The sequence below is a fragment of the Eubalaena glacialis genome, chromosome 2, assembly GCF_028564815.1.
Source record: "Eubalaena glacialis isolate mEubGla1 chromosome 2, mEubGla1.1.hap2.+ XY, whole genome shotgun sequence".
Classification (NCBI taxonomy): Eukaryota; Metazoa; Chordata; class Mammalia; order Artiodactyla; family Balaenidae; genus Eubalaena; species Eubalaena glacialis.
Window position 1 is genome coordinate 39,793,516 of NC_083717.1, and position 71,475 is coordinate 39,864,990.

Consider the following 71,475-nt stretch of genomic DNA (forward strand, 5'->3'; position numbering starts at 1 on the left):
GACTCGCTTTCCTGCACGTCTCAATTTGGGCTCTGCTCTCGCCCATCCCTCCATCTCCCCTAATTTCTAGAGAACCCTGTTTATACCACTCCACCCTCCCTCCTTTAGGGTCATGCAGTCTTGGGTGTTGGGGCTGCTGACGCCCACGGAGTGTGTAATACAGCCTTGACTGTGGGGAATCTCTGATGGTTCACACTTAAGGGAACCCGATTCCAGGACCACTCTCCCGTACTGTTAGGGCTAACTAACTTCAGACACGCCTGCTAACAGTGAAACCTGCTATCAGAATGCTCCAGAGGGAGGAGGCACAAAGCTCTCAATTTGGGGCCAAATTACAAGTTAGTAAGAAAAGTTGCTAATGAGCTCTGGAAACCTTGGTTAAGGGGCTAAAAAGGAAATATGTGAAACCAAAGAGGAAGGTGCCTGGTACTTAGTGGCCCACATTTACATCTTAATCCTTCCATCGAGGGTCTCACCTCAATTCACAATCTCATTTTCAGGAGGAAGTGGGGGGTTACTTTTTGCAACGCTGGAAGCAAAAAAACCCACAAATTACTACAGATGGTGGAGATATTTTTATTTTTTTCAGAGCAGCTGCAGCATTTACTGGTTGGAGTCTGAGCCACAGCCGCCACTGTAGCTCCCCTCCTGTCCAAGAGAGGCATGGCGTCACTTCTGGGCATACTGGTCTCCAGTCGAAGGAACAAGCAAAGGCCATCACATAAGGAGGCAGAGCTCTCCCTTACTGCCTGAAGGGTCTCTAACAAGCCCTCCCTGGAGAGAGCTCTGACAGTGTGCTTTCCATGAGGTCCAGCTGGAGGCGGGACTTGAGGTCAGGTTCAGGTGCAGGCTTCCTGCCCCTCACAGCCTCCGAGCCTTCCTGGGGCGGCAGCCGTTGTGCGGGATTGGGGTGTTGTCTGTGATTGAGATCACTTCCAGGCCCCCCATGGTCAGTCCCTTGATGGCAGACTGGAAGGAGAAGGAATAGCAGGATGGCACGGTCCCAGAAACGATGGCCCAGTGTGTCCAGACAGGGCCCGGAGAGGAACCGGTCGGGGGTGGGGGGGGTGGGGGCGGCGGCGTAGGGATGAGAAAGCTCACTGGCTCTGATATCTACAGTCCCAACGTGATGCCCTCACAGAGCTCTCCCTACCAACCCCTTCACCAAGCCCTCAACGCCGCCCACATCTCCAATCCCACTTGCCACGTCCCACCTGGCGCTTTACAATCTAAGAACAAAGACTGTTGTAAATCTCAACGCATCTTAAGCATTATGCTTTTGTAGTTTCCTCTGCCTGGAATGATCCCCCCACCCCCAATCCCATACGCATACCTGGTTAGTCCCTCGTCATTCTCAAAAAATCAGTAGAGATGTCACCTCTTTGGGGACACTTTCCTGATCACACCCAACAGGCTCCCAGCACCCTGGGCACAAGCTTTACCACTGCACTCACTAGTCTGTACTGAGGGACCCATTTGTGACAGTCCCCCAGGGGCCACCTTTCTGTTCCCAGTGCCTGGCACACAGCAGGCACTCCGTAAGTGTCTGATGAATTGAAACTAAGGGATCAGGGCTTGCTTTGAGAAACTTAGTAGATTAGAGGCAATGGAAAGAAACTTCAAGCCGTTAGGGAAATCCACTACAGGGTCCACTCCACTCTCCCTCCTCTGCTCTCACCCCCGTTTCTCTCACTAACTGAAGAAGCAAGCACACATGCTGGGCTGTGAAGCGAGGTCACTTACCAAGCGCCCTGGCCCCAGGCCTTTCACCACAACTCGGACGTGGGTCACACCCTTCCCCGTAGCTTTCTGGAGAGGAGCAACAAGTGGTTAGTGCTCTGAGAGAGAAGTGCGACATCCAAGCCCCTTGCTTCTGCCACCTGGAGCAACAGGGTTATGAGCTCCATGGAACAAGCACCCACACATGTAAACAGGCAGAAGACAGGGAAGGAAGCAAAGAGCAGATGGCCGAGGTGCAGGACAGACACCAGCAGTCAGCTGGGATCTCTTTCCGCCCAGGACAGCACTGCCACCTAGTGGAGACTTCTAAATATCGCTCAGATTTTTCCCAGGTGGATAAATGCAGAATTTCAGCCCATAAGGTGCCCTGGACTCCAAGGCTAAGCCTCAGTACCCTCTTAGAAAGTGTTATCTTATCATTTTAATCTTTAGTTATAGTTAAAATTTTCTTTCTTGTTTATAAAGGCAGTTTATTGCAGAAAGTCTGGAAAACACACAGGTCACTCAACCCACCATGCAGAAGCCACCGTTAACACTGACATATTTCTTTTAAGTGTATAAACCTGCCCATTAGTGGCCATTTAGTGTGTTTTGATGATCACTGATACATAGCAATCAGTATTTTGGGGCATCGAGCTTTGTCTGAAGGTCAAGGTTTTCCTTCCAGAGATACTCCCGGTTTGGCAGTGAACCTTTGTGAGGCCTGTGTGGTAGCAGACAGTGCCCAGGCCCTGGTCCCAGACCGGGTGGGGTCACTTCAGAGAACTGGACTGGCTGCATGGCTCTGAGCAAGCCACACACCCTGAATCCCAAATGACTCTTAAAAATGTGGGCAATACCGAGGGTCTTCTGAGGATTCAAGATAATGAACGTAAAGTGTCTGGCGTATAGTAGATACTGAATAAATACACCAACTGCAGCTCACTGCCACCTTGCTTTTAGAAAGGTCCGCAACAGTTCACGCTCCCTCTGGTACTGCAGGAGAGCCCTCACATGCCACCCCTCCTCCAGATGGACCGTTACCACAACCACACCCCACCCACCGCACTGGTCTTTAAATCCAGGAGGCTTTGGTGAGCCTTCAGCACCTGGCTCCTGCCTCTTCTAGAATGAACCGAGTGTTTCACTTCTACTGAAGCTGAGAGAAAGAGAAAAGAGAAGCCTTTTCACACACACCTCTTCAAACCACCCCCAATGTTAGGGTAGCCGCCTCAAGGACAACTTTCCTGCCAGTGATCAGCCATGCAGAAAGTGGAGCCCAGCACAGAGGGAGCCGGAAAGAACACACACTTACCACCGCGGCAGCTATGCCCGCTGTTTGCGCTGCAATGCCCGTGCCCTTCTTGGCATTCTGAAACCCCTCCGTGCCACAGGAAGCACGGGCAAGGGGCTGGTGAGCGGCAGAGACTACCTGGATCTGTGTGCTGGGAAAGGAGGGGAGGTGTACAGAATATAATGGCTCTTCAGGGGAGTAAGAGAGCGCTAACCCATGCCCAGACAAGCCCGAGTGTGAAAGAAAAAGACCGTTAGCTGCTTTCACTCTGAGCTTATCAGATGAGTGTTTTTTGAACTCCTGTAGGAGGTGCCAGGAAAGGTCAGAATCAACCCCTAAACCTCACTAAAAACTGACAAGTCGTATAATCTAAAGAGAGCCGTTATGCATGGAATGTTTGGGCTCCGCCTCCTAAATTCATGTTGAAATTCTAACCCCTAATGTGACGGTATTGGGAGGTGGGGCCATTGGGAGATGATTAGATCATGAGGGTGGAGCCCTTATAAACTGGATTAGTGCCTTATAAAAGGGACCCCAGAGAGCTCCCTTGCCTCTTCCAGCATGTGAGGACACAACGAGAAGCCAGCCATCTGCAACTTGGAAGACCTGTCACTAGAACCCGATCCTGCTGGCACACTGATCTCTGACTTGCAGCCTCAGAACTGTGAGAAATAAATGCTGTTTAAGCCACCCAGTTTGTGGTATTTTGTTATAGTGGCCTGAGCCGACTAACAGGAGCTCCATAATCTGAGGGTGCTAAGTGTCATCCAAAGGAAAGGTGGCATATTTTCCTCCTAGTATCTTCCCTGTAGCCAGTGTTTTAAATTAGATTCAGGGTCCTTTCTGGCTTCTTCTTTTTTTTTTCCCTAAGAAATCAGATTTTCACATCAGGTAATTTTTAATGATTTTTCATTGGTAAAGTTTCAAATATACACAAAAGTGGATAGAATAATGTCTGAACTCCCATGGACTCACCATTCAGCTTCAACAATTATTAACTCATATCCAATTTGGTTTCACCTATAAACTCTGTTTCTACTCCCCTCTATCCCCTAACTAATGGATTATTTTGAAGCAAATCTTAGATCCATCATTTCATCTGTAAATATTTCAGTATATATCTCTAAAAGATAAGGACTCTTTAACAAGTTAAATTAAAATTAAGAATAACTTCAAGAAATCCTTAGACATGCTTTCCATTTCCCTCTCGATCACTGCCCAGTCTCCTGGTCTGAAGAGCTCCCTGAGAACTCACCACAGAGGGAAGTGGAGAGTGGTTATGGGGAGACCTGCTGGAGCTGGCCCTGGGCTCAGGCCACCTGCTGTTGGCCTGGCTACGGCTGCCATTTCCCTACCAGGGCTTCTTGGGTTTTCTACACTGAACAGAGTAGAAATAGACAAGAGAATGGCTTGTCCCTGAGACAACCTCAACAGAGATCTACAGAGTGGGCCACAGACCCTTAGAAAAGCAAACGAACAAAGAGAGCTTACCTATGTCCTTAGCAGCCTGAGAAGAGAGGAAAATCCAGGGGCTCTCATTCCGAGCTTACCAGACGAAAGCTGAAATGCATCCTATGGCACCTCGCCTGTGCCCACCCTCTAGCTCTGACTACCAACAGTCTCTTGTATTGTTCTCTAAATTGCTTCATAGGCGACTGTTGACCAAACACCAATCCCATCTCCAAGTGGGGGCTGGTGTGCAAAGATGTTACTGACGTCAGCAAGATTTCCGTTGCCAACACACAGTTGGGAACTTACCCAGCACTGTCTGAAAGCCACACAGAACGCTAGTCTTCCAACCTTGTGCATCCCTACAAAGGCAGAGGTCGGTGCACGGTGGCCCAAGGCGAGTACTTTAAAGCAACTCTTATTTGGAGGTTTCCATTTTGCTTAGTTTGTTAGTAAATCATATATTCTGAAATAATCTCTCTCATTAATTAATCACCCATCCCCAGTACTAACACTTAACAAATACTTTCACAGAGGGACTTTCTGGCCCTAAAATATACTCTTCTCCAAGTCTTGAGCAGAACCAGGAAATACAATTCCCAAGGACAGCAATGAAATCTTATGAATGTGATATGCCTAACCTAGTTCACATTGTCATGAAATCTGAATAAACTATATAAAGAGAGAGGTGGTCTCCCCAAACCAGGAGGGAGCCCGGGGGACCTCTGCATCAGCATCTGTGTGCAGAACGTGGCAGCCTGACTTGTCCGCCCCCTCTGAAGGGGAAAGAAGCCCACTCTAGCCCTACCAGGTGCTCCCTTCCCTGCTTACTTGTTGTACGATGCTTTGATGTGTGCGATTGGGATCTCCTCAAATTTCTTTCCTGCCCACCTCAGAGAGCTCTCTTGTCCTGGAATTGGAGGGTAAATGCTGCAATTAGAAGAAAAATTTTAGGTAAGGTTGTCCTGATTTTTTCTTTTTTTTAATTAAAAAAAAAATTACAAGGTTTAAAAAAAGCCAACAGTACAGACAAACTCATAATAAAAAACAGCAGCTCTCTGCCTCAACCTGCTCCTGAGGTCACTGCCCCCAACCTTTCTGGCGCTGCTGCCACATCTGGGAACACGGTGCTTCAGCAGCCGTTTCCTGAGTTGTTGACTCTAGACACAGCTAGTGGCTTTCTGCTGGGAGGAAAGAGAATTTAATCCATGCTCCCCATCTTTACCTGTCCCTTCTAGTATAATCAGATCACTCTTTCCAGTCCTCTATAAGCTACTCTTTCTGCATTTAAAAAAATAAAGTCGAATCTCTATTTCTTGTTTTATCAACCACAGATACCTTGACTATATTATTGTTAGTTTGTACAAACAATATGATTTTTCATATCATATTGATATGACAAAATTATCTTAATAAAAAAAGACAAAATTGTCTTAATAATACTTATAAAAATCATTATTATAAAAAAAAAATCCAGTATTCCCTGGAATAGAGGTCAGCAAACTTTTTCTGTGAAGGGCCAGATAGTAAATATTTTAGGTTTTGCTGGTCGTAAAGTTTCTGTTGCAACTACTCAACTTTGCCACTGTGGTGCAAAAACAGCTACAGACAACAGTAAGTTAATAGGTGTGACTACTGTCCAATAAAAAACAGGAAACTGGCCAGATCTGGGTAGGGGCCAACTTGCCAAGCCCTATCCTAGACCAGCGGCTGTCCATGCTGGCTGAACAGCTGGATCACGTGATTCTTGCTTACACTCCACCCCAGACTTCTGGATGGGGCCTGAGAATCCATTTCTGAAGTAGCCCAAGTGAGTCAGAATGTGAACTCAGGGTTTAGCACACTGGCCTAGATATCATGTTGAGTTCAAGACCCCTCTCTATCTCAGTCCAATCTGTCCTCTGGCTGTCTCTTGGTCAGGACTCTTCATTTTCAGGTGGAGAAACTGAGTACAAATAGGGGAACAGGGTTAACAAGGGAAGCCAGGCCTTGGGTCGAGGGGCTCTACCCTGGTTCAGAGCTCTGCTCACCACCTGCGCTTTTTTTTATTCTAGACTCGAGCAAACCTGCTGCTGCACCCTGCCTACACGTACAGATCAGATCAGTGTTTGTACCCCCTCAGCCACCTGAACTACAATGGGTTCTGATTTAGAGAATACACTATTATCTGAGCATTATCCTCCTGACTGGCTTTCCTAGAGAGATTTAAAAAAAACACAACAGTAGCACAGTGGTATTCAAGAGTTACAAGTGTATTCTTTCCTGCTTGGCCTGATCTTAGAGATGATTTAGCATCTCAGCAGGTTGCCAGCTTATCAGCCTACAGTGAGGTGGAATGTGGACGAGGCTCTGAGATGACATTCATATTTAAAACATTACCATTTCCCCATTGATAATTTCCCCTATGGACTTGTGGGTCAAAAACTTAAGCCTTCTAAAGTCTGAACATACCAGCATAATGCCTTTTATATAGGCCAAGATTTTTGAACTAGGAAGGATTTGGAGCTTGAACCATTTAACTGAAGGCGCAGACAAGATCAAGCTTTTAAGCCTCCCAGGTCCAATGTACAAACGAACAAGTGGTTCACCCCGAGGCAGCCCAGAAACAGGAAAGACAAAGCTTTCTGGCGCTGGTCTGCTGCCTCTTCATACCATCCTCAAACCAGGCCCGCACACACGGCATCTCTTGCAAACGGCTGACAAGGACTGAAAATAGCCTGCACAGTTGGGTAGAGAAAAATACACAGTAGTGCAGTAGTACCTACTGTCTGTCTTTCTATTACAGTTTCTTGACCTCAGTACTACTGACATTTTGGGCAAGAGAATTCTCTGAGGGGGGGCTGTCCTGCACACTGTGGGGTGTTTAGCAACATCCCTGGCCTCTACCCAACTAGACATTGTCCCTCAAGTTGTGACAACCAAAAATGTCTTCAAACATCGCTAAAAGTCCCCTTGGAGGCACAGCCTCCCCGGGCTGAGAACCGCTGCTTTACTTTAATGACTTCTAACATCCAGTGGGCCCTCATTGCTGGCAATCATACAGCGCATCCACAGTTCAATTACCCTTTCACTGTCCTGGATGACTATTTTGTACCGTCTTTTGTCCTCTCAGACCTTCAACTCCTTCCTGCTTCCTCACTGCCCGCTGATGACCTTCACAGAGAAATAGAAGCAATCAGAGGCTCTTCCAGCTCCCACTACCAAACATCTGTGCCCACAATCTCTGCCTTCTCTCCTGTTATGATGCTCCACTTGTGTGTTAGCCCCTCAAGGACAGCAGTCCGGCATCCTCATTCTTTCCCCTCTCTACTGCATCATTCCCATCAGCAAAACATGTGGTCATTTCCCCAACCTAAAAACAAACAAAAACCTCTTGATCCTAAAGCCTCCTTTAGCACCTGCCCATTTCTATATTCCCGCTCAAAGAAATGACCATACCTGCTGTTTCTTCCTGTCTTCTATTCTCCTTGAACCCATGCTACTCAGACCTTAGCCCCTCATACCTCCACCAAAAATGCTCTAGTCAAGGTCACCAACCAACTCACAATGTTAAGTCCAATGAGCAATTCTGTCATCAGTCTATGGACCTATCATATCAGTAGCATTTGATATAGCTAATCTCTCTGCCCTTGAACCACATTAAAAAAAAAAAAAAACCCTCCAGGTTTTCTTAGTACTTCTCTGGAGGTTTCTTCTTTCTCTTTTGCTGATTTTTCCTCATCTCCCAAATCTCTAAATGCCAGAGGCTCCAGGGTTCTGTCCTTGGACCTCTTCTTCTCTTTGTTTACCCTTTCTCTCTTGATGATCTTGTATCTTATGGTTTTAAATATCATCTAGGGACTTCCCTGGTGGTCCAGTGGTTAGGACTCGGTGCTCTCACTGCCAGGGGGCCCTGGGTTCGATCCCTGGTCGGGGAACTAAAATCCCATAAGCCTTGTGGCAAAAAAACCCCAAAACAAACAAAAAATCATCTATATGACGAGTCTTCCAAATGTATACCTCTAGCCCAGATCTGTCCCCTGAACTCCATTTCTAATAGTCAATATTGTATCTCCACTTGGATGTTAATGAAGCATCTCAAACTTAACCACCCAAATCCAAGCTCCTGCAGTCTCCCCCGTCTTCATGACAACTCTATCTTTCCAGTTATTTAGGCCAAAAATTTTAGAGTGCTCCTTCAGTCCTCTCCTTTTCGCACATCTTACATGAACAAATCCTGTTGGTCATCTTCTAGATGTATCAGTCTGACCATTTATACTACCTCCACAGCTGCTACTCTGGTCCAGGCCAGCATCATTTCTCACCTAGATTACTTCAGTAGTTTTTTAGCTGCTTAGGAGACTTCTCCCACCTTCCATCCTCGCTTCCCTACAGTTCAATATCAACACAGCGGCCAAAGGGACCCTTTAAGATGTAAGCAGAATCATGTCAATCCTCCGTTCAGAATTCTCCAGTGACTTCCCACTTCACTCAGAGAATAAGCTGAAGTCCTCACGGTGGCCCACAAGGCCGACAGGATGTAGCCCTGCATGCCTGCTGCACCCCTTTGCCCTCCTGCCCCCACCTCCTGTTTTTAATCACTCCACGTTGGCCTTCTTGCTGCTGCTCTCAAACACTAGACACATTCCTACAATCTGTCGTACTTGTTTTCTTGTTTTCTATATACTGTCCCCTATCCACTCGAATTTAAGTTCTACGGGGGCAGGGACTTTTGTGTGTTTGGTCACCGATGCATCCCCAACACCTTGAACAGTGCCTGACGTTGCTGAGTGACTATAACAGAATCTTGGCTTAAATTCCTTCGGCAGCTCCCCACTGCCTACAGTGGGGACTGCGTAAAAGCCCCAGTGTTACAGATAAGACCCTCAGCATTCGGATTCCTTCTCACCCTGCTGGCCTCATCTGCCATCACACATACACTTGAATACACTGCGTTCTTTCACAATGCATGCCTTACACAGACTGTTAGTTTGCCTAAAACGACCTTTCATCTTTTCCAGCTGAACTCCCATTCAGTTCACTTCTTAACTTCACATTATTTTCTTGGCACTCTTGCCTGATTTCCTCTGGAGTCAGACACTCACTCTTTCATACTTCAAAACAACCATCTCTTACCTCCAATATACCACTGGTCAGATTATGGTGAAAACATTTGTATGTTTGTCTTCCCTGGTAGACTGTGAACTACTTGTGGGGAGGAATGATCTTCTGCATTTGTATCCCCAGCACCTAGCACGGTGCCTGGCACCAAGCAGGTTCTTAGAAAAGGTTTGTTAAATACAATGAAGTACAAGTAGCACAAAGCGGCAGTGGCACTGTGGAAAGCAAGTTGCCAGTCGCTGGGGCTAAGCACAAAAACCACCCTGGACCTTAGACCAACTCAAAAAAATGCATAATAACATACACCCTAGTGTAGCCACCCATCCCCGCCCCCTTTTGTGTCCGAGACCCAGGGAAGGTTGTTAGTCTGACGTGATGCCAGAGGGAAACAAAGGTGATATTTACTATACAACTTCGACGTTCACTCATTCATTCATCAAATGTTCATGAGCATTCATTTTGTCCCAAAGCTCATCTCATTTGATCCTTACAACCTCTTCCGGCGTTATTTCCACTTTCAGACGAAAAAGCTGAGGCTCAAAGATTAATCTGCATAAGGTCCCGCAGATGGCAAGTGACAAAGAGTTGGGAATTCACTGGTTCTCTGACTCTGGAGGGTGGTGCCAGTCTCCCGAGGGCTGGACCTAAGTGGCCCTCACCTGAAGCTGCTGCGGCTCGGAGCTGGCGCCGGAGCCTTCGCCTTCTCAGCTTCCGGCTTGGCCGCTGCGTCTTGCATCTGCTGGGAGCTAGTGTGGATGGTGGGGGTCAGCACTCCGGCCACGGCGACCCTGTGGAGAAGGAAAGCTCAGTGAGGTCCAGGCCTAACCGAGTCCTAACTGGAGTCCAGGTGTCTCATGGGACACGGGCAGGAGCGAATTCCCGCGGGTGGCCGTAGGCTCGGAGGGAATAATCATTCTTACCTGGTCGTCGGTGGCCAAACCCATAACCGCAAGAGCCAAGACCCCGCGTTTCTTACAACCTGCATGACTTGAGTTGACCCCAGTCAGCTCCCGTCCGCGGCGACCGCGGAGCTTGGCGGGGCTGGAGCGGAGCCAGCACCACGAGCGCTTGTGGGGGAGGGTGAAGAGGAAAAGTCACCTGATTCCTTTTTATAACGTACATTAAAGATTTTTCTTCCCATTTAAATGCTGTATAATAACTATCGTTGAGAGTGGCAACTGGGAATCCTCCCCCCTTTTCCTAGTTTTCTAACACGAGATCTTCGCCCACCCCTCCATATTGGAATGGTTCGTTCTACTAGTTCCGGGGAACCTAGCTCTTCCCGTCATGCTGTGCCCGCGCTGCCTTGTGGGAATATAGGATTGGCCCAGGACCTCGCTGGGAGCCGCGGTACCTTGTGGGAAGGTCGACAGATGGCGGCGCCCGTAAGGCTGACTGTGTTAGGGGTGGCGAGGGGCTGGCGGCGGTTCGAGGGCCCCTGGACCCGTAGCCTGGGTTCTCGCAGCTTGGCCCTTGCGGCCGCACCCTCGAGCAGCGCGTCTCCATGGCGCTTGCTGGGCGCGTTGTGCCTGCAGCGGCCACCGCTGGTCTCGAAGCCGCTGACCCCATTGCAGGAAGAGATGAAGGCTCTGCTACAGCAGGTGGGATTGAGGTGCGGGTCGTCGCTTCTAGGTGCAGTTGGGGAAGCAGTAGAGGCACGCTGACTTGCGTTTGATCCCGATGCCGCCACCGATTAGTTTGTGTGACTTTGGGCAAGTTATTTCACTTCTCTGAGCTTCAGTATACTTACCTGCAAAATGGTGCCTACCTTACTGGGTTGTTGTGGTACGTAGTACGCGTTCAATAAAAGGTACTTCGCTTTCTTTGATCTTTTCTGTTGTTACCGTCGGCAACTCTTTGGAGATGCTCTCCTTTTTCAGTCAATATACTGGGGGTACGGTGGTGAACAAGAGGGATTCAGTCCTTATCATAGGTAGTTGACAGTTTAGAGAGGAGAAAGTCCTTGTTATGTGATGAGCATAAGGAAAAGGCAACGGGCACATCCGTAAGATGTCTGTGATAAAGTCTGTTTGTGTGAGGGGCAAGTGAAGAGACATGGGCAAAAACGGTGTAGTGGCTATGAGGGTCTTAAATCCCCATAGATAGTGATGAAAGGATATTATGTTTCCGCAGAACCTGAGACGTTTTTGTCTTGGCTACTGAGAGATAAAAACTTCACTTCTGTGCTTTTTACTTGGCTTATTACTCTGCAAACATTTTATTAATCGCTTTATAGATAATCATATAGGACCCACTTTGTACAGACACTGCTAAGTGCTAGGCATGCAGTGGTGAACGAGACAGACATAGCTCTGGTTCTCAGAGCACTTCAGTTTGGTGGAGGGGGCATCAGTCAGTAACCAAATAACCACGTGATTATGGAATTGAAGTCTCTGGTAAGTGTTGTAAAGGAAAACACAGGGTACTGTAATAGTGTTTAACAGGGACATTAATTTGATTTTAATGGGAGGTGTCACAGAATATCTTTCTTAAGAAAGTGATATTTAAAAAAAAAAAAAAGAAAGTGATATTTAAATTGAGATCTGAAGGATGAGTAGGAATCTCCCAGGAGAGCATGAGGGAAAACATTCTAGGAAGAAGGAATAGCATCTGTAAACTCCCTGAAGCAGGAAAGTTCATGGTGAGATTCTGATCAAAGACTGGCCTGACTGGAGGGAGGTAAGTGGGCAGGCAATGCCTGTCCTAGTCCTCTGTTCTTTGTGGCAGTCTTGACCTCCAAACACATTCTAATGTTTTAGCAGATATAACTCAAGCCCAAAGTGCAGGTGATCTTTTTTTCTCTGTTTTCTCTGTGGTGTTTTGGTTGTATGTCTGTTGGGTGGTAAACTTCTGAGTCTGTCAAGTGCACTGTAACTCTGTTTTATTTTGTTTTTTTTGTCCTTTTAATTTTCCCAGTTTGGGGTAGATTTTTGCTCTTTTAATTTTCCCAGATCGAGGTAGAGAGAAGCCTGTATTCAGACCATGAGCTTCATGCTTTGGATGAAGCCCAGCAACTGGCAAAGAAGAAAAGCGACCTTTATGGTGAAGAAGAAGATGAGAGGAATATATTGCTGTTACAGGATTTGGAAGACATGTGGGAGCAGAAATTCCTACAGTTCAGACCTGGAGCTCGAATAACAGGTTTGTGGTCTTTTCAGGCCAGTTAGAGGTAGAAAAGGGGGGTATTCTGGTTCCCAAACAAAGGATTCTTGCTTAACCCCTGCTTGTGATTTAAGTAACAAATAATTTCAAATGATAGAACTTCTTTCACGTGGGAGAAAAAGAAATTCTTTTCCCTGTTCCTCACATCCACCCTAATATAATTTTTTCAAGGTCTGTGTTATTTTTGAGTGGGATGTAAGGGTATTGGGATAGCCTTATCTGTCTCAGTTAAGCCTCAGGAATGTTATCTGGGTTTAACTCCTAGTTTGGGACTAAGAGTGGGGGAAATTAAGTGTTTCCCACTAGTTTCCTGTATTTTATCTGAAATCCCTCCCAAAGCAGGGGGTTGAGTTCTTTTATTCTTATTTCACGATAAAGACTGAAGAACAGAGAATGTAGGGGCTGGTTAAGTCGGTAACAGTGTCAAGACCAATGAAATAGTAGTGTCTGGGTATTGCTTCTTTTCCAAAGGCTCAAAGTACTTTGTGTTTGGCTTTTCAAAGGAGGAGTTCAGCTTTTGGTTTCTTCTTGTTAAATTTTAGTTTCCTCAAGATTGTGAGACTCTGTCCTGAGAGAGGTCAGGGTTAAAGAGACGGGTCGGGGTTCTAATTTGATTATAAGTTCTTTGAGGGCAGAGGTTGTGGCTCTACCTTAAAGGAGGACTCTAAAACTCTAATCTTCTTGGTTCTGGCAGAACACGGTCCTCTTGTCTCCTGTGACCCCCTCTTTTCTTCACAGAAGCCGATGTAAAGAATGACCGAACCTCACTGCACCGGAAGCTAGACAGGAACCTCATTCTGTTGATCAAAGAGAAGCTTGGAGACCAGGATGTTTGGATGCTGCCCCAGGCAGAGTGGCAGCCCGGGGAGACCCTCCGCCGAACAGCTGAACGAACCCTGGCCACACTCTCAGGTGAGTTCTCTGCCTCGCTCTAAACCCCGCAAGGCACACTTCAAACTCAGCCTGAGGATTTGCAGGCTGACTGTGGGCCTGGCTTTAAGGGTAGGAGGTTGGAAGGTTAATGGAAACTTTGATATTTATAAAATTTCAGCTAGAAAAAAATCTTAGATCAAGTGAGAGTCTTTGTGCCACTGAGATTTTTTTTTGTTTTTAATATTTATTTTGGCTGCGCCGGGTCTCAGTTGTGGCACGTGGGATCTTTAGTTGTGGCATGAGGGCTTCTTAGTTGCGGCATACAGACTTCTTAGTTGCAGCACGCATGTGGGACCTAGCTCCCTGACCAGGGATCGAACCCAGGCCCCCAGCGTTGGGAGCGGGGAGTCTTACCCACTGGACCACCAGCGAAGTCCCGGCACTGAGATTTTTAAATTTTATTTTTATTTTATTTCTTTTAAACTATTTTCTTTTCTTTTTTTTTATAAATAACACATTGGTTTTATTGATGGCAGAAGAAAAAATTCTTTCACTTGTAAAAGGTAGTTGCTTTATCTGACTCCATATTTTTTCCCATTCTTTGTGTGGGTTGATTTTTTTTTCCCCCTAAAATCTGTTTTTTCATTCTCCAAATAATAATATCCACAGTGGCTGCGTTTTATTCTAAAGGGAAAGTAGGAAGTCTAGTCACTGGCTTGTTTCTTCACAAAGACTCTTGTCATACTCGTTCTGAGCCCGGGGAGGTTGGTAAAGCTGCTGGGTTGGCTGAGTGGATCGTCCTGGCTGGCCATCATCTCCTCTACAAGACTCAAGAGTTTGGCTGTAGATGCTGTCTTCCTCCCATCTCCCTATTTGAATGGGCCTGATGTTGTTTAGAAGCGGCTTCTTCATAGTTCCTGTACTCAATGAATTAACAACTGCTGTCATACCTGAAGGATGGAGAGTTTCCGCTTCTGATCACTAAAACTTGTCTTCCCAACAGAGTGCAAAACATTCACCTCCTGGTTTCTACAGTTTTGCATTCTCCATAGGAATAGGTGATTCTAGTACTTTTTTTTGGTTTAATTGGCCCAGATCTTCTTTGGGGCCCAGTATTGTAAAAAATTTTGTCATTATAGGGTGTAGCTATGAGGGGTCCTGTTGGCTTAATAGGTCCTACTCGCCTTCCCTTCAGGCATTTCTGTCTCTCCACTCAACACCAGTGATACTATTCGTTCCAGTGGGATTCTGGTAATTAATACTTACATTGAAAGGTGCTTCAGTTTTTACGACACTGAAAGCTTCATTATTTATTGTTTATGGTTTCTCGTCATAAAAATGATCAGGATTAGCTGTTTGGTTTTCTCTCATTTTTAAAAAAATTAATTAATTAATTAATTTTTTGGCTGCGTTGGGTCTTCGTTGCTGTGCGTGGGCTTTCTCTAGTTGTGGTGAGCGGGGGCTACTCTTCATTGTGGTGTGCGGGCTTCTCACTGCGGTGGCTCCTCTTGTTGTGGAGCACGGGCTCTAGGCACGCGGGCTCAGCAGTTGTGGCACGCGGGCTCAGTAGTTGTGGCACATGGGCTTAGTTGCTCTGCAGCATGTGGGATCTTCCCAGACCAGGGCTCGAACCTGTGTCCCCTGCATTGGCAGGCGGATTCTTAACCACTATGCCACCAGGGAAGTCCCTGGTTTTCTCTTTTCCTACATTTTTGATTCTTATAATTTATGGATTCTTCAGGAAGTGGATTTTTTTTGTGTGTGTGCCTCTGCATAGTATGAATCTTTTGCTTTGCACAGTTACTCCCCTTCCCTTTTTTTTTTTTAAGCAGCATTGTTGTGCTAAGAACTTAGAGGATATGGAATTTCTTTAGTTCTGTCGCATCTAGAATATGGTCTGTCCACACTTGATTTTCTCCTCAGCTCATACTTCAGATCCTGAAGAAGTACTCAGTTTTGCAGAACCTGTTTCTAGGTAACCCACTGCCTTCTAAAATTGACTTTGAATTTTGGGTCTCTTTGAAAATGAGATTTTTCATTTCTTGGCCATCTGGTATCATCTTGAGGAAGATACCTTGGTTGGTTATCATCTTTTGCTCCATTTTGTTCAGTATTTGACAATCTGTGTTATCCCTGACAGACCTGTGATTTAGGTTCTACCCCAGAGCCCAGTGCAGAGGCAGCCAACTGAAAAACACCCAGACTTTCTATGAAAGAGGCTTGTTTGTTTAACATAAAGCATCGGCCTGGGGGAACAGGCATCCAATTCAGCACACATCTAGGGGCCTGTGGAAGTATCCTGCGGGGACAGAGACTGGCAGATGCCGTCCCTGTGCTCTCCCTCACCCCCACAGAGATTTTAAGATTTATTACATTTAAAATTATGCTCCTGCCAATCTCTTAGCCTGCTTCTCTTTTTGTCCTTGCAGGCTTGCTTATTGGCATCACCACTTACCCATTCACCCAACTAGAAACCTCAGAGTTATCCTTGACCTCATTCCAACATCCATAAGTTCTTGAGTCCTATCTGGTCTGTTCTAAATAGTCCCCTCTTTATTCCTGCAGCTTTTCTGGGAGCCTTTTCACTTCTCACTAGTCCAGATTTTCTCAGCCTTGGCACTGTTGAAATTTGAGGCGGGATAATTCTTTGTGGGGGCTTCTGTGCCTTGTAGGATGTTTAGCAACATCTCTGGCCTCTACCTGCTAGATGCCAGTAGCACTAACCCATCCACACTCCCACTAGTGTGACAACCAAAAATGTCTCTCGACACTGCCAGACATTACGTGGAGAGTGGAATCACAGTGGTTGAGAACCGCTACACTGGACTATTGAGGTAGATGCCAAGTGAGTTCCCCCTTGCTTTTGTGTTGTCCTCTTCAGTGCTGCCAGAATGAGCCTTCTAAAATACAAATCCCTTGTCACTTCTCTGCCTCAAATTCTTGAAAGATTCCCCATAAAAGCAGACTTTCAAGCAGGGCCTACAAATCCTTTTTGCTTTGGTCCCGAGCTCATCAATCTTCCATCTTGCCACTCATTAATGTATATTCCAAGTTCTAACCTAGCAAACCTTTTGCATCCCGTGAATAATGTGGTTTTTCATACATCCCTGTTTTGGAACCTGCTGGTCCCTGACTGGAATGCTTTACTCCTCCCTAGTCTGACTGCGCAGTACATCCTACCTTCTGTGGTGGAACCTTCTGGGTAGAGAGAGCTACTCCTCCCTCTAGGCTCCCATAGCACTTGTGTGTGCCCTTACTCAGTTTATACAGCAATTTACTCTCTGCCTACCATTTGCTGGACACTCTCCAGGCAGTGGGGTCACAGTGATGAAGAGAACGCTACCTGTGCTTCCTGGGAGCTTATGTCCTAGTGGAGAAGACGCTCTTCATGTATTCCATTGCCGTTTAATTGTTTATTAACACGTTGTCGCACCCCAGCCAGAATTCTGACTCCCTTGAAAATACAGATACTATCTATTCCTCTCAGTCATCCCAGCTCTCAGCAAAGTATCTGGCACATAGTAGGTACTTGCTGAATGTTTATTGAGTAAATGATCTGGTTGTATAAGTGCACAGCCACTTTTCTGGCTCTGCCACCAGCGTAAGTACCTGCTAGCGAAACATCAGCAGCCAGTGTGCACCCCCTTGATCCTTTCCCGAGAGCGACCTGTGTGGCCTGCAGGAGAGGGAGCAAGACAGAATGGAATGGGAGGGGCCTTTGCTGCGTTCTCGGTTTCCTTAGCCATCACACAAGAGTTGGCAGCTGGGTTTCTTGCCAGGATCATTGGACTCAGATGCTTAGCTTCCCTCGGTCAGTTGTTCATGTTCACGACTGGTGCTCAGCTCCACCTGCTGTGCACCACGTGGAAAGGGGCTCCCCTTGGCACCACGCTTTTCTCCTTTGAACATTCCCGTTGCCATAAATAAGTGTGAAAGGATATATTAGTATTTTATAGGTGCATATAAAATGAAATATGTTGATTTATTTCAAATTCATTAAAATCGTAAATAAAATAATTAAAATGGCAAAGAAAAGCTCAAGTGGTATAAAAGTATAAATATAAAACGGTCAAAGTCTATTCCTTTCCTCCCCTTTGGTGCACTTCCCGAGTAGTTCTGCAAGATGGAATTCCTAGAGGTGGAATTAATGGTCAAGGATGGACACATTTATGTTTTTGATAGGTGCCACCCAAGTTCCTGCAGAACGTACATAGCATGTGACATTTTCAGGAGTGGGGTATAGGAGTGCCTGTTTGTCTAGACCTCACCAACATGTGAAATAGTCTCTCTTTAAAATTTTTGCCTGTCCAATCAGTAAAAAAAATTGATCTCTTTTGGATTAGCAGTTTCCTGATTGCTAATTGATCATCTTTTCATATGTTCATATGTTTCATGTGGCTATTTGTATTTCTTCTTCTGTGAACCGCCTGTTCAGATTCTTTGCTCATGTTTGTAATGAACTGTTTTTTTTCTTTTTGATTTAATTACATTTAATCCATTTTCCCAGATTATAGAAAAGTAATATGTATTCATTGAATTAAGTGCAAAATACAGAAAAGTATAAAGAAACATGCCAGTATAATTCCACCACCCACAGATCCCCACTGCTGACATTTTGTATCGTAGGTGATTTCACATCATACATGAATTCCTCATCTAATGCTGATGCTGTTGTTATTGTTTGCAATATTGAGAAAAGCAATTCATTGTATATGGTGAAAAAATATCAAACAGTGTCTGGTAAATGTAGTTCTAAAGAAGTAATAAGTAATTTTCCCATCTTAGAGGCAATCACCATGAACACTTTGTGTATCCTTTTAGAAACTGCAAGCACATACATATTTTATCTGTTCCTTTTTTCCACACAGTGGGATATACATGGTTACATACCTTCCTTTCTCTTCTTAGGCACAGCTTTTAAGCATATCTCTATATCAGCAGGTGAAGACATATCTTACACTTTCAGCGCCAGTGTAATATTTCATACATGTATGTACTGCAGTTTGTTTAACCAGTGTATTGCTTTTACAAACAAAGGTGCAGTGAACATCTGTGTACACTCCACTGTGCTCACATGGGCAAATAACTATATCCAGGAGGATGAATTCTAGAAGCAGATGTGCTAAATCAAAGGGTTTATATAATTAAAATTGGTATCTCTCGCCAAATATAGCAGTTGTACTAATTACACTCCCACAGTATGTTTGAGAGATCTCAGTTTTCCCTTATCCTTGACAAGCAGTGTACAGCTCAAAGTTTTTGTTTTTAAATTTAATTTAATTTAATTAATTTACTTATTTTTTTTATTGGGGTATAATTGTTTTACAATGTTGTGTTAGTTTCTGCTGTACAGCGAAGTGGAGTTCCCTGTGCTACACAGCAGATTCTCATTAGTTGTCTATTTTATACATATTAGTGTATATATATGTCAGTCCCAATCTTCCAATTCATCCCACTCCCCCTTTCTCCCCTCAGTGTCCATACGTTTGTTCTCTACATCTGTGTCTCTATCTCTGCCTTGCAAACTGGTTCATCTGTACCATTTTTCTAGATTCCACATATATGTGTTAACATATGATATTTGTTTTTCTCTTTCTGGCTTATTTCACTCTGTATGACAGTCTCTAGGTCCATCCACGTCTCTACAAATGACCCAATTTCGTTCCTTTTAATGGCTGAGTAATATTCCATTGTATGTATGTACTACACCTTCTTTATCCATTTGCCTGTCAGTGGACATTTAGGTTGCTTCCATGACCTGGCTATTGTAAAGAGTGCTGCAATGAATATTGGGGTGCATGTGTCTTTTTGAATTGTGGTTTTCTCTGGGTATACGCCCAGTAGTGGGATTGCTGGGTCATATGGTAATTCTATTTTTAGTTTTTTAAGGAACCTCCATACTGTTCTCCATAGTGGCTGTATCAATTTACATTCCCACCAACAGTGCAAGAGGGTTCCCTTTTCTCCACACCCTCTCCGGCATTTATTGTTTGTAGATTTTTTGATGATGGCCATTCTAACCCGTGTGAGGTGATACCTCATTGTAGTTTTGATTTGCATTTCTCTAATTGTTAGTGATGTTGCAGCTCAAAGTTTTTGAACTTCAGTAATATGATGTGTTTTACACATCAAATAGAAAATAAATTTGTACAAATAGAAATAAATTTGTATTTCTTGAATTATCAATAAGATTGAGCATCTTTTTATTTTTTTAATTAATTAATTAATTTATTTATTTATTTTTGGCTGTGTTGGGTCTTCGTTTCTGTGCGAGGGCCTTCTCCAGTTGCGGCGAGCGGGGGCCAGTCTTCATCGCGGTGCGCGGGCCTCTCACCGTCGTGGCCTCTCCCGTTGCGGAGCACAGGCTCCATATGCGCAGGCTCAGCAGTCGTGGCTCACGGGCCCAGCTGCTCCGCGGCACGTGGGATTCTCCCAGACCAGGGCTCGAACCCGTGTCCCCTGCATTGGCAGGCAGATTCCTAACCACTGCGCCACCAGGGAAGCCCCTGAGCATCTTTTTATGAGTTTATAGTTCATTGATAATTATTTTCATGTGAACTTCTTGTTCATATGCATGCTTCATTTTTCTTTTAGAGTTGTTTTTTTCCTCATTGATTTCTAAGTACTACTTATACCTTAAGATATTCCTTTGTTGAATGTGTTGAAAATATTTTTCCTAGTTTGTCATTTTGTCTGTGACTTTTGTATGCTTCGTTTTTCCTTGCAGAAAGATTTTAATTTTTATGTAGATAAATATTTTTTCTGTTTTGGATTTTTGAATTTTGTGTCTTGGTTAGGACTTCCCCTCTCAAAAATGATACAGAAAATATCCCATTTTTTTTTTTATAGTACTCTTATGGTTTCTTTTTTCTTTGTGAAAAATTTTTAAATACAGAAAAATTCAGAAAATATTAAACATCCATGAAACCATCAATCCAGAATGAACAAACCATTTATGAAAATTTTAACTTACTGTTAAATCTTTGACCTGTATGGTGTCAATTTTGATGTGAGGAGTGAGGTTGGGATCCAGCTTTATTTTTTCCTTTTAGCTAGTCCATTCTCCCAATGCCATTTAGTAATTAATCCCATCATTTTCCCATCCTTTGAAATGCTGGGTTGGGGTTATTAACCCATTGTTGTAGATTGCAGATGTTGTCTGTCCATCTGTCTTTGCCTTTTAACTTTCATTTTCACCCTGCAGCAGTCAGATTGGGTCCTTTTTATACTTTCCACATGACATTGCGTTTAAAAGCCTGACGAACTTTGCTTTACAGATACCAAGTGTCTTGGTCCTTCATCAACAGATGGTGACAGGGCTGAGTCTAGAAGCTCGGTGCTCTGACTCCCAGGTAGTGATATTTGGGCTGCATTGCTGACTTCAGTCTGAGAGCAGTAGCTTGGCATGAGGAATGGACCCAGTGAATCTGGAGCCTATGGGCCAGGAGCCTTTGGATGGAGAGGAGACAAGAGTCTTCAGGAATGACCCTAGTTCTCACTCTCAGGGATTACTTTTACCTCAGGCTGGAAGTGGCTCTCACAGAGACCCCCAATGATTTCGGGCGCCATAGTAAACAGGTGGGTGTATCCTCATCTTCCGATTCTGTTCCCCCCTTCTCAGAGAACAACATGGAAGCCAAGTTCCTGGGAAATGCACCCTGTGGCCACTACAAGTTCAAGTTCCCCCAGGCAATGCGGAAAGAGAGCAGCCTCGGGGCCAAAATATTCTTCTTCAAAGCACTGCTGCTAAGTGGAGACTTTTTCGAGGCTGGGAAGAAGGGCCATCATGTGTGGGTCAGTAAGGAGGAACTGGGTGACTATTTGAAACCAAAATACCTGGCCCAGGTTAGGAGGTTTCTCTTGGACCTCTGATGGACAATGCTCAGACAGGTCTGCAATCGGGCCTCAAGGACGTTGCGTTGCCTCTTCTCTGCAGGGAATATCAAGCAGCAAACTAAATTCTGAGAAATAAACAAGTTTTTCATTGTGTGGGTCTCTGTTGATTTGTTCTTTGAGGACTACTGGCTTCTTTCTGTCAAGAGAGAACCGTCTCTTAGGCTGCCTTTCCCTTTTTTCCCATGCTCATAATTGAGTAGTATTGCATTACTTTGTAGTGAATCAACTGGCTTCATGGACCCAGGAAGAAAGAACGGAAGGAAGTGAATCAGCCTTCTAAAAGCCTTGAGTTCTGTGAAAGCTTTTAGGCCCCTGAAAAAAAAAGCCTACTGCTATGTAGTTTCTTAGTCATTTTCTGTTTTGTATTTCTCTCCCTTTCTACTTGATATGAGAATGTATCAATCTAGCCTAGGAAATGATTCCTTCCTTGTTTGCTTTGCTTTGCTTTCCTTTCCTTCCCTTCCCTTCCCTTCCCTTTCCCTTCCTCCCTCCTTCTCTCCCTTCCTATTTTCATTCATTCTTTTTTTTTTTTAAAGCATTTTATATTTAAACAGAATATAATCACTTCTTACATGTTTTGAAACAGTCATGTGAAATAAGCAGGGTCAGCCTGTTACCTCCCATTTTAGAAAAGGTAGGTGGGTGTCGTGGCCAGGTGTGATTGGTTGAGAGTCTTACTGCAGGTCACTGATGGTGCAGGAGGAGACTGCTGATCTCGTGCCTCTGGGTTGGGGCTCTTGACCCCTCACCAGATTGCTTGGGTCACCGCTGGGCCTGGTGCCTGGCACAATGGAGGGCACTCAGTGAGCATTTGCTAAAATGAGGGGAAGGGAGGGAGGGTCTCAGGCATGCTTCTTTCTGCCCAGAATAGTGGTTCCAGTAGCAAGACTGCAGTCCTGGATCCTATCAAACTAACTGGTTTCCTCTCAGAAGGCCTTCTGGGTTAAACAGTCTGGCCCCTAGCAAATTAATTGTACCCGAGAGGGAGTCCTTGGAACCTTTGATTTATAACCAGTTGGCAGAAGCACAAGTGACCACTTGGACTTGTGGTTGACACCTAAGGGGGGGAGAGGAGGAGTTTGGTAGGATGGAGCCCTTAACCTGTGGGAGCCAATGCTTTCTTCAGGTAGATAGTGTCAAAATTGAGTTGAATTGTAGGACATCTAGCTGGTGTCAGAGAATTGCTTGGTGTGGAGTTGATACCAGAATCTTAATGGCCATTCATAAGATGGTCTGTTTTGTTACAGGGTTGTTTCTTTAAAGGGAAATAACATATATAAAATTGGTAAGTAGAGAAGTGGTGTCCGGATAACCTGGAATTAGGTTGCTTCCTGTGAGGTTTTCCCCAGACTTTAATATTTTGAAGTGATCAGGGACAGGATAGAATACCTTAAGAAAAAAGCTGAAAATTGTGTAGAAGTGACTTTCTTTATTGCAAGTAGAGGCTAGTTTAGTAGCTTCAAGACTCACCACTAGCTTTTCCACTATGTTAGGCTGTCTGGGGGAACTGAGTGGAAAGGAAGACCACTCCCCACCCCCGCAATCCTGCTTTGTTTTACAAAACTGATGAAGAAGGCCCTGTCCTGGATCACATTTTTGATTTTGATGGAACTAGTCTCTGCTAGGACCTGCATCTCAAAGACCTTACATCTCAGGAAGAAAAAAACCCTAGGATTTAAGGCTGCAAGGGACCAGTGTACGTGCCAGTGGAGGTTTAACTGTGTTAGCATCATGTGGGGCTAGATTCTGTTTTGTTGGCGCCCTGGCTACAAAATTCTGGAGGTTTTGAGTGGTCTGCCCCAATCCCCTTTCCCCAGAAGCCCTGTTATTTAGGGAGTGTGATTTTGCAGAATCCAAGTGTTTTTTGGCATTATAGTAGAAATGACCGTATATGCTGAGTGCCAACCTGAATTGTCCATTGGCTGCCAAGCATAACCAAAAAACTGTTTCTAGTGTGTCCTTGGGGGAAAGGTTGCCATGGAACAAAGTAAAAGGTGATGATCTCTGTATTTTAAGGGATGTCCTTAAAGAAAACAGTGAGAGGAGGAAGGAATATTGTGTGTGATGTGGGTGTTAGGAGTTGCAATTTGAGGTGTGTTTGTGTGCTCTAAGAAGAGAAATGCTGCTTGTGTGTGTGTGTGTGTGTATGTGTGTGTGTGTGTGTATCTGTGTGTATAACCTGAAAAACAGACCACCTCACTAGAAGTCTTCTCCAGAAGTTTAGCCCTCACCTGGTCATTTTCTTCCCCAATGATTTCCAGTCATTTGTTTTTCCCCTTTGCGGGGACTATGGAGAAAATATCATTTTTATAAACCTGTTTTCCTCAAGAGTCACCTCCTGCTGGGCCATTTCTGCACCTTGAACATGCCTCTACACATAGCACTTGATAGGACAATGGTCTGGCTCCCACACCTAACTGAACTTCCAAATCCTAGGGCAGGGCCTGCCTCACAGCCATACTAAGACATATTCAAGTGAATCAGCTACTTTCCCTGTGAGCGCTGAACTTGGAAATCAGAAAACCTGGGTTTGAATTTGTTTTATGACCTTAGGCAAATTACACCTACTGTCACTATTTACAACAGTGGAATGACCCCTGAGTGCCAGGTACTGGGCTGGAGCCTGTACCTACAACGTACATTTCTATTTAAACCAGCAGGGCAAGCATTGTTATTCCTATTTTATAGATGAGAAAATAAACTCAAAGAGGTTAGTGAACTTGCTTAGAGTTACTCTGTAGTAATTTGAACCCAGATCTGTGTACAAAACTAGCTCTTAACCTTTCTTAATTTTTGTCATCTGTAAGATGAAGATGATACTGTTTTTCAGGTAATGTGATAATTTATGTAAAAGTACTTAGCACCATGCATGGCTTATTATAAACACTCAGTAAATGTTTCCCTCCTTCCGACATACTTAGGCTGCTAAATTCTCCGGAGTTCAGCTGTATCATCTTTAGCTTTTGCAACTCCCATTCTCACCTTTTCCAGGTTATACATGTGACAGCCAAGCATTTCTGACCTATTTGGAGAGGAACATGGGTAATTTGGACATTGATGGATTCCATCAGCCCATCTCAGAGTGAGTGGATGGCAGGTCAGTCCCATAACCACATCCATCTGGCTGGGCATGATTCACACCCTGGGCCAGGAAATCCAGAGCTACTGTTAGGTACAGGCTTGGGGGCACTAAAACCAGAATGGACTGGCTGGCCCATTCCATTACCCCAGCAGGGGGAAAAGGAGCACAGTGGAAGGGCCAGCAACCCAATTATTAAGAGCTCACAGGTTGCTAAGCTGCAAGCACACACTGCAAGTTAAAGCCTGTTTGCCTGGAATCTTAGGGCAGCCTCGGGCCCCCACCCTTCTCTGCTTTATTTCCTAGAAGCCTGGATTATAGCCAGTCACTTCAGGCCATCAGTCACTTCCCTCCTGCCTTGGAATGTCAGTGCTTAAACCACAGGACATGAAGGAGGAAACTGTTCTTGTCCTTGCTTCCAGATGTATCCAGAATAGGTGCCTCTGTAAAGACTCGGGTGGGTCCAGACAGTGAGTCACTGCTGCAGCTGAGGGGCTGGCACTGGGAGGGGAGGCCATTACTAGCCCACAGCGAGGAACGCACACACACACTCTCTCTCTCTCTCTCTCTCTCTCCCTCTCTCTCTCCTCTATCCCTCCCTCGCCCCCCTGCCCCAAGCCATCCTCAAATGGGCCAGGGGAGCCAGCAACATGTTTTGTTCAGAGGGTTTCACAGTACGGGCACACCATTGATCATTGAAAAAATCAGATACCCAGGCCTCAGGTAGCTGCTGAGTGGCTGAAGAAGGGATGGAGATGGGGGCGGGGAAAGAGCCCCAGTTTCTCTTTGGGCCCAGGAGGGAGAAAATGGCCCTAATACAGTTAGATGAGGACCATTGAGAGTAGGGCTCTTTGAGGATGACAGGACTGGTAGTTAAACTTGAGAACACCCTGGGACTAGGGTCTTTGGGAGGACACGTAAGGAAGCCTTGGGGTGGCAGAGCTGAGAAGAGGGGAGGGTACGCCCCCAGAATAAGAAGACGGCTGGAGGCGGAGGGGGTAAGGTGGGGCTTCAGGACGGGTAGGATGGTCTCTTATGCACGGGCACCACAAGGTGGCAGGATTTGCCTGACAACCACTTTGTCCCCTGCAGCCTCACCAGGCCTGGCCCTAGGCCGCTGCCTTGGAGAGGCTTCTTTTCCCAGGCTCCGCAGAGCCTTCGGTACCCGGTCCTCTGGGGTAAGACATGCACTGGCCAGGACAGATGCCGGGGGTGTTTGCATACTCTGCTTCTCTTGATTCTCGTGTTAGCCCTCTGTAGCAGCTTTTACTTTCACCGTGTTTTGATCAGCAGACAAGCTTGGGGAGGTGAGGGGACTCTGTGAAGGTCCCATAGCCAGCGTGCAGTGGAGCCAGGATTTGAACCCAGTGCTGTGTGATTCTAAAGCCACCACTGCCCCATGCTGCCTGGACGATTACCTTTGTGTCAGAATTCCCACACCTGTTATAAAGGGGCAACCTATCGCAGGCCCATGGACCCCTGGAAAGGCCTGAACGGGGGCAATTTGGGAGAACATGAAGAGGATTTGGAGTGGAGAACAATTGAGACTAAAGAGATTGAAGTTGTTGAACTTGGAGAAGAGAAGGATGAGAGTCATGGTCTTCAGGTGTGTATATTACTTATACAGGACACTAAGCTTGAAGTGCAGCATGTGGAATTTTGGGAAATTACAACATGGGAAGAATTCCTTGACATTTAAGATTATTAAACATTAAAGTGAGTTCCTGAGACATTCCAGTCACCATTCAACAAATGTGTGTGGAGGAGGTGCTTTGACTGCCAAGCGCTGGGGATAAAATGGTGATCAAAATTCTCCCGGCCGATGTCCTTCTGACAGTTTAGTGCTGAGGATGGGGGCAGGAGACAGACCCGTCGACCAGCAGATAGAGCTGTGCCGTGGGAGGACATGTGCTGTGCACCCAGCGCGGTCAGTCGGGGGCTCAGAGAACACCTCCTGGACAGACAAGGCTAAGCTGAGACCAGAAGGATGAGAAGGAGTGAGCCGGGGAGGAGCGGGGAGGGAGCGCCTGCCCGCAGAGGTCTGAAAGAAGTTCTGTGGGGCTGGAGTGCGGCACATGTGGGAGTTATTTTACAGTGTTTTACATTCTTAACTGTCCAGTACAGCTCAGGAGTTGTTTTGTCCAAAGGCAAATGAGTCCCATGATCTCTTATTACAGTGGAGCCATATCTTACCTGGGAGCTGAGTTCTAAAGTCAGTGCATAGGGAATTCCCTGGCAGTCCAGTGGTTAGGACTCAGTGCTTTCATTGCTGTGGACCCGGGTTCAATCCCTGGTCGAGGAACTAAGATCTTGCAAGCGGCAAGGCGCGGCCAACGAAACAAAACAAACAACAAATAAAGTCAGTGCATACGTCACAAATCATGTACAGTTAAAGCTACCATTGAACTGTCCCTTAGAAAGGTGTCACATATATGACTGACACAGGTCTGTTGGGGGAATCCAACATGGCCAGTGTTTCACCCAGCGATGGAACCAATCATGGTTTATTTGGTTGAGCACAAGATTAACCAGTTGGCTTGTGTTTAGGGGCTATATTGTATAAAATACTAGGGTTTCCGTACCTGTCACTGAGGGGCAGTTGATTGCAGGTCCGTGTCCTCCCCGGAAAAGGCCCGTATTGCGGCAATTTGGGAGAATATGAAGGAGATTCAGAATGACACTCAGCATTGTGAGATGCTCACACAAAGATAGGCATTCGGGACACGATGGAGTTGCCTCACGCATCTCAGGCTCGTTCCAGAGCAGGAGCCCTGGGAGCAGTAAGCTCATCAATAGTGGATGGAAGTGCCTGCACTATTGGCAGATGATTGGTCTCCCCTTTAAAAGCCCCAGTATAATAGTTTGAGTTCATAGGAGTATGATGTGATTCTATGGATTCATTTGGTTCCCAGTTGTTTCTGTAGCTCCCAGTACACTCCCATCGGCAGGAGCTAATAACAAGCAATGAAGGTTATACCCAAATAACCAATATACCCAAAGGAGGCTTGGCCTCAAAGGTGACAAATTAACATTTTTTTTAAGGTGAGAGATTTGCATTTTAGGAAAGTTCTAAGTCAAGCCAGTGATGAGAGTGATTAAGTGATTAAAGTTGGGTAATTCTAGCCTCAGCCAATAAGAATAAGTGATGATTGTAGTAGTGAGTGTAGATTTTATGTATGACATACAAACCAACTGAAGGCAGGTCCCCAAACTTCATTGCACTGTGGCTGCGTCAACAAAATAAGAATTTAACTTTTTTTCTTTTCTTTTTTTTTAAGAATTTTATTTTTTAAGATGACTGCTTTGAAGCAGGTGACACTCATTTGGGTGGAAAAGTGTGTTTGCTAAAGACATATGTTTCTTTTAGTCACACCTCATATACAGCCTTCTCTGAACACCATCCTCATAGCCATTGTGTGTCCATAGGCGAGAATGAAAAGTTTTGATTACATCTCTGTCCCCAACGAAGACACGTGGCCCCATCGTCTCCCATGTCCATAGAGAACATCTCTGTGCACTTCCGTTCTCCCGTCCCCACTTCTCACCAGTCTCTCACACACACCCTTACACATCACATCACACACCTGTGAATTCACATCACACAGCTTTGAGCATGCACAGCACACATCCACCTCCTTGAACATTCACAGCATACACACCGCCCCCCCCACAAGAGCTTTAAATATTCTCATCACATATACACATACCCTTGAATGTTCACATCACACACAAACCCTTGGATGCTTGCTCCCATCACACATTTATACAAACCCCTGAAATCCATCTGGTACATATGTACCCTTGAACAGTCACACTGAAACACACACTGCACGTTCTGCAAGCACACGCCTTTGAAGCTGATGGCAGAATACACACGCAAATTCTTGCACGTTCACATCACACACAGACTCTTGAAGATTCACCTCACGTGCTGTTCGCTGTGGAGGTCATTTGCCTGTTGCTCTCAGATTTATTCCCTGCCCTTCCCCTGCTCTGCTCTGCAATATGTGTGTGTGTGTGTGTGTCTGTGTGTGTGTGTCTGTGTGTTGAGGGGGGTGCTGACCCCTGAAAATTACATTTTCCAAGCTTTCTTGCCACTGGATTCCAGTTGGGTTTGGCCAATAAGAGTTACCAGTGAGAGGTGGGAGGGTGAAGGGAGAAGCCAGGTATTTCTCCTCCTTCTTTGCTTGGGTGGCCTTCCCAGCGTCCCTCTGTGGTCCCGTCTCCCGCTAGCAGACTTATTCATGATTCCAGTTCCTGCAGGATGGCAAGGGTCCAGGCAGCACCGCCTCTTCGCTCTGTCCCTCCAGCTCTAGGGGTGGTGGTGGCTTCTACTCTTGCTAATCTCTGTGTTGCTTCATCATCCTCTGTTTTTGTTTTCCAGACTTTCCAACACTTCTGTAACTGGTTTTCTGTATTAAATTCCCTCTTCTGAACTACCTGGCATGGGTACTTTTCCCTAACTGGACCCTGACTTCTGCTTCTCTAACACCCACCCTTTAAAATATTCTCATCCCTGACCGACACTTTCCTCCAACTGTGCTCAGGTCTTTGTTGGTTGGAATCCTGGTACAGAGTAGGTGTTCAGTATTTGTTGAATGCATGAGTACAGTGCCTCCTTCACTGTTCCAGGATTTTTCTGGGACAGAGCTTGCTGGACCCCGGGACTAGATGGCTCAGGGGCACGTTCAGCCCTCTCTAGATGGACCACAAGCGATGACAGTGAGCGCAGCCTCATGAGGGTCCAGGCCATCTCAGACGGAGCCCATTTGGAGAACGGAGGGTAAATGGCCTTCAGCTGAGTCGTGGGAGCTTTCGTGGAGCCTCACGATTTTGCATCGCGGGGCCAGACGTGGTTTCAGAAGCAAGGGGACTCTCAATGCCTGAGATAAATAGGGAAGAATGGGAGTGTCTGTCCCTCACGACTTGGGTGCACCTGTGGTCTGAGCAATGCCCCCAAATCTAAATTCCTAGTCGTGAAACTGACTTGGGCAAGCTGTTCCTTATCTCAGCATTCTTGCTTATAGAATCACGAGGGACCATGACGCATCACTTATTCATGTTTATAAAATGTCTAAGGAACTATTTGGTCTTGAACAAGTAATATGCCCCCATGTGGGCCTCGGTTTTCTCATCTGCAGCCTTAGGAAGTTGGCTTCGCAATGCTGGTGGGTGTTGCCTTGGGTTGGTGATTGGTGGTCAGGGTGGGTCCCAGGCGGTACATAAGTCTTCCACAGGGAGGCGCCACACACAAAGACATACACAGCCCCAGACACTCCAGGCCAAAAGCTGTGCGGCCCACGGAGTCAGAAAGCCCACATTCCTCTTCCCCGGAGCCTCCCTGCATGCCAGTGCCTCTGCGTGGCCCTCTGCCTGTTACAAACTGAGTTATGGAAGGATAGGGTGAGGCAGAAGTCAACAATCATTAACACATTAGAATTACTATAGCTCATAGGATTAAACAGAAGCATGAAGAGGGTGTGGGCACTCAGGACAGGTAAAATTTGAAAGGGAAGACAGAGCCACGAGAGAAAAAGTATTAACACCAACATCCAAGCATTTTCACACATATTTGATTCAATTTAATATAGCTTTACTTCGAGCTGACTGATACGCTATATTCTCCCTGTAGTCCAGTGTCCTAAATTTTTGTGATTTTTACAGTGTGCTCGAGGAAAGCAGGGTTGTGTAGGTATCCCTAATTGACAGGTGCAGGGAACCAGGAGCTGGGGAAGTGGAGTGGCATGGCCCTTGCTACACACCTAGTAAGCGGCAGAGCTGGGAGTTAGATTGGGATCCTCATGAGCCATGAAGGATACCCCTGGGTACTGGAAACAGTCAGTAGGGTGGGCACCCGCCTCAGGGTGGTTTGGGTGATTCTGTCAGCTGTGACAGGGAGGCAGTGCTGGCCAGGTCACACATGGCAGCAGGTGAAGTGGGTGAGCCCCTCAAATCACCTGTGCTTCTACTTCCTCTCTTTACATTTGGGGTAACGAGACCTAGAGAGGGAGAGTCTCTTATCTCAGGCCTTATACAGAGCCAGAGGCAAAGGCAGGAGACCCAGGGAGTCCTGACTCCCACCCCCAGGCTTTTGCCCAGATGCCCTGTGCGGGAGCTGGGCTCCAGTGTGAGAGCTGGGGCCTGGCTCCAGTGTGAGAGCTGGGGCCTTCTGGAAGCCTCGGGAACTCCCCTCCAGCTCACAAACGCCAGGCTCTGAGGATCCAGCACGGCCCTGGGGAGAGCCTCTCCTCGGGCCCCTGGCAGGGCTCCTTGGCCCTCATAACCCCCACCCAGTAGAGCAGGGATTACTCAGCATACCAGGGTCTGTGGAGGTAGGGAGAGCTGGGCTCTTCGCACAACTTTCCCTGGGATTACAGGATAATGCACGTGAAGGAACATTCGCTCGTCCAAGTTTATGGGTTATGTGGAAATCAAACTGTAGTAATCTCCCCAGCCATCTGGTCTTGGCACCGCTAGCCAGGACCTCCCAGAGGTCTTCTCAGACCCCTGAGCAGGGCTGGGGCCAGGGCTGGATGTGCTTGTTGTACATGGGGCCAGGCAAGAATTTTCCAAGGGTCCTGGAAGGGTTTCTACCCCCAGTACCAGAGAGAGGAAGGCAGGGCAGGGCAGCTGTAGCTCAAGCAGGGATGTGGAAACCCATTCATTACCAATGCTGCTACATATGGACGGTCCACCTGCTCTTGTAATGAAAACTCAAACTTGCATTTTAGAAGGTCTCATTAGGCACATTTCTGGGGTTGGGATGGTGGGAGGAGAATTTTTCTCAAGATTAGATGCAAAGATCTCCCATCCTCCATAAGAAGTCTAGCCTAAGAGGTAGAGTGTGCTTTTGAAGCCCAGGCCTTTCCTGCCTCCAAGGAATGGGAAGTCAGGTTTTCTGTAGCTAGTAATTTGGGCTCTGCTTTCATGGCTGACAGAAAGCCCATAGCCCACTGAAGCTTTTGAGGGAGGAAGACAAGAGGTAGGGCAGTGTCATGTAGGGGAGAAGCATGTGGACTGTGGCTCCAGATGGCCAAGTTTGAACTCAGCTCTGCCCCCTGGTAGCTGTGTGATCTTGGGCAAGTCATTTGACCTCTCTGTGCCTCATCTGCAAAATGGGAATACACATGGAACATACCTTGTGGGGTAGCTGTGAGGATCAAATGAGTGTGTATATTAAAGCACTTAGAAGATTGCCTGGCACCAGGGTCCCTGAGTCCAGAGACTGTCCTGTGTGTGGGGTTGTGGCTGATATTTAGTCGGTGCCAGCGGTGTGCTTGTGAACAGGTTCTTGGAGGTGGTGGGCAGTGGGGAGAGAGTGCTGTTTTGTAGCATTTGCCAGTTTCCATGGTGTTAATACTCCCACCATGGCTGGTTTTGAGCCACCACTGTGGTGCCACTAAATGAGGGACTGGGAAGAGGTGCTCATAGTTGGCTCTCAGGAGTTGGTGTGATCTGGTTCCAGCACAGTTCTGGTCTAGTACTACTGGTGTGATAAGGCTGCTTAATAAATATTAAAATTTTTCATACTGGTTGGTAAATAGCCACTGCCTCAAGAGTTCTCCTACTGTTCCATTGACCCTGGCCCTCCCCTCATGATCCTCCCAGAGCTCCCACTGGTCCATTAACTAAAAGAGTTATGAGGACCCTGCTCCTGTGATTTGGTCAGTATCAGTTCTGATGGGTCAAGGATGTGCCAGACAAGTAGATAAATTATTTGGGTATCACAGGTCTGTAGACTAGTGTCAGGCCAGTAAGCTGAGTGACCATGGCTTGTGGACATGATGCCTAGCCCACCACTGTCGGCTATCTTGGGAGGCCCCATCCCCAGAGTGTTCCCCAGCACAGCCATAAGACAAAGATGGAGCCCTGCATCTATCTGGAGGTTGAACAGGGGCAATAGTGTACATCTCTGTTAATGTAGAGTTTGCACATGATTTGCTTCAATGATTTAAAAAATGTAATCACTATGACCTGCTTCTCCAGCTTGGAATGCAAATACCATCACATTTCTCTTATTCCTTCAGTTGATTGCTTGAACAATCTTTATTATTCGGAAGATCAGGGTCTCTCTTTTGAGGCTTCCTGCCCCTTGAATCGTTGGCTAAGTATGAAGGAGAAGACCTACTTCCAAATACCAGGCAGAAAGACAGCTAGAGTCTGACTAGTCCACTCCCTGGCTGTCTTGGTGGGTGGCTGCTGTGGTGCCCTCACTCAGGACTCCCAGCTTGACCTGTGTGCCAAGGTGGTTGGATCTGGTTGGAGCCAGGCAGGTAGCAGAAATGAGTGTGTTGAGTTGTGGGTGACAATAGAGAGTGGTGGCGTCTGTGGTGAAGTGGCATGTGCATTCCCCCAGCCAAATGTGGCCAAATGTGGGCCCTGTGTTGCCAGATTTTCTCATTTTTTCAAAAGAAAGAGGATATATGTGGGGTTTTATTTTTGAGGCATAATTTAAATACAATAAAATATATAAATCCTAATGATTTTTTACGTATGTATACATTTTACATATGTAACCACCATCCATATAGAGATATGGAACATTTCCATCTCTCAGAAAGTTCCGTTGTGCTTCTTTCTAAGTCAATAGCTACCCCTCCCTCCCCAAAGGTAACCACTGACCTCTATATCCATAAGTGAGCTATGTCTGATCTTGAACTTCTTATGATTAACATCTTACAGTATGTATTCTTTTGAGTCTGGCTTCTTTTGTTCAGTACAGTACTCTTGAGATTTTCCATCTGGCATGTTATCAGTAGTTCATTCCTTTTTATTGCTGAGTACTACCAAATACCACAATTTGTTTACCCATGTTCCCTTTGAGGGATATTTGGATTGTTTTTACTTCGTGGCTATTGTGAGTACAGGTGTTATGAGCCTTCATGTGTAAGTCTTTTTTCCTGGACATATGCACTCATTTATCTTGGGGATATATATATAGTATATATACTATATACTATATACACACATTGGAGTAGTATTGCTGGGCCATGGTATAAGTCTTTGAAACTTTATTAGACATGGACAGTTTTCCTTAGAGGTTATGTCAGTTTACATTCTCACCAGCAATGTGTGAGAGTTCTAGTGGCTCTATATCCTCACCAGCACTTTCAACCATTCTAGTGGGTGTGTAGTGGTGTCTCATTGTGGTTTCAATTTGTATATCCCAATGAATAATGACACTGAGTACCTTTACATATATCTATTGCCCATTCAGTATTTTCTTTTGTGGTGTTCCTTTTCAATTCCTTGTCCTCTTTTAAAAATTGGGGTGCCTTATTTATGTAATACATATGATATATATATAATAATATATATATACATATATATATTCTTTATTCTTTTTTTTTTTTTAAAGGTTTGCATTTTTTTTTAAAATTTATTTATTTATGGCTGTGTTGGGTCTTCGTTTCTGTGCGAGGGCTTTCCCTAGTTGTGGCAAGCGGGGGCCACTCTTCATCGCGGTGCGCGGGCCTCTCACTATCGTGGCCTCTCTTGTTGCGGAGCACAGGCTCCAGACGCGCAGGCTCAGCAATTATGGCTCACGGGCCCAGTTGCTCTGCGGTATGTGGGATCTTCCCAGACCAGGGCTCGAACCCGTGTCCCCTGCATTGGCAGGCAGACTCTCAACCACTGCGCCACCAGGGAAGCCCTATTCTTTATTCTTTATGTATTCTGAACACAAGTCCTTTGTCAGATATGTGTGCTGTGAATATTTTCTTGCAGTCTGTGGCTTGCCTTTTCACTTTCTTGGTGGTGCTGTTATTTTTTTCCTTAAATGTTTGGTAGAATCCATCAGTGAAGCCATCTGGGTCTGAAGTTTAATCTATATAAGGTTTTTAACTACAGATTAAATTAACAAAAATAGGATTTCCTTTTTCTTCTTGTTTCAGTTTCAGTGGTGTTTTCAAGGGATATTTTTCATTTCTTCTAAGTTGTTTATTAACATAAAGTGCTTCATAATATCCCCTATTGTCTTTTTAATGTCTATATGATCTATAATAACATTCTCCTTCTTATTCTTAATATTAGTATTATGTTTAATCTCCTTTTGTCTTCATTATTCTTACTAGACATTAGCCAATTTTATTAATCTTAAATAACACAATTTTCGCTTTTTGGATTTCTCTGTTACTTTTATCTATTTCATTGATATTTTGCTCTTATATTTTAATTTTCTTTCTTCTACTTTGGGTTAAATTTGTTCTTCTTTTTTTAGCTTCTTGAGGTAGAATCTTTGGCCATTGATTTTATACCTTTATTCTTTTCTAATAAATACCTTTAAAGCTATAAATTTCCCTCTAAGCATTGCTTTAGCTGCATCCCACAGATTTTAGTATGCTCTTTGTTCACTTCAAAATATTTTCTCATTTCCTTGGGATTTCTTCCTTGATGCTTGGAGTTATTTTTTTTTTTTTTTAAGGATTCTACTTAATTCCTACATATTTAGAGACTTTTAGGTTTTGTTTTGTTGATGATTTCTATTTTAATCCATTGTGGTCAGAGAACATACTCTATATGATTTTAACCCTTTGAGATTTACCAAGACTTGCTTTATGTCTCAGCATATGGATTATTTTGGTGACTGTTCCAAGTAGATTTAACAAAAGTTATATTCTGCAGTTGTTGAATATTGTTTTCTATGAATATTAATTAAATCTAGGTGGTTGATAATGTTGTTCAGGTCTTCTATATACCTCTTGATTTTTTGACTAATTGTTCTATTAATTAAAAATATTCATCTGTGATTGTAGATTTGTTTATTTCTCCCTTTAGTTATGTTAGTTTTTGCTTCATGTATTTTGAAGCTCTATTATTAGGTGTATATGCATTTATGATTGTTGGGTCTTCCTGATGAATTGACTCATCATTATAATGTGTTCCCTTTATTTCTAGTAATATTCCTTGTCTAGAAGTCTATTTGTCTGATATAAATATAGCTACACCAACTTACTTCTTCTTTTTTTACATCAACTTTCTTCTGATTAACATTTATATGATATATCTTTTTTCACCCTTTACTCTCAAACCATGTCTTTATATTTAAAGTGTCTCTTGAAAATAGCATAATTTGAGCTCAATTCTTTATCCAGACAATCTTTTATTTTTTTAAAATTGAAGTGTCTGGTGTATTTACATTTAGTATAATTATGGCTGGCTTTAAGTTTGCCCTTTTACTCTGTGTCCAATCTCAATCCCTTTCTTATATATTTGTTTCTTATTTTCAGCCTTCTTTTGAATTAATCAAGTATTTAAAATTATTCCTTTTTATTCCTCTGTTGGCTTTTAAACTGTACTTTCTTATATTATTTTAAATGTCTATTACAGAAATTATAATATGTATGCTTAACTTTTTCACATTTAACAAATCGTGTAATTTGTATTAGTGTTAGTCCATTTAATAACATAAGAATCTTAGAAAGTATGATTCCTTTTACGTCCTCTCCCACCATTTGTGTTATTTTTTCAGATATTTTACATACACCAATATTTACCCTTTCCCTTTACTCTTCATTCCTTCCTGAAGATCTGGATCTCCATCTGTTTCTCAGCCAGAAGAGCTTCTTATAGTATTTCTTTTGGTGCAGTCTACTAGTGGTGAATATTCTCTTCTTTCATTTCTCTGAAAATGTCTTTTTTTTTTTGGCCACACTGTGTGGCATGCAGGATCTTAGTTCCCTGACCAGGGATCAAACCTGCGCCCCCCTGCAGTGGAAGTGCAGAGTCTTAACCACTGGACCACCAGGGAAGTCCCAGAAAATGTCTTTATTTTGCTTTCATTTTTGAATAATGTTTTCACAGCATATAGAATTGTAGGTTGTCTGTTTTTTCTTGCAGCACCTAAATAATGTCATTCTACTGTTTGCTGTAAACAATGTTTATATTACTGAGAAGTTTTCTGTAAATCATACGGTTATTACTCTAAATTTAATGTTCCTCCTTTCTTTGGCTGCTGCTTAATTTTCTTTCATCTTTGGTTATCAGTGTTTTGACTATTATGTCATCAGATGTGGTATTCTTTGTATTTATCCAACTTTAGATTCGCTAAACTTGAGTCTGTGGATTGATATGTTTCATAAACTTTTGAAAATTCTGGTCATCTTCTCTTCAAATATTTCTTTTGCCTTAATTTTCTCTTTCCTCTTCTTCTTGGATTCCAGCTGTATTTATATACACTGTTTGATTTTTTTCCCACAGCACTCCGATGCTACATTTTTTTTAAGTTCTTTTTTTTTTCTTTTAATTCTCCGAGGACCAATTTATTCAAACTTTAGTTCTTTTTTTCTCTTCGTGCTTCAGTTTTGTTATTTTCTTGTTGATCTTTTTTTTTTTTTTTTCATTTACTGGTCCTTTCTTCTGCTTTATTCAGTCCATTATTGAGTTACTTCTTTATTTCAGACTTTTTTTAGGTCTGAAGTTTCCATTTGATTCTTCTTTAGAGTTTCTGTCTCTGATGAAATTCTCCATCATTTTACCCATCATGTTTATACTTTCTACTAATTTCTTAAAATATTTATAACTGTCATTTCAGAGTTCTTGTCCGTTAATTCATTATCTAGGTCATCTGTAGGTCTGCTTCTATTGACCACTTTTTTCTTGATTAGAGTTGTCATCCTTCTTTGCATTTATTGTCATTTTGGATCAAAAGCTAGATAGTTTGTAGAAAAGAACAGTAGAAACTGAAGTAGGTAATATTTATCCCCAGAAAGGTGATGTGCTTTTTTCTCTCAGCAGTAAAATAGTGGTTTCATCATCATTGGTTTCAAATGCCTTGAGGATGGGATCAGGCCTCTTCTCTGGGATCTAAATATTAAATGATTTTAATATCTCTCTCTGATTTCCTTTCCTGCTTTCACATTTTCATTCTGTGGGAGACTTCTTGCTCTCTTTCCAGTCCAAGTCCACATGCTGCTGCATAGTTGATAAACATCCTGTGGGGGAGGATTGGCAGGTAGTGACTGCCATCTCTACCTGAGGGCTCAATCAGAACCCAATTCATTATGCCAGCCCTTATGGTCATTATGAGTTAATCTGGTTTCCTTTTAATTCAGCAAAATACCCCTATCTATTATGAGTTTGCTTCTCTGCCTGCCCATGTTCCCAAGAATTAAAACAGCCACTGGTCTCTACTCATTTATGAAAGGCTTGTCTCTGTCTAGAATTTAGTTCATTTAGATCTCTCTCCATCCTTAACTCTTTGCTGGGTTTACAAAATATGATTTTATGGTTTATCTGATGTTTTCTCATTGTTATGGTAAGAGTGACTGTCTTTTATGACCTGCTCTATTAATTGGAAACCCAGATGATTGTTCTTTTAGTGTGAAATCTTCTCATTTTCAGGGTAACAAAAAATTCCAATATTTAAAAAATGTTATGTAGGATGAAGGAAATACTTTTGTGGGCTAGATTGCTTTAGGCCATAGGCCATATGTTTGCATCTCCTGATCTAAAATAATTCACCCTCCAAAATTTACAAGCAGCTCATGCAGCTCAATATCAAAAAAAACAAACACCCAATCCAAAAATGGGCAGAAGACCTAAATAGGCATTTCTCCAAAGAAGATATACAGATTGCCAACAAACACATGAAAGAATGCTCAACATCATTAATCATTAGAGAAATGCAAATCAAAACCACAATGAGGTATCATCTCACACCGGTCAGAATGGCGATCATCAAAAAATCTACAAACAATAAATGCTGGAGAGGGTGTGGAGAAAAGGGAACCCTCTTGCACTGTTGGTGGGAGTGTAAACTGATACAGCCACTATGGAGAACAGTATGGAGGTTCCTTAAAAAACTACAAATAGAACTACCATACAACCCCGCAATCCCACTACTGGGCATATACCCTGAGAAAACCATAATTCAAAAAGAGTCATGTACCAAAATGTTCATTGCAGCTCTATTTACAATAGCCAGGACATGGAAGCAACCTAAGTGTCCATCATCGGATGAATGGATAAGGACGATGTGGCACATATATACAATGGAATATTACTCAGCCATAAAAATGAAAGAAACTGAGTTATTTGTAGTGAGGTGGATGGACCTAGAGTCTGTCATACAGAGTGAAGTAAGTCAGAAAGAGAAAAACAAATACTGTATGCTAACACATATATACTGAATCTAAAAAAAAAAAAAAATGGTCATGAAGAACATAGGGGCAAGACGGGAATAAAGACACAGACCTAGAGAATGGACTTGAGTATATGGGGAGGGGGAAGGGTAAGCTAGGACAAAGTGAGAGAGTGGCATGGACATATATACCCTACCAAACGTAAAATAGATAGCTAGTGGGAAGCAACCGCATAGCACAGGGAGATCAGCTCAGTGCTTTGTGACCACCTAGAGGGGTGGGATAGGGAGGGTGGGAGGGAGGAAGACGCAAGAGGGAAGAGATATGGGGACATATGTATATGTATAACTGATTCACTTTGTTATAAAGCAGAAACTAACACACCATTGTAAAGCAATTATACTCCAATAAAGATGTTTAAAAAATAAATAAATAAAATAAAATAATTCACCATTACTGATGAGATAACTGTGAATTATTGTAGTATCTTACTTCTCTCAAAAATGGTTTGAGATTTTTGTTAAAATCTGCCTGTACTTAGAGAGTCTATCATGCTTATGTTCTTCACATATTTCACAAGTGTTATGATAGGGAAAATGTTAAGAATCTGCTTGTTAAAGCCATTGGTGCCCATGGTCAACAGTCTTTCAACCACTTAAGTCCTTGGATCACAGCAAGCCCTACCTTGAATGCAAATAGTATGGGATCTCTTTGTGGGGGGAAGAGAAAGAACTGACATTGCTAGGGTTTGTGTGTGTGTGTGTGTGTGTGTGTGTGTGTGTGTGTGTGTGTGTTCAGGGTTGGGGATGGGGAGCACTTAGGGAAAATAATTAGCTGCACAGGGCTAACTGGTAGTCCAAATTGTCAAGTCCAGTATAGTGTATAATCTTAAAGACCTGGACAGAATGCAAGGCTGCTCTTTTAAGTCCAGTGAGAGCCTGAGGCATGGATCAGGAATTCTGTCAGAAGGATCCAAAAGATAGAGAACAGCCCCAGGGGCAGAGGCCGGGAAATGAGCCATATCCAGTGTAACTAACACACTTCATTTCTGCAGATCTCATTGTGATATTAATAAAATCATATATATATATATATATTTTTAATCTATCTCGTTGTGAAAAGTTAATCTGACTCTTCTCAAATATAACCCTTAATGAGCTCTATGATAAAACTCTTGACAGAGCATATCCTTCTCCAGTATTTGAAGTTCTGCCAAAAGTTTTTCCCTGGGGGCTTACAGGTAGGTGATCACTGAAAATCAGGAACCTGTTCTTTTGAATATGGAGGGGAACAGCAGGAGTGAGAGGTGAATAGTGTCTGAGTTCACTGTGATGCTCATATTTGTTACATATTTCCTATCTTGGGCCCCAACCATGTTGATCATAGCTCAGGTTGCTATAACAAAATACCAAAGACTGGGTGGCTACAGCAGATATATATTTCTCATGGTTCTGGAACCTAGGAAATCCAAGATCAAGGTGCTGGCAGATTCAGTTCTTGGTGAGGGCTCTCTTCCTGGCTTGCAGATGGCTGCCTTCTCACTTTGTCCTCATAAGGTGGACCGAAGAAACTCTGGTGTCTCTTCCTTTTCTAATAAGGGCACTAAGCCCATTATGGGGGCTCCATCCTTAATATCTCATCTAAACCTAATTACCTCCCAAAGGCCCCATCTCCTAACACCATCACATTGGGGGTTAGGGCTCCAACACATGAATTTTGGGAGACATAAACATGCAGTCCATGGTACTTATTGATGATTTATATCACACCATCTCTTTGTCTAGTCAGTTCTGCAACATTTTCTTTCCTCCAATTTGTAGTCTTTCCTGCACATCTTCATTGTGACTGTTTCATTTCAGCATGACAGTTTATTTCATTGCTTCTCTAAAGTTGTATAAGTAGTTCCTTTGTGGTTTCTTGGAGTTCTTATATTTGGTTGGCCATCTTTGCCCTTCTTGAAAATTTAAAACCTTTAATTAATTAAATAAATGCACAAACACATACAGATTTATCTGCTTTTGATTAAGCAGATAAATGCTCAAAACAATGCAATTTTTGTGAATATTTTTATGTACTGCATTAAGAGAAAAATAAATGACGTGCTTAACACAGCACTTTGTAGAAATTCAAAGGTTAATTTAGAAGATTAAGTAAATACTTGGAAATGTATATCGTTCTTATAAACACTTATACACAGTTCAAAATAGGTGACACATTTAATATCAATATGTAAATATTCTAAATTTAATTTGGAAATATTAGGTAAACAAATGCTCAGAAGCATATCAATTCTTTCAGAGGCAGTCACCAAATGGATAGGCATGTTTTCAGTGGCTGTAGTTATTATTTAAAAAAATGCATGATCTGTGGAATCTTGGGGAAATAAGCCTTTGGATTTTATACGTCAATAAATTAGGTTCATAACTCAGCCCTGCCTCGCTCCAGCCTCAGTAGAGACCTGAAGGGTGGCAGGAGGTGGGGGCACTAACAGAGAATCCATTAGGTTGCCTGGCACCACAGTTCTCAGCTCAGCATTCATTCCTGCCCCCAGGGCTTAGTCCCCAGGCCACATGACTTAGCAACAAGACTATCTCCAGATGTGTAGGGATAGAGACCCTGCTGGCCAGTTTACTGGGTGGGCAGTGGTTTATTGTGTCTGAATCTAGCTGGGCTGGGGCAGCAGGGACACAAACCATGGTGCTGATGTCCTCTCCTTGTTCCCCTGGGTGACCACACAGTGGAGAGGAAGCAGGCTATACTTTTTTTTTTTTTTTTTTTTAACATCTTTATTGGAGTATAATTGCTTTACAATGGTGTGTTAGTTTCTGCTTTATAACAAAGTGAATCAGTTATACATATACATATGTCCCCATATCTCTTCCCTCTTGCGTCTTCCTCCCTCCCACCCTCCCTATCCCACCCCTCTAGGTGGTCACAAAGCACTGAGCTGATCTCCCTGTGCTATGCGGTTGCTTCCCACTAGCTATCTATTTTACGTTTGGTAGGGTATATATGTCCATGCCACTCTCTCACTTTGTCCTAGCTTACCCTTCCCCCTCCCCATATACTCAAGTCCATTCTCTAGTAGGTCTGTGTCTTTATTCCCGTCTTGCCACTATGTTCTTCATGACCTTTTTTTTTTTCTCCTTAAATTCCATATATATATGTTAGCATACTATATTTGTTTTTCTCTTTCTGACTTACTTCACTCTGTATGACAGACTCGAGGTCCATCCACCTCACTACAAATAACTCCATTTCGTTTCTTTTTATGGCTGAGTAATATTCCATTGTATATATGTGCCACATCTTCCTTATCCATTCATCCGATGATGGACACTTAGGTTGCTTCCATGTCCTGGCTATTGTAAATAGAGCTGCAATGAACATTTTGGTACATGACTCTTTTTGAATTATGGTTTTCTCAGGGTATATGCCCAGTAGTGGGATTGCTGGGTCATATGGTAGTTCTATTTGTAGTTTTTTAAGGAACCTCCATACTGTTCTCCATAGTGGCTGTATCAATTTACATTCCCACCAACAGTGCAAGAGTGTTCCCTTTTCTCCACACCCTCTCCAGCATTTACTGTTGCTAGATTTTTTGATGATGGCCATTCTGACCAGTGTGAGATGATATCTCATTGTAGTTTTGATTTGCATTTCTCTAATGATTAATGATGTTGAGCATTCTTTCATGTGTTTGTTGGAAAGCCCATACTTTAGGTTGAGAAGTCCTGTGTTGAGACTCGGCTCTGATACTCACCAGCTGGACAAGTCACTTACCGGTCGATGAGCTATTTAGCTTCACTCATCTTCAGTTTCCTTACCTATAAAGTAAGACTAACAATGCCTTTCTTACAGGGTTTTCGGGAAGATGAAATTAGATAATGGGTACAAGAATGCTTGCTAAATTGTATAAAGTGCTGCATACAGTGCTAATGAGGTCCACTGCAGATACTCATTTCAATCCAAGAAGCAGGTATTAAGCACTACTGTTTACCAGGCAGGTCCTGTATTAGGCACTTCATGGGGTAGAATGATGAATAAGAATCAGCCCTTGGGAGGAAGATAAGATACACTGAAAGTAGCTATGATGGAATTCTTTTTTTTAATGTGTATTTACATCTGCCATGGAAATGCACTTTTTAGCAATATATGAAGTTTAGGATAACTTGTTATAGTGGACATGTGTTATTTGCCTCTCGAGTATTCTTTCCCTGTTATCTGGTAATAGTATCCTCCATTTTTATCTGGGGGTCCACCTCTCCCCATCTCTCAGCCCATGTGGTTTTAGTAGACTCCATCCCTGGTAGGGGTAGAACATAAGGCTCAGTCTTATACAGTCAGGGCATTTCATTCCCCTGCTGACAATGATTGTTTTAAGAACTAGCACATAGCTCAAGTTGGCCAATCAGAGTCATTGAGATCTAACTCTGGGATTTTTGTTTGAGTACTGGGGAAGTAGGCTCATGCTTTCTCACAGGACTTGAACCTGGAAGTATGTGGCATTAGAGCCATTATAGTTATCTTGTGGTTTTGTCAGGAGAGCCTTTCTGAGAATGGATCGTATCCAAAGAAAGAAGACCTTAGAGATGAAGAATCAGGTTTTAGTGATACTCTTTGAGTGACTGGATCCAGCCATGCCTGAAGTAAGCCCTGCCTCTCAACTTTTCAGCTACATGTATCACTAAATTCTCTTTTGGCTTAAAACAATTTTTTTTTTTTGGCCGTGCCGTGTGGCTTGCGGGATCTTAGTTCCCTGATCAGGGATTGAACCCACACCCTCGGCAGTGAAAGTACGGAGTCCTAACCACTGGACTGCCAGGAAATTCCTGACTTAAAACAATTTGGATGGGGTTTTTTGTGCCTCCTGACTCACGACAGGATGCCTTGAAGAATCCTTCAATAGGTTCTTTGGAGAAGACCACACAAGCCAAATATTTCACTTCATGGTTGCCCCCTGCTATTATGGCTCTTCCATATACATACCCTCACCTACTGAGGACCATGAAGCAGCATCAGGACCCAGATCATTTTTTCCCCAGTTTTACTGAGGTAAAATTGACATAGAAAATAGTGTACAATGTGATGATTTGATACAGGTGTATATTGCAAAATGATTACCGCAATAAGTTTAGTTAACACATCCGTCACCTCACATAGTTACCATTTTTTTGTTATTGCTGTGGTGAGAACATTTAAAATCTATTCTTTCAACTTTTAAGTATACAATACATTATTGTTAACTGTAGTCACCATGCTGTACAATAGATCCCAGAACTTATTCATCTTATAATTGGGAGTTTGTCCCCTTTGACCAGTACCTCCCTATTTCCCCCACCTTCCAGCCCCCTGCAACCACCAATCTACTCTCTGTTTCTATGAGTTTAGCTTTTTTATTTATTTATTTATTTAATTTTTAATTTTTTTAATTTATGGCCTGCAGGATCTTAGTCCCTTGACCAGGGATTGAACCCGTGCCCCCTGCAGAGGAAGCATGGAGTCTTAACAACTGGACCCCCAGGGAAGTCCCGAGTTCAGCTTTTTTAGATTCCACAGATAAGTGAGATTATGCAGTATTTGTCTTTGACTTATTTCACTTAGCATAAGGCCCTCAAAGTCCATCCGTGGTGTTGCAATTGGCAAGATTTTCTTCTTCTTCTTTTTTTAATGGCTGAGCAAACCTTTCAACAGGATACTGGTCAGCTGTTCAGCCAGATGTACCTGTCCTGTGACAACGACTCGCCTTCTCCCCAGTGGCACCAGGCCTGAAAACTCTTTCTGGATGTCATTTACTGCCCTCTACCTGCCCTCTTTTAACCAATTCTGGGACCTGATGTCATGCAGGGAATCTTTTCTGACTAAGTAGGGGAAGGCCTGAATCATCTTCTCTTTTACATCCCACCCCACTAACCCTGCCCAAGATGTTCCCCAACCATAGAAGCTGGAAGGGCAGGCTGTAGAAGTCATCTAGATGCAGAGAGAGGAAGTGACTTGTCCACCCTCATTTGATGAGCTGGTTTCCAGTTCAGGACAAGCAATCAGGTCTCTGCTTTTCAAGTCCAGCCCTCCTTCTGCCACCGTGTGACTAGTTTTTGTTTACATTCTGTATTTTTGCATGGGACATCCTAGATACTTTTAGACCAGTGTGGTCGGTCTTGACACTTACACTCCTAGGGAGCAAGGATGGTGCTGTTTGGTTGAGTCATAAAGCTACCTCTGGTTTGGCATCCTGCTCATGCAAGAGTACGACAGGACTTTCTGATGGCAGGTTGAGGATGGAGAGGTTGTGTGGCGCTACAGGTTCAGGTGAACCAAATGCCAGGCTGGTCAGTGTGGGACACAGGGTGGGTTTGTGTGAAGTGGGGGTGGATCACTCCCATAGGGACTCCGTTAAGTTCCTCACCTGCGATAGGGACTTTCTTCTTTGAACTTATTGTTCCTCCCCGGGAAATGGGACTGATGCCTTGCTCTCATTTCCTTGTTGGAGAGTATACTTGAGGGCAAGCTCTCCCAGTAGACGGTGAGCTTTTTGAGGGCTGGGGCCAGTCAGCGGTGGGTATGTGAGCGCATCTGCATCTCTGCTTGTACAATCTACTTATCCAGCTCACAGCGCTCCCAGTGGCTGGAAGGGACTCTCTGTTCCATGGCATCCTTCTCTCCCTTAACCTCAGCTACGTTGTGGATGAGCCAGGACCCACATAGTACCTAGATGAAGCCAGTCTACAGAGCGGACTGGAGACATGGTTATGCCACCCAGGGACAGGGGACAGAGAGGGGGAGAGATGCCCTGGATGATTGTCCACCTCCTGTGAGAGTTACTTTCACTTCCTGCTCAATATTTCCTTGGGTTTCCCTGGTAGCCCTTCCATCACACCCTCTACTAGTTGAGCTTATCTGAGGCATTTCTGTTCCTTGATTAGAAACAGTGATTAGGACAGTGTCTCACACGTGCTGCATCCCCAGCTCCTCACAGCAAACTCCACGTGTTTGCTGAATGCAAATATGTTTGCAGCTGAGGGCTGTGCGGCTGTGACGGAGGAGTGTTCAGCTGTCCAGCGGGCCCAGGGCCCACGACCAGAGCTGTAGACACAAGCTTCTTAACTGGATGGGGGCACTGGGGAGGGTGGCCGCTGCATGTTTCTGGGATGTCCCTAAGGGAGGCTTGGTTTCAAGGACAGAAGGCAAATAGCTCTAGCAACCCCCCCCAGAAAAGGGGGACTTGGGTGTTGCGCTCTCCAGTGTTCTTACCTACACTCCCCTTTGCCTGTGACCTTAGGTTCTCAAGTTGCTCCCTGGTCTTCCTTGGGACCCATAATCCACCTTGCCTCAGTTCTTTGAGCCTCAATTAATTGCAATCTCATTCTCTCTCCTCCTCTTTCTCCTTCTTTTTTTTTTTTTGGATGTTGAAACCTGCATACCTACCCATCAAAGAGTCTGTAATCCAAGGTGGCAGATATTCTGTGCTTCAGCCCTGTGTCCCCCGGGCCCAGCCTAGCTCCTGACCTCCAGTAGCTGCTCCCCAGCCCTCTCGTAGGGCTGGCACCTGTGTCTTGCAACCTGTTCTGGGCTGGGCACGTGGTAGGTGCCAGGAGACATTTGTGGCATTGAATTTGGGGAGAATATACCTGATATAATAGGATGCTTGTCAAGGGAGACTTAGGATCGTAGAGCTTCAAGCTGGTGGGGGACTGGAGGAGAGGGGGCATGGAAGTCTGGGAGAAAGGCAGGGCTACGGTAGGTGGTGGATGTAACCAAAGACACGTTTTGGCAACTGAATTAGTCAGGATCATCCAACTGCTGCAGCAGAGAAGTTCAAGATTGCAAAGTCCTAACACAATAGAAGTTTATTTTTTGCTCAGATAACAGTATATGTGTGTTTGACAGGTGGCCTCCCATGTGGTAATTCAAGCACCCAGACTCCTTCCATTTTGCAGCTCTACCATCCCCTAGGACCTCAAAATACTTTGCTAATGGGATGCTCTACATCCAAGTTAGAGAGAAAGAGAGAGACAGACAGAGACAGGTAGACAGACAGACAGAGACAGAGACTGAGAGAGACAGAGAGAAAGACACTTGTATGGGGGCTTTTATTGGCCAGCCCTGGAAGTGTTATCTTTCGCTTCCAATCACATTCCATCGGTGAGGCTAGCAGCTAAGGAGACAACTGCCACTGAAAAGATAGTTTATTACTCACAGTTCCCAAGAGGAGGGGTCATGCCAGGCCATGTATGACCACATGGGGAAGCAGCAGGGTCAGTTAGGAAGCAGAGGGAGAGAGAGGGGAACTGCAGAAAAGCCTTTATTGTATTTTCAGTGGGGAGGAATGGGCGTGGCAGGGTAAGCAGGTTTAGGATTGACTAGTTTAAATAATTTCTGGGGGCTCAGGGTGTAGGGGTGGCCCCTAGTTGTCTGATGCCTGGTCCTGGGGTGATTAGGGCAGAGGGATGGTGTCCCATAGGATAAGATCCTGAGAAAGCAGGGGTTGGGGGTTTGGGTTTGGACTGGTTAATTTGCATATGAGAGGTGTGCTCTTGGGAGAGTTTACTGTCTCTAGAAATCTGCTTACTCTGGGAAGGCAGTTTCCCCAGGGTCAGTAAGGACATCAGAATAAAAAGGCATACTTAATTCAGTGACCACACAATTATAACAAAGTCAGGGAAATATAATCTAGATGTGTGCCCAGGAAAAAGAGATCAGTTTTGGTGAGCACATTTAGTGTCTACCTCCACAACTTAATTAAGTGGAAGAAGCTTCAAGTTTGGAGTTAGAAGATGGGGATTGAACTCCTGACCCTATGGCATGGAACTGTGTGAGCTTGGATGAGTCACTTTCTCACAACATCAATTCCATTAGCTTTCAAAGGGGAAAATAATTAGAGCTTCATCTCATGGCAGTTGTTGTACAAGATACTTTTGGCACACTCCAGAGTGTTGTTCAAATGCTAACTGTGTTTTTGTGGTCTTTCCAAGTTTTCAGGGGGCCACTGTGGCTCTGGAGACAGAGCTCTGCTGTCATTTAAGCACAGGTCCCACCCCCAACATGCTTGGAGTGGGACCAGAGAAGCAGCTGGGATGACCTGTTTCCCCAAAGCCACATGCAGAGGCTCAGAGAGTCTTTACAAGGATGGCTCAGGATTAACAGATATGGCTGGGGTATTTCATGCCATATCCAGCTGGGAACACACGCGGCTCAATGGGAAAGATGGTGATTAGTGACTTTGCCAATCCTTTTTAAAAATGATTCTTTTTCCCATTTTAAATCAGTACATGCTCATTAAAGAAACAGGGTTAAATATAGAAAAATACAAAGAACAAGGCACTCCTTGTACCACCACACAATCACTAGTAATAGTTTGTTTCTGCTTTTTTTCCTTTTGGTAGTTTCCCTCTGTGAAATGGCTTTTAATTCATTTATTCTTAATCAAGAATTCAATCTGATACATAATACATACAAAATTCAAATGTTACAGAGGGTTATGCAATGAAAGAGAAGTCTCCCCCATCCCAGTTCCCTTCCTGGAAGGCAGCCTTGGTTACCAGCCCCTTGAGTTTCCTTCCAAAGTTAATCAATGCACATATAAGTATATGCATGCATATTCTTTTATTTTTAAACACACATTCTCTCATGGTATACACCCTCTTCAATAACTTGCTTTCCCCCATAATAATGCATCTTAGAGAATGCTCCACGTCAATTCATGGGAGCTGCCTCAGTCATTTTAAAGGCTGTATAATATTCAGTGGTATGGATTGTATCATAATTTATCTAACCAGTCTCTGATATTGAAGGATATTAAGTTTGTTTCCAGTCTTTTGAATTTTTCACAATGCCTCAATGAATATTCTTCTACATATGTCATTTCATATATGGGCAAGCATATCCATAGGATAATCTTCTGGAATTGCAATTGCTAGATTGAAGACTCTACACATTTTAAATATTATGGTTTATTGCCTCTATAAAGGTCACATGCATTGAAAGTGCGTAGAAGGAGAATGTCGGTTTCTTCACATGCATGCCAACAATCTGTTAGTTAGCTTTGTCAAGTTGTCCAACCTGATAGGTTTTGTATGTTTAAAATCCATTTTATTCCAGTTACTGTTAACTATTTTATCTTGTCCATATTTTCCTATTAGACTGCTGATCTTATTGATTTGTAGAAGCTCTTCATATACTAAGGGAATTAAACTTTTATCTGTGATATATGTTGCAAATACTTCCCTCAGTTTGTTACTCTTCTTGTGTAACTCTTCTTTTTTTCACAGAAAACTTTTATTTTTTGTTGGTGTATTCAATCTTTTCTATCATAGTATCTGGGTTTGTATTATACTTTTTAAAATGCCTTTCCCACTCCAAGAATGTAAAAGTTCTTCTGGTACTTTTGTGGTTTTATTTTATACATTTTAACCTTTTTTTCCATCAGGAATTTATTTTGGTATAAGGAAGAAGGTTGAGATTAAACTTTTTTTTTTCCTGGTAGAGACACAGCTTATCCCAACATCATTTATTGAATACTGCATCCTTTGTTCTACTGACTTGAAATGTGATATTGACCATGTGCTATATTTTCGCTTGTATTTGGTTATGTTTCTAGAATCTGAAATCTGTTTCATCGATGGGTTCTCTAAAAGTAAAAGATAGACTGAAGGAGGGAAGGTCTATGTGAGGAGGTGATATTTCAGCCGAGGCTGGCAGGGCCTTTCAGGTGGAGACAACAGCATGTGCAAGGACCCTGAGACAGGAAAAGACTTGTTTGCATTAGAGGAAGTGACAGAGAGAAGCCTGGTGTGACTGGCCCCCAAGTCAGGGAGCAAGTGGTACGAGATGAGGCACGCATTTGGGAGCCTTTGAAGGGTCTTCAGCAGGGGAGTTACCCAGTCCAGCTTACATAGGTATTTTAAAATCTCTCTTTTAAAATGCTCAAGGTGCTTGTTGGATGAACGAAGCTACTATATGTAAGTTTCATTCTGCAGGGCCCTTCACTCTTCACTCTTGGGGTTTCTAGCACAGCCACCAGGCCCTCCTGCTCCCTCTGCCTCATTGTGCAGAAAGCAGTGAGACTGGCATATTAGCCAGTAATTAGCTTTTAATTAGAAAAGCATGGCTTTGCCTTCATAAAGGGACAAATACCTTTAAAAATCTAATTGCTTTAATTGAATGAATCTTTTACCAGATAGTTCTGAAAACTCTAGTCCTTTCATTAGAAGCCCCATCGAGCAAAGCCATTTGAAAATGCTCAGTTAATATAGCAGTCACTGGAGTATCATGTTGAATATACGTAGTTGTTTTATTATGAAGGGTAGCCTGACTCTTGACCAGAACAGTGCTTTTCCCGCTCAGGGCCTCTCTTGTAGGTTCTCTTGAGCAGTGCTACTCAAAGAAAAGGTCCCAAACTAGCAGCATCAGCATCACCTGGGAGCTTGCTGAAAATGCAGAAACTCAGGCCCCACCCCAGACCTCTTGAAACAGGATCTCTGAGGTTGAGGCCAAGAAATCCGTGTTTTAAAAAGCTCTCCAGGAAGTTCCTAGGCACACTCAAGTTTATATTCAAAACTCAGAAGGTAACTAAGAAGCTTTGTCCCATCAGCCTGTTGGAGAGAGGGTCCCCAGCAAGACACCCTCACAAAGAACTTGTAGTCATATGTTCACTGTACAAACAATTATGGAGCAGCTAGAGAATGCTAGACACTTCCTAGGGATTGGGGTACAAGAGGGTCCCTGTCCTTTAGGAATTTTGTCTAAGAAGTTTTTTTGTTTTTGTTTTTAAATAACGTGAATGGAGTCATTTTAGAGGGAAGTCCAGGATTCTGTGGACCGATAGGTGTATCTGAGGTGTTTTTTTGTCACCCAGCATCAGCTTTCCCTTTTGGGGGGTACTTTCCTATGCTTTGGGGGAATCACCTCTTTCCTACTCTCAGTCTTTTATGTTTCAGGAAAAGCTGGGCCTACCCCAGACTTCCAGGGTGGTTGAAGCTCATAACCCAGGTCACAGAGATTGCTGTAGCAAAGGACCCAACCCCCCACCAGAGCCAATGAGAGGCAGTGTGACTTCAGTGGATTTTTGGGAAAGAGGCTCTCCCCATTAGATGTGAAGTTGAATTGGTATGAGGTCCAGAGCTGCTGCAGTCCTTGGCAATCCTGAGGAGAGAGGCTGTCTGAGAATCAAGACAACCCATGAAGGAGAAGAGAGTCAGGCTAGAACACGGAGTCACGCAAGTCCTGGTGACATTGTTTAAGCCCTTGCTCCAAGCCAGGCCTGAAGCTAGCCCACCCCGTGGAATTTTCAGACATGGTGAGGTAATAAATTTCCTTTTTGCTTAAGCCAGTTTAAGTTGGGTTTCTTATACTTACAACCACAAGAGTACTGATTTTCAATATCAGGACAAAATTATAATACTGTATTTTACTGTTTATTTTATGTGATGTGAAAATACTAGCATTAATACTGGTATTTAAAAATTAAGTATTTGAAATTCATTTTTAAATAATCAGTGAAACTAAAACCTTAATACCTTCAAATATAAAATATGTATAAACATATTACAAAACATCAACTAAAAGTGTTAAAGTATTAACATTATACAAACATTACTAAGCTAATATCATCCTGATATACGATATTAACCACGACTAGCCCTGCCACTTCCACTCCATGCCTTACCTCCTGGTTCATCTGGCAGCTCCTCCTGTTGTCTCCTTTAGGCCTTGGATGGTAAGGTTGCCCTCTGTTGCTAGTCTCTGTGCAGCACTATCTCTTTTTTGTTTTCTCTAAACCCTGCTCACACCTTTGTAAACTGCCCCTTTATGAAACTCTTCTCAATTACCTAGTTTGAGTGTGCCATCTGTTTCCTAATACACATCTCAACCCCAAACCAGAAACACTCATGGAAGAGTGTTACCTGCTGCAGCATCCAATCTAGCTTGAGGGGAGGGTGATCAAGGCAAGCCTTCTTGGGGAGAAGCTATGTGCGCTGTTTTGGAGGGATGAATAGGAGCTAGGCAGGAAAATGGTGATACAGCTCACCCCTCCAGACTGATCCATGGGCTCACCTCCTCCAGGAAGCCTTTCCTGATCTGAAGGAGCTGGGAGATGACAGGGAAGACATTCCAATCAGAGAGAGCAATACAGAAAGCAATACATATCAGAAGGCTGAGAGCTGCAGGTGTTTCAGCAAGATATGAACGTAGGTCATAAGGAGAATTGGAGGTAAATGGAAGGATGATAACAAGTCACCCATGGGGCGTGGACCACGTCTTCTGCTCGGATGTTTGAATTGGTGCTCATCCTTGGTGAGAGTGAACCGGGTTGTGGTTGGTCCATGGGTTTCCCAAAAGCCCAGGAAGACCCTGGAGGGACCCTTAGTGCAGAAGACTTCTCTTTCCAGGAGCAAAGGGTAGGGGATCCTCTCAGCTCTGACCAAAGGGCTTGGCCAGTAAGCTCAGGAGGTGTTTCTTGATGAAATGATTGTGCCACTGAATATACATGGAGGGAACAAACAGCTGAAGCTGGGGATGGAAAGGAAACTAGTTCTGAAACTCTTATCAGCAAACCATGCCAAAAAAAAAAAGTCATTCCAAATGACTGTGGCTAATTAATGGCCTTGAAGGGTGGCTTCTGGCTGTGTGCTTAGACACAATGGTGAGCTTGGGAGCCAATGACTCCCAATGACCTTCTGCCCTCAGCTGTGCAAGGAGATGGAGGCTCACTTGATCTGGGAAGAGGACCTGGGAATTGGAGGGGTCCTGACACTTGGAGGACACCTTCTCCCATGACGCTCTAAACCTAAGACAGAAGGAAAATGAATACTCAGGTGTGCTCACCGGAAACACAGGTAGACTCAGGGAAACCACAATTTATTTCTCTTTGACATGTGATGGAGAAAATGAGGGCAGGAAAGGAGAGGGAAAGAAAATAACTATTTATTGAGTACTTACGTGACAAACATAAGCTAGGTTCTCTTAAAAACCTTACGAACATTGAGAGGTAGGCATTATTTATGTCTATTTTATAGATGATAAAATAGAGAAGGAAGAGGTTAAAAAAATTTCCCAAAGTCACACAACTAGTAAAGGGTGAAGTTGGGATTTGAACCCAGGCCCACCTGGCTCCAAAAGCCATAATTACCTCTTTTACTGAGGGTCCACTTGTTCTGAAAATTGACATTAATGGCGTCTTTGATTTAAGAGCTAGACAGCATGTGCTGAGCCTGAGACTGGACCTAGTTCCACTGCTTACTGGCTGGGGGATGCCGGGCAAGGTCTTGAAACTTTCTGTGATTCAGGTTTTGCAGCTACAGCTAACAGTAGATCATTGTCATGGAAGAGAATCTATTTAGAGGTTGTAGTGCAAATGGTCACGAGAAAAGGATTATAAGGAATGGCAAGCTTTTCTTTGTCTTCTGTGTTTGCCACCTCATTCCCTGGATGGGGACAGACTTTCTCCTGGGTCAAGTCCCGTATTGATACTTTCTGTGCATGTCTTTGATTCATTAACTTAGGAAAGGCTGAGAAGCGAACTGACCCTTTTGATCACTGTCATTTCCTCATCTCTGCCTTCCCCATCCAGCCTCACTCTGGAAGCACTGGCCCGAGTGATTTCCAGGGCCTTGGCCAGGGGTTTGCTGACCCGTCCGTGGTTTGAGGCTTGCCCTGTGCCATACAGCTGGCACCACCTAAAACTGGGCTGGAGCCATTTTCCCTCAGCACTTCACATGCCACATGCCAGCTTGCTCCAGATTGCCCCAGCTTCTGATCTTCTATTTCTGACTTGGCAAATCAACCTTCCTTCTTCCCTCAACTCCCCTTTGGAGTCTTCCTCCCACTACCCTGCCCCTGGCTGCCTGTCCCACCCGGCTCCTGGAACCCTCTACCTCAGTGAGGCCTACATGGCCTTTACTTCCACTAGGTTCATTTTGGCTTGATGGGCAAGACACAGGAAGAGTTAAGGCTTCCCGTATTATGACAGAGTCATGGTCTTCCTGAGGGGCTAGAAATTTGGACAGGATTGAACATGTCTGGTCTCAGGTCTAATTTATGAATTTCACCAGTTGAGTTTGGGAAAGCTGGTGTGCACTTTGGGTTTCGTTTTCTTTTTTAATTCACTATTTTATTTCACTTCATTCTATTTTATTTTTGGCCACACCATGTGGCATGTGGGATCTTAGTTCCCCAATCAGGGATCGAACCCATGCCCCCTGCATTGGGAACGCGGAGTCTTAACCACTGGACCGCCAGGGAAGTCCCTGGTGTGCACTTTGGATAAGAGAGTTGCCTCTGAGGAGAATTCAAGACACTGAATCTGAAAAGGACCCGAGGGACTTACTCCAGTGTACCCCTTTCATAGGTGGGAAAACCAATGGCACACAACTCATTTTTGGCAGAATTGGAGCCAGAATTCAGATATTATTAGATTCCCATTTTGATACTCTTTGCCCCATACTGTATAGACAAGCAAGTTTTTCTTTGCATTTAGGATGTTTTTTCCCCCTAAGAGGGATAGTCATTTCTTACTGTCAGTTGCAAGCAGTGGAATGGATAGAGAAGAGGATCAAATATAGCAAAGAGGTGATGTGTCAGGCACTTGCTGGGTGCTTTTACAGATATCTCAGAGACAACCTACCAATGACTTATGAGGCAGATCTTTTCTGGATCTACTTTAAAGATCTGGAAAACTGACGCTTAGAGAGGACAAATGACTCTTTAAATGACTACTCATAAGGGGTGGAAGAGAGCTTCAAATGGTGGCTTGTTTGCTTCTAAAGGCCAGAGTCTTCTCCTAATGCCACACTGTCTTTTAAAGTGTGTGTGTACATGTATGGGTGCGAGCATGAGTACACGTATGAGTGTGAGTGAGAAAGTAAGTGTGTGTGTGTGTGTGTGTGTGTGTATTTGCAAAACTTTCCCAGACACAGGTGGACAGAACAGAAGTCCTGAATGGAGTGGCAATGGTCCATGTCCCAGGGCTACTTGGTGGAAGAGGACGAGGGTGCTGATACATGGAAGTTCCAGGATGGCTGGCTTCGCATTCCTTCTCATTAGAGCTGGTCCAGGCTGCCGTGTCAGGAATGAGCTGAGAGACCTTGAGTCAAGGCAGGGTGGCCAACCATCTGGGGGTTACGGAGAATCCTCTGTCCTGAAAGGGGCTGCAGAAGATGGCACAGAGGGTCCTTCCGAGCTCTGAGACATTCCCACGACTGTCAAGAGGTTACCAGGGTGCCCAGCGAGCCACAGAACTCTGGATTTCTTCCTGGCAGGTGTGGATGGGTGTGGTGGGTGTGATGGTGATCGGACACCAGGCCTGTCCTGTGTGTGTGCGTTCAGCAGTTGGCAGGAGCCATTTGGCTGTGCCTCATACTCACAGAGGGCTTAGCTATGGGCCCTTGATATTATCCTCAAATAAGGTTATACATGCAGTCCAAGATCTGCTGACAAGATGGAGAGGAGAAGACATTCATCACACAGCCCTGAGCACACAGCCTGCAGTGCCCTATGAATTAATAGTTCATAAATCCTATCATAAATCCTGTCATTATTTTGTGGATAATTATATTACATTTAAAACACACGATAATTTGTTAAATGTAAACATTTAGAACAGCTACAAATATGGGGACTTGGTGATAACCATTTTTCATTCTTTAATATTCTGGAAGCCTCAAAACTGCAAGTGGTCTGGGTCTCTCTTGACTTCTGAGGACCCTGAGTGTGGGTGTTTATGTTGCTGGGATTGAGGATGCTTATTTGTGTGAGTGTGGGTGAAAGAATGTGTTTGTGAGCCTGTGACGGTGTGTGTGTGTGTGTGTGTGTATGTGAGCATGGGGGTGTGTGTGTGTTTGTGAGAGAGTGTGTTTATATGCTGCTGGGGGACCAGAGTAGGACCACCCCAACCTGTGAGGACTGGTAGGGGGAGGGAGCTGTCAGAGTGCTGCAATCCTAAGACCTCAGGGGCATAACTTGATTTGATGATTTGGCCTGAGTAACCCTCTCAAAATAGAAAAATCAAGGGCCCAGTGTGGAGGCAGCCTGTCTGGGCTCGGGCTGGTAATGAGGACTAACAAGGGTTGATGGAGCCCGGGAGCGATGGGCTGAGATGGCCCCGAGCTGCCTGGCACCCTGGGCCCTGCAGCCATCCAGTGCTGCCCAGCCTGGCCTAATGCTATAACCCACAGAGGTCCTCGTTGATAAGGGCCGAGGGAAAGGGAGAGAGCAGCTTTGCAAGCCACGGCAGAAGGACAGCCGGCTCTATGGAGCCCCAGTAGGAAGCTGCCTCTGTGGGCTGGCAAAGCTGAGATCCCTACGTGGAACTTCCTGGAGGGTACCTCAAGTACCTATGAGGACAGGGGGTCTTACCTATCCCTTGAAAATATATTACATAAATACATGTTCATTTTAGGAAACTTGGAGATGCAGAAAAAAGAAACAGGTACACCCAGAGATCCCCGCTGTGGACATTTTGTTTGGTGCCATGGGGATCAGGATGTAAAGTCGGTCCATAAGGAGAAGTATTACCCTGGACAATTCCTCAGGAATGTGTCACATTGGGAGTGGACATACCACTTCTCATTCTATACAACCCAACCATTTTCCTCTGGGGTTGGACCAGATCACTGTTTGGTAGTTGAGCCCCAGAAAAAGTGGTTGGCTTGCTTTTAGGGGACAGGTAGTATGAAAAATGCACACCTTGAAACATTAGATTACACTCAGCATGGGAGGATGCTCACGTCCTGAAAGGCAAATGGGAACTGAGAGGGAATTTCAGCAGCCTCGTGTCCCCATCTCACTCATGGGCTCAATGAGTAGAGTGGCAGGTCAGAGCTGCACTATTTAAGCTTTTCTCTGTCTCCCACCCCCACCCTCTGTGGAGTGCATAGAGTTGAATTCAGAGAAGTTAAATGCATGTGTGATGTGAGTCCACTTTATATCTTTTCAATCTTTGTCTATGCATATGAATACATCTATATGATTGATTGGTTGATAAAAACAGGATCATACTTTGTATGCTCTTTTCAGCTATTAGGTCCTGGATATCCTTCTGTATAATATCCATATCATCTTTTGTCATGACCTCCTGGTATGCTACTGAGAAGATAATACCATCATTTGTGTAATTATGTAATCAATCCTTTATTGCAGGGCATTTACTGTCAAACTTTTGTTATCCTAATAATTGCTGCAATAAATTTCCTTCTGCAGGAATCTTTGCTTTTCGATCCAGTTACTTTCCTGGAAGAAATGTTCTCAATGAGGAATTCTGCATCAAACATATTTACCAGTTTAAGTCTTTGGTCCCAGCTCACCTGCTATTTTCACTCTTATGCAGGGAAGGGGAAGAGCTCAGAAAAATTTGATCAGTATCCCAGAGAGAGGTGGATTGGTCCTATCTGTGTGGTGAAGGGCATGTGAGAGTGGTTCCAATCTAAACCCCTCTATTTTGTCTTATCATCTTCCATCGACCTCAATTTCCCTACCGTTTGCAAATAGGATGAGCTAGGCTCAGGTTACCCCTGGTTTCTTTGGAGCAATAAAGATGATCCATTACATTTATGGAGTGCTTTACAGATTTTGAAACAATTTTATGAGTTTTATCTTGTTGACTCTTCACCAGGCAGGCTCTGTTAGTTCTTCATTTGGCAAAGGAGGGGATGGAGGTCCAGAAAAGTTAAGGGAGTTTCCCAAGTTCACAGACATCAGAATTGGGTACCAGGCCTTCTGAATTTTAGTCCAGCAAACTGAAAGTGCTGCTGGGATCACAAGGTGGAAATAGTCAGGGTCTTAGCTCTCTGTCCCATTCGTAGCTAAAGGGAGGAGCCAGACTTCCTGGCTGGTGGACAGCTGTTGTTTCTGCTTGCCCAGCATCCATTCTCTTTTCCTTTAGTAACATACTGAATTTGGTTTGAGAACCACCATTAGGTTAGTAGTTGCTAACTTAAAGTATATGCTACATTTTGTCTGGCAACCCTCAGCCTCACCAGGTGTTGTTTCTCTGCTGGTGCCATCACTTCAATAGTTTATTCCTCCGTTCTTTAAGGCCAGGTGCTTTTGGGTGATGAAATACATGGGAGGAAATATATGAGAAACCCATTCTCCCCTTCAGACTTCATCTTGTTCTCCCTGTTCAGGGTATGCATATCATGCAGATCTGGCATATTCTATCCCTTTGGATAGCAGTTGATTCAGTGATGAACATGTGACCCAAACTGGATCAATGAGATTCAGTCTAGGGACTTATTTTTTTTCAAAGGTGAAACTCTCTTCCTACTCAATTTGGAGCTGCCAGGAGCCACTGTGAGAGGGAGAACCTGCTTCAGAAATCTCATCTGAGGATACCCAGTGCAGAGGAAAGCAAAGCTTGGAGATGGAGACAGCAAAATCTCGATGACATTTTAAAAATATTGATGTATAGTTGATTTACAATGTTATGTTAGTTTCAGGTGTACAGCAAAGTGATTCACTTATACACACACACACACACACACACACACACATATATATATATATATATATATAGCTATTCTTTTTCATATTCTTTTCCATTATGGTTTATTACAGGATATTGAATATATATCCTGTGCTATACAATAGGACCTTGTTGTTTATTCTTTATATAATCGTTTGCATCTGCTAATCCCAAACTCCCAACCTATCCCTCCCCTGCCCCCGCACCCCTGGCAACTGCAAGTCTGTTCTCTATATCTGTGAGTCTGTTTCTGTTTCATTTGTGTCATATCTTAGATTCCACATATAAGTGATATCGTATGGTACTTGTCTTTCTCCGTCTGACTTACTTTGCTTAGTATGATCATTTCTAGGTCCATCCATGTAGCTGCAAATGGCATTATTTTATTCTTTTTTATGGCTGAATAATATTCCACTGTGTATAAGGACCACATATTTATCCATTCGATGACATTATTTTATCATCTGGAAATCCTGCAGATGTTTTGACCTTCTGCTTAACCCCTACAAAAGCAACAAATGGGACCTCCACTGCACCAGAACTTCTATTACTGCTCCTGCAAAACTACCTAAGACCTCACACTTGCTTGTACCCACACTGTTCTCCCTTCTGCTTTGCTAGTCTCATGCTGACGCATCTACTTGAAGGAAGCTAGTCTCATGTCTATACCTTATTTAAAAGGAAGCTGGGAAAGTGTAGTTTTTGGATTATATCTCAGAAAGGCAGGCTTTACAAAGTGGAAGTGTTCAAAAGTTACAGATGTTACTACAATCTACCCCTTGGCTGCCTAGCATCCATATGTGCCATGTTTTCATACTTATATTTCCAACCATAATAGTAGCAATAACCTGTGCTTGCTTAAAATGATACAGCTATCACTTGGACAATCAAAATGCACATCCTCAAAGGAAAGACCCAAAGTTTCATTAGTTTCTGCACTTAGATACAAGTTCAGGTTTTCTGGGTGATGACCGTATCTCCTCTGGTTGTCATAATACCATACTGATATTCTGTAGCCTGTGGACTAAATTGTAGACTCACATAGACTATATAAAATATTAGAGAAAAGGGGAAGGAAGAAAAAAGAAATTTTATTAAATACTAGATATGTACATGACACAGCAGGCAAAGAAGAAAATGTGGCTAGCTGCCACAGAACTTATTGATGCAGCTGGCTGTGACACTGCGAGGGCGTTTATAATGTCCTTCCTCCAGTGCCCATTTATGTTCCCTTTGTCCTCAGCAAATCAGCTGCCTGTGATTCTTTATCTGGTGGGGTGACCCAATCTTCATTCCTGGGGAATCTGAATACTTACTGGCTCTGTCCATATGGGCTTAGAACTGTTAACTTTTTATCACTGGATATGGTAATTTTAGATGTGCCCCAGGGGATCCCTTGGTTTACAGAAATAGTTCTTTCTGCCCTCATGTGTGACAGCAGTCTACTTTGATAATCCGGATCAGTCATTTTGTCCAACAGGGCATGATAAGTCTCATATGTCCATGTGGAAGTCTCAGGTTCCAATTCAATGGGCCTATTATTGTGTCCCCTGGTAAAAGTATCCCTCCCATTGGTTCAAAGACCTTTACATCAGTAGAACCCAAAGTCACAGAAGGCAAAAATTTAGCAAGTGGTTCATTAGTCATCATGATGCGAGGAGCTACTCCCATCTCTTATTTCTAGGGGTGAAACCGTGGTCATTAGCTTAAAGGATATGAAGATGTAGACATAGAGAATGGACTTAAGGACTCGGGGGATGGGGTGGGGGAAGCTGGGGCGAATTGAGTGAAGCATCGACACATATACACTACCAAATGTAAAACAGATGGCAAGTGGGAAGCAGCATAGCACAGGGGGATCAGCTCGGTGCTTTGCGATGACCTAGAGGGGTGGGATAGGGAGGGTGGGAGGGAGACTCAAGAAGGAGGGGATGTGGGGATATATGTATGCATATGGCTGATTCACTTTGTTGTACAACAGAAACTAACACAGCATTGTGAAGCAATTATACCCAATAAAGATGTATAAAAAAAATTCTGAAAATGAAAAAAAAAAAAACTTAAAGAATAGACTACATTTTGTAGGGCTACATTTTGTGAGATTATTTAATAGCCTGTTTATTGTGAGCTTCCTCCTCAGTAGAAACCACAGAGTATTTCCACACTCTGTCCATTCTGAGAGGTCCATTCACGTGCCTCTTCTCCAATAGTCCTTGTCACCAATCCTCCAATCTAGTTTTCTTCAAGTCTGATCAAACCATTAGCCACTGCCTGTGAAACCTAGAAGATCCACAACCCAGGACATCTCTCTTTCCATATAAAGTGGAACATGAGATATCCTCTTAGAAGTGTGCCCCCTGGGAGAGGCTTGTTTTCCTTACTGTTCTTTAGGACCGTCTCTATGTGGGGTTATAATCCATTTTCGTCTAAAGCCTGCGTATTGTGCAGAACTACCTGAACTACCTGAGGCTCTAGTTTTTCCCTTTTAAGTCAGCTGGTCATGTGGAACACCTCTTAAGGCTCTAGGCATAGGTTGAAGGAGGTATGGAAATGTGGAGGGAGTAGACATCCTGGGAATATGAGTCATGCAATTTTCTTGTATCTATTGGATCAGCTAAGTTTATACATTACGTACCACTTCCATCTGATCATGAAGTGTTTTTGGATACATCCTAATGCTGGCTGGCCACCCCTAGTTAGAGATGGGCAACTTAATTGCAAGGCCACCAGTCTTCCCATTGTTTGACATTTTTGTCTCCTCCAGGGCCAATAACAAGCTATGAACTGTTGAGGTCACATCACCAAGATGACGACATAGTAGTTCTTGACTTCACTCACCCTCACAAGAAGAACAACTAACAGCTATTCATGGACAAGACACCAATGAGAGAATCCTAGAACCATGTGGTAAGGTCTCCCCAGAGCCTATGGATCCTTCAGTGGGAAAAGAGAGTCCAAGGGGCACTTACAGCTCCCCCTACATTGTGGGTCACTTCTTGGGAGTCCCCACTCTGGCCTGGCCCCCTGGGGTTTGCAGGGGAATCTGTGGGGCTCCATCAGTGGGATTCTGGTTGTGATGGAGAATGGGGTATGGGCTTGTAACAACTAGCACTTGGATCTAGGCAGACCGAGTTCTTCCCTGCATATCACAAACAGTAGCCCAACCAGCACTTTGCTCATCTGCAGAACCAAGTCGGTGGTGCAGTCCGGCCAGGGGAAAAACAGCCTGGCCCTGCCTGACCAGCAAGGCTAGCAAGAACACCTGGAAGCTGTGTAGCCCATACCACGAACTGTTAAGAGAACATCTGCCCACTCAAAGGGCAGGGCTTTGTTTCAAAGCCCCAGATGGCTCAGCTGTGGTGCTCATATTGGGGCTGGCTGCAGGCTCTACAAGGCTCTCAATCAGCCACAAATCTACCACGTCATGAAGTCCTAGTGACAGAGCTTTGCACAACATCCAGGGCGTGGCAGAGCTTTGCACAACATCCAGGGCATACCAGAGCCTTCTCTTGCTTGTATCCCCCACAAAGCTGGCAGTCTTACGGGCTATACAACCATGAACTGATGAAATAACCATGGCGGGACTCATATCCAACTCCAATAACCTTTACTTCCACAGGCTTCTACCCTAGCAGTGGACCATGGTGATATTCTGTGTTGCCAGTGATTAGTGTTAGCTCCGAGCCAGGGTCAAGTAGTCCCTCAGAGCTCTAGGAATTCCTTTCCCCCACCCCCCTAGGGTACAATGATCCTGAAACATAATTTGTGTCCTTTTGGTGACAGTCAGGTGAAAGTGTTATGGCACATGGCTCATAATGTTACTACATAATTCTTTTTTAAGGGTACCCCATCTCCTTTTCAATCAGAAAGCTCTGGCTCTTTGAACTGATTTAGGGCTGGGAACTGGGTGAGAAGTAGTGAGTTTCTATAATAGTGGCTCAAATCAATCTTCTCTGCTTACTAAGTCTAGCTGGGTTTTGTTGTTGTTGTTGTTATGCACATTGAGTAAAACCTTAGGGGGTAACCCATTTATTTAAGTCATAGAGGCCTAATTATCTCCAAAGATCCCTATAGGTAAAACCCTGTAGGTAAAATCATTTTGTTTGTTACTTTGGCTCTGCTACCTATTATGGTAACTGCATCTCCCTTTTCTCTGGTATTTGAGTACATCTACTTGACCTTTGTCATCCTAAGTTTCCATCACTGCCACTTAAATCAAGGAGCTCTTTATAATGGCAACATTTCCTACTTTTATACTCTACCTACAGTGGTTAGTGTGATTTTACCTAACGTGATTTTAAAGGATATTGGTGCTCTTCATCGTCAATGTATTTCTCAATACTGTGATGAAGAGATTATCTTCTGAACTCTCTTGTGGGTTATTTTTGGGGTGGGAGTTGTGAACACATGATAAATCTTATACTCTTATCTCCCCAGCTTTTTGGATTCTTTCCTCTATATTATATCAAGTTCTTTCTGGCATCTCAAATTCACGTAGGTTCCTGTTGACTCTAGTTTTAGTCCATCAACCAAGCAAATAAATGGAATCCTTCCCAGTAGCTTGAGTCAATATTTTGCATCCAGAATCTCTTGTAGATGTTCACACATAGAAAATTTGACCTGATCTAAAATTATGTCCCTCTCTTCCTATTCTAGGTCCATGAGACCCCCTTCATTCCCACACATATTCCTCATAATTTTTTTTTTAAGTTTTATATTAACATACAGTACAATCGACTCTTTTTTGGGCATATAATTTTATGAGCTCTAACACACATATAGATTCATGTGATTACCACCACAATCAAGTTACAGAATAATTCCCTCACCCCCAGAATCTTCCTTGTGCTACCCCTTTGTCGTCATATTCTTCCCCCACACGTAACTTCTGGAAACCATTGATCTGTTCCCCATCACTGTAGTTCTGTCTTTTTGAGAATGTCATATAAGTGGAATCATGTAGTACGTAGCCTTTGAGACTAGCTTCTTTCATTTATCGTAATGCATTTGAGACTCATCCACATTGTTGGTGTGTATCAACAGTCTGTTTCCTTTTTACTGATGAATTTTCCATTGTATGGATATACCACAGTTTGTTCACCCTCTCACCTTTTGAAGGTTGTACCTAGATTTTGGCAATTATGATTAGAGCTCCTATAAACATTCATGTATAGGTTTTTGTGTGAATGTAAGTTTTCATTTCTTTAGGGTAAATACGTGAGGAGTAGGACTGCTGGGTCATATGGTAGGTATCGGTTTAACTTCATAAGAAAATGCCAGACTGTTTTCTAGAGTGAATATATTATTTTGCATTTCTGCCAACAATGTATAAGAGTTTCAGTTCCTCCCCATTCTTGTGAGCTCTTGGTATTGTCAGTTTTCTATTTTATGTTAGCCATCCTAATAGGTATGTTTTAATTTGTGTTTCCTTAATGGCTGGTGATGTACATCTTTTCATGTGCATATTTGTCATCCATCTATCCTCTTTGTCCAGGTGTTTGGCCCATTATAAAATTGAGTTGTCTGGTTTCTTACTGTTGGGTTTTTAAAAAATACATTCTGGACAGAAGTCCTTTGTCAGATACGTGATTTCGCATATCTCCCAGTCTGTAGCTTGTATTTTCACTCTCATAACAATGCCTTTCAAAGAGCAAAAGTTTGTAATTTAGATGAAGTCAGTTTTTCTTTACAGATCATGCTTTTGGTGCAGATCTTTGAAACCTTTGTCTAACCCAGACCACAAAGATTTTTTTCCTATGTTTTCTCCTAAAAGTTTTATACTGTTAAGTTTTACATTTAGATCTCTGATCCATTAAAAAAAATAAATTGTGAGGTTTAGAATGAGGTTAATTTTTTTTTGAGCATGAATGTCCAGTTATTGTAGCAAATTTGTTAAATGAGATACTTTCTTCACTGAACTGGTTTTGCACCTTTGTTCAAAATCAGTTGTCCCTAAATATGTGTTGATTTCTACTCTCCCCGTTCTGTTCCATTGACCTATCTGCCTATCCGTTTGCCAATACTATACTGTCTTCATTACCCTAGCTTTACAGTAGGTCTTCATATTGGGTAGTATGATTCCTACAACTTTTTTCTTATTTTCCAAAATTGTTTTGGATATTCTAATTCCTTTGCCTTCCATGTAAATGTTAGAATTAAGTTGTCTATATCTATAAAAATTCCTGCTAGGACTTTGAATGGAATTGTATTAAACTATAGATCAATTTGGTGAGAATTGATATCTTTATCTGGTTGAGTCTTCCAATTCTGCTATTGGACCATCCAGTGAGTTTTTAGTTTGTGGAATTGTGCTTTTCAGTTCTAAAATTTTTATCTGGTTCTTCTTTATAGGTTCTATTTGGCAGAGGCTTTCTATCTTTATTTTCCTTTTAATTGATCCTTACTTCTTAAGCATTTTTGAAATAACTGCTTTAAAGTCTTTGTCTGATATTTCCCACATTAGTGACATTTCAACATTGGCATCTGTTTGTTGTCTTTCCCCATGTGAGTTGAAATTTTGGGGGTTCTTCTAATAGTGAGTAATTTTAAAAATTATATCCTGAACATTTAAAATATTACTTTAGGAGACTCTAGGTCTTATTTAAATCGTAGGGAGAATGCTGATATTTTGTTATGGCAAGCAATCGACTCAGTTAGGTTCAGACTGCACATTCCAACTAGCCTTTTGTGGGTTGTTGTTTTCAGTGCCAGTTGAGTCTTCAAAGTCTGTTGTGCTAATTGAATGTGTCTCAACCTGGTGTGCCACCTGGGGTTGACCAGTCTGGGGCCTGAATGGTGGTCTATCTTGTAGTCCAATTCTCAGTCTTTGGTATACTGGTTAGGGCCAGATCCATACATGTGCAGCTCAGGGGTGAGTTCAGAGTTTATAAACTACTTTATGGGATCGCTTTCCTAGATTTTCCCTCTGTAATCTTTCTGGGATTTTCCAGGTGCTTCTCTTTTTTGTTCTCTAGCCAGAACACTGAGGCCATAGACACCGCCACTCTGTCTTAAATTTCCCACAGCTATGCCTACATCTGGTACCAAGTGACAGGAAGAATAAGAGAGACAAAAAAAGCTGTGGGGTTTGCCTCCACCTCTTGGGACCACGGGTCCTCCAACTGGAGATGAAGTTTTCCCTTCCTCAGAATTTAAGGATCTGTAGGCTCCCCGCTGTTACTTCCTGTTCTATCTCCATGAGATTGCCTGGAGGTTGGAGCACAAGAGAATGGAGAGGAGGAAATAAAAGAAAGAAAGAAAAATGGAGGACTTCCTCACTTTCCCTGAGTGTTAGGAGTTCCCTTTCTTGCTCCTGGAGCCAGAACTAGAGGGTTCCTCCTGAGCATTCTCTGTCATGTTTGGTGCCCACTTTCAGATTTCTGACTTTCTTGAGTCCAGGCTGGGAGATGTCACAGAAAAAAAAAAGAACACTCACCACCAGTTCATTGATACTTTAAGTTTTCCCCACCTTCTACTATTTATCTTTCAGAAACCTCAAATAGCTCCATGAATTCTGTCCAGGTTTTATAGCTTTATTAACTGGGAGGTACAGAGTAAAGTGTGCTCACTCCATCTTACTCACAACCAGAAGTCTCTTCCCATACTTTTGACAATATAAATGGCAAACTCCTACATTTCTTTTGGTATGTTGGCCATCTTCTGCCAGGTACAACTTTGTAATTGGCCTCTTGGAGATTACTGTCATTTGACCCTCATTATAGATCTGGAGGCAATGAGAGGATAGATTTAGGTGGCAGGGGGAATTGTTACAATGTAACTATGCCAGGTGAGGTCATTACAGGGTCTTCATATGAGGTAGAGCCAGCCTGGTGACACAGGGAAGAAGGAAGCTCAGTGGGCTTCGGGCTTGGAGTACTCAGAGTCATATGGATCCTTCAGAATATAACTTTTCCAGTTCTTGAGATCTTACTCTATTCTAACAACTGCCCTTTCAAAAGACATGATAGGGTTTTGAGTTCAAGCTCCAATGTATAATTAAACAAGCTACAGGCAGACTCTGAGTTTGATCTTAGTTACATCAGCCCTGCTAGAGATAAGAGAGTCATTCTTTCTCGGTAGTCATAGAAACTCTGGTTCTCTGACCATACTTTGAGCAGAAAACTTAAAACCCCAGCCTTTTAAGTTTTATTCTCTAAGCTTACCATTGCAGTTATAAATCCTAGTCTACACAGTCCTTGTATTCCTCAAGCCTCTAATAATGTTCTATCATAGCTGCCACTCTGACCACCAAAGTCTTCATTCCGTGCTCTTCATTTCAGGTCGACACAGGCAAAACTTAAGAAATCATTTTGTCTCTAAGTGTTATAAACTAGCAATATCACATCTTTTATTGATAACTGTATCCTTACCCCATCAGGGTAGACAGCCTGTTAATCCTGTATTCTAATTTCTTCAAAGATTTATTGCTCTTTATATTATTTACTGTTTTGCTCAGGGTTCACCTGCAGATGACAGAATCCATTTTGCCAAGTTTAAGAAGGAAGAGAATTAAAATAGTATATATGTGTGTCTTAGTTTGTTTGGGCTGCTGTAACAAAAGTACCATAGACTGGGTGGCTTATAAACAACAGAAATTTGTTTCTCATAGTTCTGGAGGCTGGAAAGTGCAAGATTAGGGAACCTGCAGATTCAGTGTCTGGTTAGACCTGTTTTCTGGTTCATAGATGTCTTTTCACATGTCCTCATATGGTAGAAAGAGCAAGGGAGCTCTCTGGGGTGGGGTCTCCTTTATAAGGGCACTAATCCCATTCATGAGGGCACTACCCTCATGGCCTAATCACCTCTCCAAAGCCCCACCTCCTAATACCATCACATTGGAGATTAGGTTTCAACATATGAATTTTGGGGGACACAGACATTTAGTCTATGGCACTGTGGTAGGCAGAATTCTAAGATGGTCTCCAAGATTGTCTCCCCTTGGAGTACATGCCTTGTCTAATCCCCTTTCTTTGAGTGTGAGAAGAAACTTTGAATATGACAGGATATTACTCATGTGATTATGCTTATTATATGGCAGAATGGATTTTGCTGCTGTAATTAACATCCCTGATCAGCTGACTGTGAATCAATCAAAAGTGAGACTTTTCTGGGTGGGCCTGACTTAATCAGGTTATCTTTTAAAAAGTTATGAGAAGAAAAGCAGATGCCTTTCTACTGGCCCTGAAGGAGTAAACTGCCATATTGTAGAGAGGACCATGTGGCAAGGACCCAAAAGCAGTCTCTAGGAGCTGGTAGTAGCTCCCAGCTGACAGAAAAATAGGGACTGTAATCACGTGGCCATGGGGAAATAAATTTTGCCAATAACCTGAGAGACTTTGGAAGTAGATCTTTCCCTAGCTGGGCCTCCTGAAGGGACAGCTGCTGACATCTTGATTTCCATGAGGTCCTGAGCAGAGGACCTAGCTAAAAGGTGCTGGACTCTTGATCCATGGAGATTATGAAATAATTAATGTGTGCTGTTTTTTTTTTTTAAAAACGTCTTTATTGGAGTATAATTGCTTTATATTGTTGTTGTGTTAGTTTCTGCTGTATAACAAAGTGAATCAGCTATATGTATACATATCCCCATATCCCCTCCCTCTTGTGTCTCCCTCCCACCCTCCCTATCTCACCCCTCTAGGTGGTCACAGAGCACGGAGCTGATCTCCCTGTGCTATGCGGCTGCTTCCCACTAGCTATCTACTTTACATTTGGTTGTGTATGTATGTCAGTGCCACTCTCGCACTTCGTCCCAGCTTACCCTTCCCCCTCCCTGTGTCCTCCAGTCCATTCTCTACATCTGAGTCTTTATTCCTGTCCTGCCCCTAGGTTCTTCAGAACCATTTTTTTTTAGATTCCATATACGTGTGCTGTTTTAAACTACTAAGTTCATGGCAATGTGTTACACAGCAATAGAAAACGAATACAGTATACTAACAATTTTCAGAATTCCTAGAAGGTTCAGGACCCAAACTTGAAAGCCACAAAGCTGAAATTGACATAGCCAGGAGATATACCCAACCATACAGTGAGACTGTTATAGCAGCAATCCTGCTGCTTCGTTCATCTGATGCACAGCATTCATGAAACCAAAAGTCAAACACCATGAATAAAAGCTGTGCACTATGGCAAGACTCAGATAGCATGTTGTCATGATGCTTTCTCCTATTTCTGTGAAATAGGAATCATAATAGTACCTACCTCAATAGGAATTTATAAGAATTAAATGAAATAAAACTTTTAACGTATTTTAGTAATACACAGTTCTTAATGTTCTATATGTATTAATTATTGTTATTCATAATTGACTTGCCCAAGACCACAGAACTAGTGAGAAGCCGAGTAGACACTTAATTTTGTGTCTGTCTGCTACCAAATTCCATTCTCCTTCTTTTCATCCCTTCTTCACTTTAGCAGGAAGAGTGATCCAGGAACCCAGTTTTAAAGAGACTTTGCCCATTCCCATTCTTAGTTTCTCTGAGGAGACAAAGATTCACCTCAAAGGGACAGAGGAAATTCTACATAGTGGAGCATAAATGTTTTATGAATTGGTCTTCACTGAGTAAATTAAAGGGTCATTAACATACTCATTAACAAGTGTGGCACTTTGTTTGGAATTCTGAAAATGACTGGACAGTGCACAACCAAATGAGCTCGTGAGGACTTCTTGAAATTCCCTAGATCAGCATCCTTGCTTTCACAATTTTCTCTCTCTCCTGACTTCTGCCTCTGGTGTCTTACACCATGTTCCAAATATATGTCTTTTTCTCTTTTACTAATTGGAATTCTTCTCTGCCTGTCACTGGGAGGAAAGGATGTGAAAGTTTGGAACATCTGCCTTTACTGGCTAAGGAAGATGTGTGTCTGGGTGTGGGCGTATGCATGGGTGGAGAACAAGGCAAATGGTTTGGTGAGAATGTTTTAGACCCTTAGAATTGATGAAAAGGAGAATAATTCTAATAAGGGTGCAGAGTGAAGGGGCTAGTGAAACTGATCCAAACCAGGTGGTAAAATGACTTAAGAGTATTAAGAAGGAATCTACTTATCCAGGTGCAAAAATATGATCATTATAAAACTAAAATATTTTAAGTCAAAATTTTAATTAAAAATTAAAAAATATTATAGAGACACAGATGTAGAGAACAAACATGGACACCAAGGGGGGAAAGTGGGGGGGTGGTGGTGGTGGTGGGATGAATTGGGAGAGATTGGGATTGACATATATACACTAATATGTATAAAATAGATAACTAATAAGAACCTGCTGTATAAAAAATAAAATAAAATTCAAAAAAAGTATTAAAGGTGGCAGTGATCTGAGGTGCTATTTTCAGGGAGACCCATGCATAGCCAGTGACTGTGGAGAGGTCTTTGAAGCTTCTCAATGTAGTCAAGATTTGAGCAACATACAGATCAATACAAACCCTAAGTATTAGTCTCAGCCCTTGATTGTAAACAACTTGCTCTGGCTGATTCAAACTAAAATGGATTTACCAGGAAGGCTACTGGGATACTCACCGAATAAATGACAGAAATCAGGAGGACTGGGTTTAAGTGATGAAATATATGGAGAACTGACTAGGATGTTGCTCAATTTGTATGATAAAAATATTTCAAGAGGTTTCTGGTTTCAGATAATGGCAGAGGACCTTATATCAGAATAACTTTTCTAGTGACAACAATTTTAAATTCTTGGTAAAGTACAAAAAATTAATCATTTGAAGGCATAGTAGAGTGACTAAAAGCAGGCAGAAACTGGAGGGGCTACAACCTAAGAAAGAAGCAAACACCCTAGGTAAGACTCACACTTACCTGTCTTTCCCCTGAGGGCACTCCCTAGTCTGTTCAATGTATGGGAATAGAGCTCATACAGAATTACTAATGGACTGAGGAGACAGAGGTTGGAGTTCAGGGCTGCTAGAATGGCTGAAAGTTAAGGGGGGATATCCAGGAAAAGAGGGAGTCATGTAAGAGGGAGCTCCCAAATCTGCAGATCTTTCTTCAAATCCTTAGCTGACTGTGAAGACATAGGGCAAGACTCCAAGGAATCCCAGAAGAAAACACTAGCAATCTTACTAAGCAGATATTACAGCAACTCCCCAGTGCTGTGGATACATGATTTAGAGTTCAAGTTCTGCCAAGGTAAAAGAGCTTGACAATACCTTAGGCTTTTTGTTAAAATGTGAGAAGGGTCAAACTCTGGGAGTAAGGACTATGTACAAGGACTAAGGACTGCTCCTTAGGATAAAGGAAAAACTGAAAATACCTACCTTAACAAAACTTAAAATAAGCTTCCACAAGATCAGGGTTATCTGCCAGTAATTTAACTGCTTGCTAGAACAAGAATCAATACTCTTCTAAGGAAAATAGTGGTATCCAGAGCCCTATAACATCATCCTCAATGTCCTAGATGTAATTAAAAAAATATATTATTAGATATGAGAAGAAACAGGAAAATGGGACCCAAAGTCAAGAGAAAAAACAGTAAATAGAAACAGACCCAGAGGGCTTCCCTGGTGGCGCAGTGGTTAAGAATCCGCCTGCCGATGCAAGGGACACGGATTTGAGCCCTGTTCCGGGAAGATCCCACATGCCGCGGAGCAACTAAGCCCATGCACCACAACTACTAAGCCTGCGCTCTAGAGCTGTGAGCCACAACTACTGAGCCTGTGTGCCACAACTACTGAAGCCCACACGCCTAGAGCCTGTGCTCCGCAACAAGAGAAGCCACTGCAATGAGAAGTCCGTGCACCACAAGGAAGAGTAGCCCCCGCTCGCCACAACTAGAGAAAGCCCGCGTGCAGCAACGAAGACCCAACACAGCCAAAAAGAAAAAAAAAGAAAAAAAAAGAAACAGACCCAGAGATGATCCGGATGTCAGTTTTAGCAAAAACTTTAAAATAATTGTGATGAATATGTTGAGTCTGTAGGAAAAGATGATATAATGGGTGAGGAGAAGAGGAATTTCAAAAGATATATGAAAACTGTAAAACAGAATCAATGGAAATGCTAACACTAAAAAATAAAGTATCCAAAATAAAAATTCTGTTGGATGAGATTAATGCAGATTTGACAGAATAGAAAAGAGGATGAGTGAATTTCAAGACAAGTCAATAGAAATTATCTGAAGTGAAACAGAGAGAGAAAAAAGGTGAAAATAAAAGAATAGAGTCTTAATAACCTTTGAAAGAAATATTAAGGAGCTTAGAATACATGTATTTGGAGTCCCAGAAAAAAAAAGAAAAAAAGAAAGAAAAAGGAACAAGAGCATGGGGTAGGAAAAATAATTAAACAAATACTGACTAAAAATTTCCCAATTTGATCAAAACCAGCAATTTATAGAAAAAAAGAGAGCAAACCCCAA

At 43.4% G+C, this 71,475-nt stretch overlaps 2 protein-coding genes and 1 pseudogene across 3 annotated transcripts; 1 reads left to right on the top strand and 2 right to left on the bottom strand.

The window, feature by feature from the left end:
• Window positions 1-562: 562 nt before the first annotated feature.
• Window positions 563-10,811, bottom strand: MRPS11 (mitochondrial ribosomal protein S11). Its single transcript, XM_061181779.1, has 6 exons — window positions 10,483-10,811; window positions 10,222-10,350; window positions 5,294-5,392; window positions 3,035-3,164; window positions 1,744-1,809; window positions 563-969 (listed from the first exon to the last, which is right to left on the bottom strand). The coding sequence occupies exons 1-6, from the start codon at window positions 10,545-10,547 to the stop codon at window positions 862-864; spliced, it is 597 nt and encodes a 198-aa protein (XP_061037762.1). The 5' UTR covers window positions 10,548-10,811; the 3' UTR covers window positions 563-861.
• Window positions 10,812-10,925: 114 nt separating this feature from the next.
• Window positions 10,926-21,584, top strand: MRPL46 (mitochondrial ribosomal protein L46). Of its 2 annotated transcripts, none has more exons than XM_061181780.1 (4): window positions 10,926-11,163; window positions 12,514-12,703; window positions 13,463-13,636; window positions 21,219-21,584. In XM_061181780.1, exons 1-4 carry the CDS (start codon window positions 10,936-10,938, stop codon window positions 21,467-21,469), a joined length of 843 nt encoding a protein of 280 aa, XP_061037763.1. In that variant the 5' UTR covers window positions 10,926-10,935; the 3' UTR covers window positions 21,470-21,584. The 2 variants fall into 2 exon arrangements, with proteins under 2 accessions (XP_061037763.1, XP_061037764.1); XM_061181781.1 differs by having other exon boundaries at window positions 10,970-11,174.
• Window positions 14,306-21,166, bottom strand: LOC133085750 (tudor domain-containing protein 3-like; annotated as a pseudogene).
• Window positions 21,585-71,475: the final 49,891 nt, after the last annotated feature.

What these genes read in the sequence shown, in the direction of transcription:
- MRPS11 (XM_061181779.1), bottom strand. Translation starts at nt 10,547, where the DNA reads ATGCAGGTTGTAAGAAACGCGGGGTCTTGGCTCTTGCGGTTATGGGTT. An exon ending in GTTTGGCCACCGACGACCAG is followed by an intron (nt 10,351 to 10,482) that starts GTAAGAATGATT and finishes CCTTCTCCACAG; the next exon opens with GGTCGCCGTGGCCGGAGTGC. An exon ending in ATCAAAGCATCGTACAACAA is followed by an intron (nt 3,165 to 5,293) that starts GTAAGCAGGGAA and finishes CTCCTTTCCCAG; the next exon opens with CACACAGATCCAGGTAGTCT.
- MRPL46 (XM_061181780.1), top strand. Translation starts at nt 10,936, where the DNA reads ATGGCGGCGCCCGTAAGGCTGACTGTGTTAGGGGTGGCGAGGGGCTGG. An exon ending in TGAAGGCTCTGCTACAGCAG is followed by an intron (nt 11,164 to 12,513) that starts GTGGGATTGAGG and finishes TAATTTTCCCAG; the next exon opens with ATCGAGGTAGAGAGAAGCCT. An exon ending in ACCTGGAGCTCGAATAACAG is followed by an intron (nt 12,704 to 13,462) that starts GTTTGTGGTCTT and finishes TTTTCTTCACAG; the next exon opens with AAGCCGATGTAAAGAATGAC.